This window comes from Microtus oregoni, unplaced genomic scaffold, assembly GCF_018167655.1.
Source record: "Microtus oregoni isolate MIOR12 unplaced genomic scaffold, Mior012 000000F_ref0000247, whole genome shotgun sequence".
Lineage (NCBI taxonomy): Eukaryota > Metazoa > Chordata > Mammalia > Rodentia > Cricetidae > Microtus > Microtus oregoni.
The window spans coordinates 34,495,112-34,567,200 of record NW_024543059.1 but is presented as its reverse complement, the minus strand read 5'-3'; the positions used below and the strand labels follow the sequence as shown (position 1 = coordinate 34,567,200).

At 37.0% G+C, this 72,089-nt stretch overlaps 2 long non-coding RNA genes across 2 annotated transcripts in view; both read right to left on the bottom strand.

Moving 5' to 3' along the window:
• LOC121452178 overlaps positions 1-10,639 on the bottom strand; it is a 10,949-nt gene extending 310 nt beyond the window's left edge. The window contains exons 1-3 of the long non-coding RNA XR_005974818.1: positions 10,573-10,639; positions 9,121-9,172; positions 7,364-7,474 (exon numbers count right to left, since the gene is read on the bottom strand). This is a non-coding gene — a long non-coding RNA (uncharacterized LOC121452178). The remainder of the gene's footprint in view (positions 1-7,363; positions 7,475-9,120; positions 9,173-10,572) is intronic.
• Positions 10,640-29,635: 18,996 nt separating this feature from the next.
• On the bottom strand, positions 29,636-47,241 carry LOC121455311. The gene is made up of 5 exons (XR_005975530.1): positions 47,086-47,241; positions 37,452-37,521; positions 34,544-34,599; positions 31,601-31,696; positions 29,636-29,709 (listed from the first exon to the last, which is right to left on the bottom strand). It is a non-coding gene; the product is annotated as an uncharacterized LOC121455311 (long non-coding RNA).
• Positions 47,242-72,089: the final 24,848 nt, after the last annotated feature.

The following is a 72,089-nucleotide window of genomic DNA, read 5'->3' as shown; positions in this document are numbered from 1 at the left end:
GCAAAGCTTGCCTGTCAAATAGAGACTATCGGTTGTTGAAAACCAAACATGAAGAAAGATGTTGGGTCACAGATCTGAGAAACCTGACCCAACAAATTCCTTTTTCTTTTCATATGCTTACTGGTGAGTGACTTCATAAAAAATAGAAATCAGCAATTAAATTTTGCTGAGGATAGGGAACCTGAAATGGCCCTATCCTATAGCAATACTGGCGAATATCTTGCATATCATCATAGAACCTTCATCTGGTGGTGGATGGAGATAGAAACAGAGACCCACACTGGAGCACTGGACTGAGCTCCCAAGGTCCAAATGAGGAACAGAAGGAGGGAGAAGATGAGCAAATAAGTCAGGACCATGAGGGGTGCACCCACCCAATGAGACAGTGGGGCTGATCTATTGGGAGATCACCAAGGCCAGCTGGACTATGACTGAAAAAGCATGGGATAAAAACAGACTCTCTGAACATGGCGAACAATGAGGGCTGATGAGAACCCAAGGACAATGGCACAAGGTTTTGATCCTAAATCATGTTTTGGCTTTGTGGGAGCCTAGCCAGTTTGGATGTTCACCTTCCTAGACATGGACGGAGGAGGGAGGACCTTGGACTTTCTACAGGGCAGGGAACCCTGACTGCTCTTTGGACTGGAGATGGAGAGTGAGAGGTGTGCGGGGAGGGGGAGACGGGTGTGAGGAGGGGGAGGGAAATTGTAGGATGGGAGGAGACTTAAACTTTTATTCCTTTTCTAAATTAAAAAAAAATAAAAAAGTAAAAAATAAAAAAAACATTGCAATAGCAGTATATGCCCAAGTTACTTCAATGACAAGAACGCCTGGAATTAACTTCTGTCTTCTGGAGAGCAGACTGAAGTCTAATGTAAATTAATTCAGGGACCTGAAGAATTGTTTCAGGATGCTGCAGTAACCAAACAGATTAATTGGAAACACAGAAACTGAGTGCTTGAGAAATAAAGCTAGCCTACGATTATGCTATGTTATTTTGTAAGTCTGCTTTGAGACCATTTAGAAATAAGAGTATTATTTCTGATTTTATTTGAATATCCTCAGATATTGGACACTCGTATAGCCAGTGACTAGCTATGACTTCTGTTTTACAGAAAAAAAAGAAACAGTAAAATAGGTTCCTCCTGACAAAGATATCTTGAAATTGGTAATTGATATTAGAATTAAGAATTGTTAATGAGAGTTAATTGGAGCTATACATCTTGCATTGCCTTCTATTTCTTCCAGAACAAAAGATACCTATAATGTTGTTCTCTTTTTAAAAGATTTTTTAGACCATCCTATCGGCTCACTGAAATTCTCAAAGATATGCATTTAGTGTTTCATCAGTTTTTTTTTTTTAAAAAATTAGAAGATACCATTAGACTATCTTGCCTCAGGGTATGACAAATTGTTTTCTATTATGCCAGAAATATGTGGAGCAGGCTCCACAAAATCTTACAATTCAATTTCCACAAGTTTATATAGTCCTTTAAGGATGGTGACTTTCTTGTTCATTTAAAAGAAGTAAGTTTGTTTCTAATATATTGTCAGCTTCAGCAGAATCATGTCTTTTAGAGTTAGTAATTTCCCCAGTGAAATTACAAAGACTTACATCTTTTGAATATTTTGGAATATATGCTTATCCAAAAGAAATTAATCCTCAGAAATTAGAAATTAAAAGAGAAAGATGAGAAACTTTGAATGACTTTCAGAAATTACAGAGGGATATAGCAACAGCCACGGTGCTTTCTAGAGACGCACCTAGTTCCTCTGCTTATTTGTGACTGTTGTGATGCTTGATCTATTTGAGGGACACTTAGCAGTGAGAGAATGATGTGTCTCTTTGGCTTTGACTGATACTTTGAAAACTGTTCCTCATGCAGAATTGCATTTTTCTGCATAAATATAGGAAGAGATGCCTGGTGTTATGGCACGGTTTTAGGCCAAGCTTTGCTGGTGTCCATGAGAATCCTGCCCCATATTGTGAGAATACAGTGGAGGAACATAGTAAGATGTTGTCCAAATGTAGGGGTGAAATAGGAGGCAGAGTAGAGGCTGCAGTAATGTTGGAAAATAGCAAAAGAAAATAATTAAATTAAAATCAAATAACTGATTGTCATACAGGGATGGCAGATGGACATTTGATTCAGGGGCTCCTATGTTTTACGAAAACATATATTTTTCTTGCATCATAATTTGAATCTAAAGATATTCTTTTAGTTTATCGGTTTTTCAAGACATGGTTACTCTGTTACTTTGCAGCCTGTCCTGGAACTAGCTCTGTAGACAAAGCAGGACTTAAACTCACAGAGATCCACTTGCCTCTGACTCTCGAGTCCCAAGTGCTGAGAATAAAGTTGTGCACAATCACCGCATGGTGGATATGTTAATTTTGAAAAGATGCCCTGCTTTTGTTCCACAGAAGATGAGAACCTGTGGATTGTTACCAGGCTAATGTTATTTGATGGAGCAAGTCCTCCCAGAAGATCTCTAGAAACCCTATAAAAAGTTTCCCAACAAGTATTTGTGCCTCTGAAAATGGTCTGTCAGTGACTCTAGGTCTTAGGAAATGTTATTTGCTCCAATGTTGAAAATGAGACTTTGTGTGTTTGCCTACATAGCCATTTGCCTCTGTCATTTCTTGCACATTTGAAAGTTGCTTCGTTGTACTTCATGTTTACTAAAATAATATTATTTTCCTCTCAGGTTTTCCATAGGGTTGAATAATTGGTAGTCATAGTTACATTCCTCTCATAACTTGGACAATCCATTTCTAATATAAGACTTAGTTCCATAGGATAGGGTATTATTGAAACAGATAGGATACAATTTTTTTTTCTGGATATTGTTTATGATGGGTAAAACTCTATTTTTTATTGGTTTTTCAAGAAAGAGTTTCTCTGGTAACTCTAATTTTTATACTGATATCTATGATATCTGTTCTTTTTTAATTTTTTTTTTTTAATTGAGAAAGGGAAAAATAAAAGAAAAAAGTTTCCCCTTTCCCCCACTCCTCTCCCCCTCCCTCTCCAGTCCAAAGATCAGTCAGGGTTCCCTGCCCTGTGGAAAATCCAAGGTCCTCCCCCTTCCGTCCATATCTAGGAAGGTGAACATCCAAACTGGCTAGGCTCCCACAAAGCCAGAACATATAGTATGATCAAAACCCCGTGCCATCATCCTTGGCTTCTCATCAGCCCTCATTGTTCGCCATGCTCAGAGAGTCCAGTTTTATCCCGTGCTTTTTCAGTCACAGTCCTGCTGGCTTTGGTGAGCTCCCAGTAGAACAGCCCCACTGTCTAAGTGGGTGGGTGCACCCCTCGTGGTCTTGACTTCCTTGCTCATCTTCTCCTTCCTTCTGATCCTCATTTGGACCTTGGGAGCTCAGTTCAGTGCTCCAGTGTGGGTCTCTGTCTCTATCTCCATCCATCACCAGATGAAGGTTCTATGGTGATATGCAAGATATTCGTCAGTATTGCTATAGGATAGGGTCATTTCAGGTTCCCTATCCTCAGCTGCCCAAGGAACTAACTGGGGACATCGCCTTGGCCTCCTGGGAGCCACTCTACTAAAACTGAGAAGCTTCTGTAAAGCAAAGGACACTGTCACTAAGACAAAAAGGCAACCTACTGACTGGGAGAAGATCTTCACCAACCCCTCAATAGATAAGGTCTGATCTCCAAAATATGTAGAGAACTCAAGAAAGTAGACGTTAAAATGCTAATTAACCCAATTAAAAAAAGGGGGCACTGAACTTAACAGAGAATTCTCAACAGAAGAAGTTCTATTGGCCAAAAGACACTTAAGGTCATTCTCAACCTCCTTAGCAATCAGGGAAATGCAAATCAAAACAACTTTGAGATATCATCATACACCTGTCAGAATGGCTAAAATCAAAAACACCAATGATAGCATTTGCTGGAGAGGTTGTGGAGGAAGTGGTACCCTAATCCATTGCTGGAGGGAATGCAATCTTGTGCAACCACTTTGATATCTGTTCTTATTGTTTAAAGTTTTACATTGGGTTTAAAACTCTCTTATTTCAAGAAAAGAGAGAAGTACTCTGGAACTTCTTAAGACAATGGTTTTGGATGCTGGGCCACTTAGGCATATTCCCTGCATACTATAACAATAGATCAAGAAACATGGTCTTTCTCCCTCTTATCAGCCTGATTTTGTTCCCCGTTCCTTGCTCATGCAGAGGACTTTAATATGGGGTGCTACCCCTAAATAAAGAATCCTTAATTTTACTTTCCCCAAAATGATGTGGGACTACTTTATCATGATGCTCTAAAAATAATGTGTTTTTTTTTACTGTAGTACACATTTAATCCAATGAGAACTTTGCTTCTTTGCAAAACTTAATTGATATGAAGCATGGAATACCCACAAGTAATGATTATAAGATCCACAAATAATGATTATGACATGGTGATTAATGTTCACAAATTCATCATTAGTACCTATTGAATAATAGGGTCTAGTTCAAGGAGGGGAATATTTGAGGTTATTTCTAGGTTTGTTTTTTTTTTTTTAGTTATACTATTATATATGGATATCAAACAGTTTCCCGATCAAAGCAAATGTTCATTTCATCCTGGAATGCAATCGTAATATCATGGCACTCTTTATAGATTTAGAAGTTTGTAAGTCCTCTGTGATCATGAATTATTTGGAATATAAGACCTGTAATAAATAGCCTTCATTATTCACAATGTTGGAGCCTCAAAAATTATGTTTTCATAATTTAGGTACTATATAATATGTACAGGCAAAATCTTTTTGGAAACTTTCCTAATCACCTTGGTGAATTCCATTGTGTCATATACTACTATGAAATTCTCAACGATACTTTGTTTACTTTGTGAATAAATTTTCCACAATTCTTAAAACACACCTGAGTGCCTCTTAATTAATAACATTTGTGAGGCTTGGAATAATTCTGTCAGCCCTGACAATGGGAGAAGGGTCTGTCCTTGCTGTTGGGCTGTTGCTCTGCTCTGTAAACTATTCCCTATGCTGGATAGCCTTACTCTGCTTAAATACTAGTGGAATCATTAACCATATCAATACATATAATGGTCATTTGCATGCCATAAAAGTAAAAAACACAAATAAGGAACTAGATCCTTAAAAATATAAAACACAAAAATAAAATAAAATAGAAAGCAATTATGTTTTGTAAATTAAAATTAAATTAATTTTTTATGAACCAATAATAATAGTAATGATTAGCTCTGTGAAGAAATACTGAAGAAAATTTATAAATATTTTCAAATTAATCCCTCTCACACTTTGCTTTAGTCTGCTTTATGTGTTGGTGACAGTGGGCATGTTTTGAATTCCTTCAGTCAGGAATAGCCTGCATTTTTACCTGTCAGAAATTCTACATATCACTCTAAACTGAACAGTGGCATAATTCTGAGAAGTAGTGAGATTCACCAGTGTTCTGATTTCATTGTAACGAAACTGATGTTTATTAGCTTTACTAGGTGAAAGTTTCTCCTTTTTTTTCTCTCTCTCTCAAAATCAGCCTTCAACTAAGGTGGAAAACATTTAACTATAATTGCTGCTTTCTATAGAGTTCCATTTGAAACTCATAATATCTCTTTGTAACCTAGTTAAGGTTTCATTAGTTAAAGATGGCTGGAGGTATTTTTGTGCTTTGAAAAGCATTTTCAGTCCGAATTTATCCACACATCTTTGCATATGGATGCATATTCCACAATCTACAGGTAATTCACTAATTTCAAAATCTTCACCTCCTGCATTGCAATTTGCAAAATGCTCTCTTTCTTATATATCTGCCCTCTGTTAGAACTTGACTCCCCTTTAAAGAAGCCAGCATCCTGGAATCAAGCATCTTGTTAGAGATCACATGCCCAATGTCAACCAGATCAGAATAAGAAATGTCATACATCACAGGAGTTTCTTCACCCTGGGGTTTAGCATATAGCTTTTCATCATCACCACTTACATTTCAGAAGAGATTTGTGTCTTTGTTCCGGAGTGCTTGATTTTAAAATAATCAAACAGGAAGAAAGCATAGAAAAAGAAAAAAAAATGGGGGAATACAAAAATAACTTGGTAAGGAAAATTCCAAAATTGGAAGTATGACCATAACAAGAAAAGATAAAATATTCTCACAAATGAAATCTTCATGAGAAAGTAACAGCATTGTAATGTTGAGGGTAAGCATGCTGGTTAATATGCTCTAGAGTGTTAAACAATAGCCTTATATGCCATAAAAAGATGATTTTATACCAATATTCCTCATACACAATTGTTCAAAAGCTAAAAATTTGCAGTGTTTCTTCTAATTACGCTTGGTTAATACATACTGCTTACCATTATTCTTGGAATAAAAATACTTCATGGCATGTGCAGATTCAATTTATATCCCAAGGAAAAGGATATCTCATTTGAAGACAGCTTATCTTTAGGAATAGGTCTGTTGTCAGAGGCTGATGGCATGTATCTTAATGCCCTAACTTGAAATAACCAATCAGAAACTCGATTATTTACAATAATGTCTGGCCAGTAGCTTAGGAGTATTTCTAGCTAGCTCTTATATCCTAAAATAACCCATCCCCACTCTTCTCTGGATCACCATATGGTCATGGTTTACTGGCAAATTTCAGCAGATTCCAGGAAAGGCATCTGTTTTTTGGAGGAGCTTCATGACTTCTCAGTGACTCCTGCTACTTTTTCTAGATATATCTTTCATCCTTTCTTTACTATGCTAAGACTGTGGTTGAGTCAGCTTACTTATTAACAAGAGGTAATAAAATACGTTCACTGAATACATCACCTCCCAAATCACGTTCCCCTTTCTTTCTAAATAAAAGAGAAAGATTTAAATGTAACATACTAAAATTGCATATAAAAACAGTTATCTAGAAGGATCACAGTTACAATATTTATATCTATCTTATATTTTATCATAACTAAGGAAAATAATTATAACTATTTATTCTTCAACTCCATTAGTGTCTCCAAAAGGAGATGATATTATCTAAGTTAACAGGAATTGTGTTGTATGCAACTTCCAAACTCTATAATTAAGAGATCTCACAGCCTGGACAGTCATCTAAAAATTTCTGTAACTTTGCAGGCACCCATATTCATCATATTGGCCCATAGTTTCTGGCAGCCTTTATCAGGAAATTTTAAAGACAGTTCCCACTCTAATGACCATTTGTCAGGCACTTTCTTCCATGTCATGCAGACTGTCTTGCAGAACCTTTCATAAAGCAGGATACTTTAAGGACTGTCTCACTTTCTTTAGGCACTTTTAGAAGGCAATTTTATGTGGGTCCATGCAAATCAATAAGCAGTCCAGGAAAAAGCAGTTTCTTACCCAATAGCTAGCAAACTACATAAAGAGCCTAATTGCAGCCCATCTTCCTCTTGAAGTGCTACCAGGTGCTACCAGGAGTCGATGAGTATGGTCTCATTGTTATGAAAGGGCCTAAGTTTTGAAAACATTTTAAATATGATATTCTGTTAGTCTTTGAGAAGTTTGAATTGTACCTATCCATCTGAAATATATCTCTGTTACTCTAGAAAAGCGAACTAACCAGACTACAAACTTGACTAATATAGGTGACTCTATATTAATCTATCTTTCAATATTATACATTATATTTTAAACTAGCTGCACAATATAATAACTTAATCAACAGCAGAAACATATATATACATAATGTATAACAAAATTGATCTTAAATCTATAGTAATAAACCAAAATCTATACCAATGCATATCTCTTTAGCATATCACTCTTTAAATGTAACCAAATTTTATAAAAATATTTTTGAATTTGCTCATGATTCTTTCCTAACTTATTACTGCTGTTTATTGGACAAAACTAGTTGGAGGAGATTATTTAGACCTTTAAGTGCATCTTTTTCTATTGAATCACATTAGTCTTGAGAAATCTACAGGTTTTCATCCTCTCTAGAAAGGAAGTAGAACCTTTTTTCCAAAACAACATATCTTTACCTAGAACCAAATTTTGAAGTGAAGACACCTTTAAAACATATATTTGGGTTTATATTAGCACCACAATCTATGAAGTGTCTTTTTGTACTTATCTCTTTTACAGTCAAAAATTGAATAAAACACAATAATAGACTTAAACCATTCTCTCTGTGTATTTTCCATCTTACATGGCTTGTTTTTCTTTACTTATTAAATCTATGACAATTTATTGTCTGTCTATTTGAAGACATTGTTTTTTTTAACTAGTTGGTTCTTTTTATATCTGTAACTGTTTTCTGATGAGAAGCTTTTTTAAATGCTAAGTAGGAATGACTAAGACAAACTCTTCCATCTTGCCTGTCAGTTCCTCCCAGTCCTACATGGCTAAGAAATGTGTACTGCCTCTGAGATACTTAATCTCAGAACCAGATCCAGGCTGGGGTCTCACCAGGTCTGTGTTGTCATTAAGCAAGTTGTAGCATTCTGCTCACAAACGCCAGTTAAATGCTTTATAGCCAGAAAACCAGAAAGAATCATAGCTGATCCTGAAACTAGCATGAAACAAAAGCTTTCTTTACAGAGTCTTGAAGATGGTCACCTGTTATAAGAAAGTGTGTGAATATTCAAAACTAATTACAAACTAAGTTTTATATAGGCATGTTCATTAGGAGGATGTATAATTCAGATGTATTGTCATCATTTATATCTCTGACATATAACTCTTATATGCAAATGAAAATATGATGCTCCATATGCTAGGACGTGAAATTTAATTAATTTTCCCCTAGTCTAACAACATCTATTACCTTGATATCACCAGTGAAACTCCTTATTTCTCCCACCAATGCATGAATTGAGAGATTTGGATGTGGCTGCTCTCCTCTTCCTTATTTACATATGCACGTGATGCTTAGATCGCTCAGATTATCTCTAGTTTTTCTATGTAGTTTGGGTTTTATAAATCTTAGACATATTTATTATATTAGTACAGAGAATAACCTTAAGAATACCTACAGCTATACCATAAGCTTGTGTATTCAGATGAGGTGTAAAAATACTACTACCTTCTCTACCTTTAAGATACTCAATCTACAACGGGATTAATATGCTTCTACTTCTTGAATATCTACTTACGTTCTACATAGGTCCTAATTGTAGAAAACTTCAGCTGTTCTTCTCTTGTTTTCTAAAATGGAATAAGGATGTGGTTATTCGTAGGCAGTTCATGGAAAATTGGACAGCATAGAGAAAAGTTGCAATAGATATTTATCTACACAAGGCATAAACTTGACTTCCTCTAGATTGCTTTATGATGAATACCTTCCATGAAATTTCCAGCTGTCCGTAAGCCTGGCCACAATACCACTCTGTCAAATGCTGCCTTTCTTTCAAGGATGTTCCTGCTATGATTCCAAGTAACCCAGATAATGTCTATATCTCATCTCACAACTCATTCCCTTACACATCCAACACCCACATTTGTGACATTCATTGGGACCATCTCTGGTGACACCAACACATACCTAAGGTCTGATATGTGATAATTCAACATTGACTGCTACGTACTGCTATTCTTTTGGGTTTTGGTTATAGGGACAAGCAGCTGAGAAATGGAATATAACCACAGCATGACTAGAAAGGACCTGCTATGTTGAAAGTGTTATTAGCTCTCCTTGCTTCAGACATCGGGATTGTGTGCTTTAAAATTGTTCCTGGAACATGAACCAAAGAGGAAAAGAATGATCTCCATGCCAACAATAGGAACAAATCCCGTGTTAACCGTGGAGATATCCATCAGAGCTGTTGACTCCTTTCTCCCTCCCTTCTCAAGGTGTGGTCCGGCAGAAAATTAAAAGTGAAAATGGATGACAGGAAAAAGTGCAGTTTATCTCTGACCAGAATCCAATTATCAAAGATGAAACCACTGCGAGGTAATTAGGAGTTGATTACATATCACACTTATTGGGTCTGCATCACGCCTATCTTCCTGAAATCAAACGTTTCTTCCTGGGGATGGCTGATGATTATTCTTCGCTGCCAATTAGAGCTTACTGGTATCACATTCAGAAATGCCATGTCATACTCCCTAAAAAAACACTGATTGTCGAATCTGCCAGTTGAAAATTTCAGAATCCGAGATGCCTGAAGCTATTCCCCAATGAAGCAATTATCATGGGGGGGGGGGGGGGTCCTCCAATCGTGCATATGATCGGTACATTCCCAGTTTCTCTCAGGTATTGACGCCCAAACAAAAATTTGATTACAGAAAATGAATAATCAAAGGTTAATCATAAAATCACAGATATTATGGCTGAAACAGTGATTTCGGAGACTGCAAGCAGGAACAGGTGACTCTTAGCGGAAGCAATGGGTAATGTCAGAAATTCTTTGCTTTTACTAGGTATCTATTGCGTCTGTCTCCTGCAGGTCTCTGGAACAGATTTTCTTTCTGGGTTTCTGTATAGCCAATCTCCTGACTAAATTCCAGCTAAACGCTGGGCTTTAGCCAGGAGACTGGCTGGCAAAATCCCTCAGTGCAGACCTTTTTATGTTATCTAGGAACCAATAAGAAGAGAGCTCTCAAACCTGAAAGCACAGGACTGCATTTTACATTGTGATCTCATCCGGAGCTCATGATTCATCTGTGTCTCCCTCCTCCCTGTGTGTTGTAAAAAGAAGCAGAGTCATTTAAAGGGGAAAACAGGATAAAATATAATTTACCCTTTGTTTTGCCTCCAGTTAACAACAGACAAACCTGCCTAATTTAGACTGGTTGCCACAGCAACATTGCAGCTGCTTTTGCCTAGATTCTAGCTGTACACATGAAAACCTCCTTTTGTATCATTGTTTTGTTTTGATTGTGACTTTGCGCTGTCAAGTGCATCTGGCTTCTTATTCTTTGTGATCTGCTTTTTGTCTATTTTTATGTGTATGTTTATGCAATTGAAATATAATTATTTATGTTTTATATACTAAATGAAGATGTAATATATAAATATATGATTACAATGGTTCATGTAGTTGAATTACAATACATAATATATTTAAGTCCATTAGAAGATTGTATAAGGAGAAGGAAGGATTGTAGAAAGAAATATTGATTTCAAGCCCTCTTGAAATTGACCTGACTGAAATAAATTTTCCCACTGTGTCTTAATGATAAAAAAAAATATTCAAATTGTTTCTTTTCTGGAAAAATATTAAATATATATATATATATATGTATATATATATTCTTAACACTTATGTTTGCCTGTTTCCTCTCAAAATTTCATAATTATTATTAAATTTGATCCATAGTTTTCTATCTTTAATGTACACAGAAAATATTTAAGGAAGTTGTATGTCCATTAATTAGAAACCATCTATTAGTACATGAGTGTCCTACATGGCAAGCTATGCTGATAATAATTCTAAATTTCTTTCTCAATTAGCTAAGTACTACAAATAGCTACTCTAATAAGGGTTTTGCTTTACTGTTTTTCCTCTATGCATAGTGCATTTTTGGGCACTGCACATACTTTAAGAATTAAACATTTAGTTACAGTTGTTGGAAATTCATTAGGGTAAAAGTGCTTATATATTAATCATTGAGGGTTTGATGCAGATATGCATCAAACCTTGTGCAATTGAGATAGGTGTCCTCCTGGGTCTGAAACGTGCCATTCTAGCCTAGCTGGCCATGAATATTCACTAAACTTCCTGTTGCCACACTTCTCTAACGTCCTGGGATTGTACAAAACCAAGATTTAGAAAGGCAAATATTCTAAAAATGAATTCTAGGTTTGCAAATTACCAAATGAGCATATTCATGACTGTCTCAGTTTTCAATGTAACCGCAAAAACATACAAATTAAGAGAATGATTATAAATCACAGACCACACAGTTAACCATCTAAAGATCATTGTATTCTACTTACACACAAAATATGAAATGGTCCTCTGTAAATACCAATGTTAAATTATCTTTTCTTAATAGTAGCTAATAATGTCAAAAAGTGGAAAAATGTCAGGTTTATTCTTCTTTAATACTTAAACATAAAATGTAATAAGAGCAATATGGAATTAAAATCAGGCTCTTTGACCAAAAATAGATTTTTAAAAAATACGGTCACATTTACACAATAAAGAACTATTCTGCAGTGAAAACAAAGATATCTTGAAATTTGTTGGCAAATGAATGAAAATATACAATTCCATTCAAAGTGAGGTAACCTAGACCAGAATAATGAGGATGGTTTGTACCTAATCATAGGTGAACAACAACTGTAAAGCATAGAATAGGGAACCTATAGCCCAGGATCACAGAGAAGCTAAGGAATAAGGGGAATATTAAGGGGAAAAAATTGATAACCCTGGGAAGAGGAAAAAGACAAATATCATGAAAAATTGGGAAAATATGGATGCAGTGAAAAGGGAATACAGAAAGTAAGGACAAAGAGAGTAATGAAGAGGAAAGAACTGAAAGTAAAAGAATTGTGTGTTTTGTGGAAGGAATGAGACAGCAAGCATGGAAAATGTTAAATTCATTGAGAGAAACATTATGGGAATAGCTAAACCCTGGAATTGGAGGAATTCACAAGGATGGCCACAACTTAGACCCTAAGTAATAGTTGAACTGATACTTGAACAGTCCTTGCCTTGTTGTCAGATTGATGACTATCATAAATGTCATCATAGAATCTAAATCCAGCAAATTATGGAAGCAGGTGCAGAGATCCACAGTTGATCACATGGCTGAGTTCCTAAAGCCCAATTGAATAATGGGAATTGTAAGAAAACATGCAAGAGATCAAGTTTGTGAAGGGAATACCCACTGAAACAGCTTACCTGAGGTGATGGTAGCCTAGGAACTCGGCCTGACAGTGAGGGAACTAGGATACTAACAATCTAAGCACTCTGAATTTGAGGGAGAGTTGAATGACTGGGACAGACTGTGGGCCCAGGCCCAGTGGGACCAGGATTGATTCATCCTGCATGTTCTGATTTTAGGGAACCCATTCTCTTGAATGCTATCTAGCAAAGTTTAGATATAGTGGGAACATAAAATAAATAAAAAAAAGATGCAACTATGATATGTTCATATGAAATAAAATAATACCTAATGAAATTGCCTGTGTTAGTGATATGTCTTTTTAAGGTACCAGGTAAATCATATATAAACAAGCAACAAAAATACATTAAAAAGCAAAAGAGAGCCTTTACTTATAACATATTGTTATTTAAATGTGATTCAGCTTTTGAATAATTTCAAGTTCGAGACAGAAAAAATATGAGTACTGGAATATTTCCTTTTTACTAGGCTTGGCTTATCTTCTTGGAAACAAAGTCACTGTGTTTTTACTCTTTGAAATTGTATTATTTGCTTATGTCATGTCACAGAATGTGAGTGAAAGCCAACTAAGACAATGAGCATGTTTATTAATCCCATATTGTAATGCAGTTGTAGATCATACCCCAGTCAGTGGTAAGATACTAAGCTTCAGCTGGGCAAGTTTAAATTCCATGTTCATGTGGTTGTTCTTCAGTTTGTAAACATGAGCATGTAGAATGACATCACTTCTGAGCAAGGGAAATATGTAAGAAATAAACATTGATACTATATTCTAAAAATCCATTTAAAATAATAAATACCAACACTATTATGAATAAATTTAACCATAAATTTTACAAGCGTATAACAAAAATCACATGTTATGCCTATAGCAGCATATAATTAAAATGCAAAAGAGAGAGGATATTAATTAATCAAGAACAGGATACAGAATATTCCTTTATATTGTGTGACTATATGATTGATTTAAGAAAGTTTCTGACTGGATATTGTTTAAGGAGGAAATGTGTAGCCTGAAGAAAAGACAGAAAAGTACTTAGTAAAAATGGAGGAGAGTCAGTATCATGAGAAACTCTGGGAAGTGGATGTAACTGATATACTGAGAAAAGGTAGCAATCCACATGGCAGAGTACTTATAAGAAATATAACTAGTTTAAAATGTACATGTTAACTAATAATAATCTCAGCTATTTGCTGAGAAATAATTTGTTTAGAAATAATAATAATTTTCTCTGGGGTTACTTTGGAACTGTCTTGTGGGAAACAAAACTCTGACTACTAATGAAATATTGATGTGGGGAACATAATTAGTATTAAACAAATAAAAATAGATATCTAAAAGTTTCTAAGCAATCAAAATATTGAATCAAACGTGGCTTTTGAATAAGTGTTTTTGTTCAGCTAAGATCAATGCAAATGGAAAACGGTGGAATGGCACTTTAAGAGATGTTTTATGAGCTGGATTCTGGTGACTACCAGGAAAATAACTCTATTAAGCGTTCCTCCATCCAAATACTTTATAATGTTTATTAACAATGGGCTGTATGCTACTCAGTGTAAGAATGGACCCAATAATGTCCCAGCGGTGCAGTGATAATCATGGCTCCCTGAGACCTCAGCCATGAAGCTCATCTCAGAGTGACCCAACTTGCCATGCAACAAGACATGTTATACTCTGTGCAGTGTTAATTTGCAACTAATATTGTAGTTTCACATTTGTCTCATCTAATCAAAGAACAATGCAGATGTTCAGTAGATAAATTTCAGGACAAAATAAAAACTCTAGACAAACTGCTGTGTGTTTATAGATATGCACATGCAAGTCTCTCTGCTGGTCTATTTATGTGTTAGTGATGAATTAAGGAGACAATATTAATGGGTCACTGATAAATGGGATTTATGTAATTGCTTTGTTTTTATTTACTTTTTACTAATTGTACATTATAAATAAAGTTCTTCCACAAATTCTTCTTCCCCTTGCCTGCCTCCCCACAGTCCACCTCATCAATTCCTTCCAAAGAATAGGCCACCCATGGGGAGGCAAAATAACTTGGCATATTAAGCTGAGGCAGTTAAATCCCTACCTTATCAAGAAGAGTTAGACATCCAAACTTATGGAATTTTCTCTAAAAACTAGATCTTGTATCAGAAATGAGTCCTGGTCTCCTTCCAAGGTCTCTCATATACTAAAATATTAAGGGAATTATTTCTTGGCAGCTGCTTCAGTGTTCAAGACAGAGATAGTGTAGCCACAATTTTAAAGAAAAGCAGAGGTTTCAGAGGCAGGGACGGGCATGATGCACAGACCATAACAGGTGACTCCAAACAGTAATACTGGAATATACCAATACCTGACTGCTAATTACCCTGGGTTTTTTGTCATATAGATGTCAAGAGGAGTCTGCCGTGTCTGGGCCAATGTACATTCGGATTTCAGCTATAAAGAGTTGCAGCTGGGAGCTGGCATATTGCCAGAGCCTGAGTAGGAAGGATCCGCTATTTTGACAATATTATAAGATCTTCTTGCCTCTGAATCCTCTGAAGGAGTGTGTGCATTCAATTTTTCCCCGGAACAATTACGAGAATGATCTCAATTCCACCAATAAGAACAAAGCGTGTGGTAACCTTGGAGATCTGCATCAGAGCCTCTGACGCATTTCTCCCCCCCCCCCTTCTCTATGTTTGCTCCGGCAGAAAAATATGAAAGTGAAAGATGATGGCAGGAAATGATTTAGTTTACTTAGGACCAGAATCCCATTATCAAAAGGGAAATCACTATGAGGTAACTAGGATGTGATCACGTATCTGAATTCTTGTGTCTGTATCCTGTCTATGTACCTGAAATTTCCATTTCTCCCTGCCGACAGCTGATTGTGATTCTGTGCTGCCGATTGCCGCTTACTGGTATCACATTCAGAAATGCCCTGTCAGAGTCCATAAACACTTACTACAGAATCTTACACTTGAAATATTCATACTCCCAGGTGCCTGAAGCGATTTGCCAACATAGCAATTATCTTACTGATGCTTCCAATGGCGCGTAAGTTCAGTACATTTCAGCATTGTCATGAATAGACTTGCTAAGAAAATCGTCATTTCAGAAAATATATAATCTAAAGCTAATCTGGGATTCGCAGATTTTACGGCTGAATCAGTGGTTTCAGATTCGAGCACATTTTCTGCACTGTAAACGGAATCAGGTGACTCTTCTCACAAATACCTTGCTTTTCCCAGTGCTTCCGTATCCTGCAGGTCTGAGACACATTTTCTTCTCTGCTGTTTTTCACAGTGAGGCTTTGACTAAAGTCCAGCTTTGAGCAGGACTTTAGTCAAAGCCCCACTGGCAAAATCCCTCAGTGCAGATCTTTTTATGCCATGTAGGAACCAATAAGAAAAGAGATCTCATAACAAGGACCGGAAAGCACAAGACTGCTTTTAATTGATGATCTCATCCAGAGCTGATGAGTCATCTGTGTCTCCCTCCTTAGCTTGTATTGGGAAAAGCAGCAGAGCAATTAACAGAAACACAGAGTAAAATGTAATTACCTGGCATTTGGCCTTTAGTTAAAAGCCAATGGAACTGGCAAAATGTGACAGGTTGAGCCAGCTGGCAGCTGATTTGCCTGGAATCTACTTATATACATGGAGGCCCTTATTCCTGTCTGGAGATTTTTGATTGTGAATCTGTGCTGTCAAGTGTATCTTGCTTCTGATTCTTTGTGATTTTTTGATCTGTTTTTACATGTGGTTTTTTATGCAGTCAAATTATAATTAAATAGGTTACATATAATACAATTTTATGAATTATATACAAATAAAAATGCAATTATATTTTCCATGTAGTTTAATTAGAATACATAATATATTTATGTATAGCTGTAGAAGGAAGTGAGTGGATTGTAGAAAGAAATATAAATTTGTATCCCTCTCACATATAGACCCAACTATAGTATCGTAGCTCACAATGTCTTAATGATAAGTAAATGATTTCAGTTTAATTGATTTCAGAATAAAATTATATATATTTAATATATAAATAAGTTGTTAAAATTTGTATTTGCTTGTTTTAAGGCTTATTGGTGTTTGCACATTTACCTTTGCATAAAGCAGCCTTCATATATTTTTGTTTCTTACATGCAATCAATATACATAAATATCTTCTAAATAATAATTTATAATAATTGATTTTAAAAAACAAATAGATTTAAAATATTAGAAGTTATCACTAAATCTCGTATGCACCATCAAACTGATATATATATATTAAATTCTATTAAATATATGTATTTAATAGAAGGAGGATTTATTTAAGGAAGTTGTATGTCCACCAATTTCAAGCCATCTATTGTTACATAGCACATTTCAGGGCAAGCCACTCTGAAAATAATTGTAACATTCCTTTTAAGTTACTTAAATACATTAAATAGCCCTTTAATAAGGGTTCAGCTTTATTTGTCCTGCCATTTGGCATACTAGGATTTTTAAGCACTAGATAAACTACAAGAATAATGCATTTAGTGCAAGTTTTTGAAATTTGATTGAGGCAAAAGTTTTTTTTTATATTAATCAAATACTGGTTAAGTGCAGATATTTATTAGAATTTTAAGATATGAGACTGGATTTCTCCTTTGACTCTAATGTACCTTTCTATCCTAGCTGGCCATGAATACTCAGAGAAATTCCTCTTTCCACACCTCTCTAATATTCTGAAATTGGAAATACCAGCATGACTGCTTTACAAATTGAGTATTGTGAAAATGTCTTCTAGGATTCTTAATTTACAAATGAACATGCTGTTGACTGTCTCAGATTACAATGTAACCAAAAAAGCAGAAAAAAATAAGAAAAAGATGATAATTCACAGAGTACACAACTTACTACTCTAAAGATTATGAAACATATAAAACTTACCAAGTTTCATACGGTTCTGTAAACACCAAAGTTAAATTATCTTTCTGAATTGTAGATGATAATTTGAAAAAAAAATGGGTAAATATCCGGGTTCTATCACTATCATCCTTATGCATATAGTATAATTAGAACAGCATTGAGATAAATCGATGTCCATTGGGGGGAAAAAATGGATAAAAATTGTGGGTATATTTAATCTCAGTGGTAAAAGACAATGACATCTTCAAATTGGCAGGCAAAAGAATGAAAACTGTTATCCTGAGTGAGTTAACACAGATCAGAATGATGAGGATGGTTTGTAGCCAATCATTGGGGAACACCAAATAAAGCACAGAGTAGGAAACCTTAAGCTCATGACACGAGACAAGCTAAGTAACAAAGGGAACATAAGAGACACAAACATTCATCAACCAGGCAGCACCAGTCTCTGACCCAGAGCATGGGCGGCACTTAAGATAATCCAATTGGACCTTGGCAAAACTAGCTTTTGTGCAATTAACTCCCCATGTCTTGAAACTGAAAAAATTCACAATGTCTGAACTGGACAAGCATGATCAAAGAAAAAAAAAGCCAAACTTTGCCAAGACTGTGTAAGATGAATTTAAAACTTTTCGTACCTCTGAAAATGGTCTGTCAGTGATTCTAGGTCTTAGGAAATGTTATTTGCTCCAATGTTGAAAATGAGACTTTAGGTGTTGGCCTACGTTGCCAGTTGCCTCTGTCATTTATTGCACATTTGAAACTTGCTTCTTTGTCCTTCATGTTTACTAAAGTAATATTATTTTCCTCTTAGGTTTTCAATAGGGTTGAATACTAAGTAGTCATAGTTACATTCCTCTCATAACTTGGCCAATCCATTTCTAATATAAGACTTAGTTCCTTAGTATAGGATATCTATTTAAATGTTGAGGATACATATCTTTCTTGATATTGTTTATGATGGGTGTAACTCGTTATTTTTTTTTTTTTTTTGGTTTTTCAAGACAAGGTATCTCTGGTAACTCTAATTTTTATACTTGATATCTATGATGTCTATTCTTATTTTATATAGTTTTACATTGAGTTTAAAAGTCTCTAATTTCAACAAAAGGAAGAGGTGCTTTGGGAACTTATATGACAATGGTTTGGGATGCTAGGCCACTTAGGCATTGCCTTGGCATACTATAACTACAGATACAGAAACATGGTCTTTTCCCCTCTTTTCTGCCTGATTTTCTCCCTGTTTTTTTTGCTGATGCAGAGGACTGTTGATCTGAGAGGCTAGTCCTAAATAAGGAATCCTTTATTATACTTTATGCCAAAATGATGTGGGACTACTTTATCATGATGATGTAAAAATACTGATTTTCCTTGACTTATTTAATCCAATAAGAACTTTGCTTCTTTGCAAAACATAATTGATATGAAACACGGAATATCCACAAGCAGTGATTATAAGATCCACAAAAAATGATTATGACATGGCAATTAATGTTCACAAATTCATCAATAATTCCAATTACACTATAGGGTCTAGATCAAGAAGCAGAATATTTGAGGCAACTTCTAGGGTTTTTTTTTTAGTTATCCTATTATATTATGGAAATCAATCAGTTTCCGATTGTAGCAAATGTTAATTTCATCCTGGAATGCAATCATATATATATCACAGAACTCTTTATAGAGTTAGAAGTTTGAATGTCCTCTGTGATCAACAATTACTTGGCACTAAAGGTCTATAATACATAGCTTTCATTATTCACAAGGATGTAGCCCAACAATTATGTGTTTATACTTTATGTACAATATAAAATTTAGAGACAAAATCTTTTTAAAAACTTTCCTAATCACCAAGGTGAATTCCATTGTGTCATGCTATACTATGAAATCCTTAATGATAATTTGTACATTTTGTAAAAAATTTTCCACAATTTTTAAAAAACACCTGAGTGCCTCTTAATTAATAACAGTTGTGAGGCTTGATCTACTTGTGTCACCTCTGACAATAAGAAAAGTGTCTGTCTATGCTGTTGGGCTGGTTCTCTGTACCTATTCCCTATACTGCATAGCCTTACTCTGCCTAAATACAAGTGGAGGCATATAAAGGCATATAAATGTCATTTGCAGGCCATAAAAGTAAAAAACACATATACGAAACCAGATGCTTAAAAATTAGAAAATACAAAAATGAGACAAAATTGGAAAGCAATTATGTCTTGTAAATTATAATGAAATTACTTTTTTATGAAACATTAATAATAGTGATTCGCTCTTTGAAGAAATAATAAAGAAAATTTATAAATATTTTCAAATTAGTATCTCTCAGCCTTTGATTTATTCTGCTATTTTGTCTCAGTGAGAGTGGGCATGTTTCTAATTCCTGTCAGTCAGGCATAGCCTCCATTATTACCTTCCAGAAATTTTACTTGTCACTCTCAACTGGACTGTGACATGGTTTTGAGAAGTGGTGAGGTTCATCAGGGTTCTGAACAAACAGAAAGGGACCGAAAATACCCCCAGAAATAGATTACATAATGTGTTATTAACCTTAAATTTTCTTAACGCTAATGAGAAAGGAACGACAGCAGCAGAAAGACATTGGATAATGGAAAAGTCTGCTGAACTAAATCAACTGATTTATTTCAAAGATGTGCTGACCTCTCAGTGGAAGCCAGGAGATGTGCTACGTTGGGGAAGGGGTTTTGCTCTTTTTTCCACAGGAGAGGAAAAATTGTGGATACCATCAAAATTAATAAAGTTTCAATTTGAAGAGGAGAAACCTCTTGGAAAGGAGAAATGACAAGTCATCCACAACGATCATATTCATACAGGTGGTCAGAAAAATATATAGAATGGGGGCAGGGTTCTGTTCTTATCTCCACAGGAAAACACTCATCTTTGAGAAATTCAAGGGACCCTGGATGTTTGGATACTGACAGATGGAAAAATACCTGCCCAATAGGAAATATCAAGACAACTGAATGGGCTGTGTAAGTAATATTAAACCATATTTCTAAATTTATAAAGCTGGTTTTGAAGTTGGACTCTGGCTGAGTCCCTCTCCAATTCCAAGCCTGTTAGTAAGAGAAAAACCCAGTTTCTGGAGTTTCTGTCTCATGTCAAGAGCCATGATATGGGACAGAAAGAAATATGAGTTTAGAAAACATCTTTGCTTTTCTTCATATCTATCATACTTTTCTTTGAATATATATATATATATATATATCATGTCTTTCATTGAATATATATATATATATGTGTGTGTGTGTGTGTGTGTGTGTCTATATATGTCTATATGATTAATGTTTAAGCTTTTCATAATGAACAATGAGTTTTTACTGAAATGACATTTGAAGTTTCCAGGAAGAAGATGGGGCCCCATAAAAACAACTCCACCTGGTTGATATGACGTCATGATACTGATAGTGCTACTACAAGACCTGCTTTTGGTACCAGCTGCACAAGACAGTTCCAACTTGGTTAGCTGAAATGGTGCACATCTTATACAACATTTTGGCCAGACCTGCACAAAATACTCAGGCTGGAGAGATGGCTCAGTGGTTAAGAGGATTGATTGCTCTTCCAAAGGTCCTGAGTTCAATTCCCAGCAACCACATGGTGGCTCACAACCATCTGTAATGAGATCTGGTGCCCTCTTCTGACCTTCAGGCATATACACAGACAGAACATTGTATACATAATAAATAATTTAAAAAAAAAGACATTGATCTTGAAATTTAACCATCATTTTACTTTCACAGGAACCCCCAGAAAGAACGTCGCCCCCATGACAGCTGAAAATAATTCTAGAAGACAACGTCCCCTCTTCCAGTAAAGTTTGCCCTTGGGTTTAGGGACATCATTTAGGGGTTGATTATAATTAGTATACGATTGAGGGTTGGGGGAGGAATTTTATACGCTCAGGGATCATTTTGAAAAAAAAAAAGAGGGATGATGGGATAATAGATTTGTAATTGTGAGTTACTGTTTTTAGACAAATACATTGGTATAGATTCTTGTATATTGATACAAAGTTAAATTATATTGACTATTGTACGCATGCATGTTTCTACCTCTGTTTAAAATATTTTTTATGTATTGACATATATTGTATTGATATATATATTGTATATATTTACCATATTGCAGTGTACATTTCTACCTCTGATTAAGATACTTATATAATGATTGTGTATTGATATATATTTACCTACTGCAATGTATATTTGTACATTGTTTATATTTGGAGGTCATTGTCCTCATTTGTTTCACAGTCGTTTATTTTCTTAGTCTTTAAGTTAGATAGATATTGAGAATTATATAGACTAATAGTCATATAAGTTTGTCATTTATAATAGACTAATCAGGTTCTTTAGATATATAGAGATTATACTCAGTATAGATAGATAATCTTCAACTTCTTCAATGAGCTGTAGAAAATGGCCTTTAATCTAACTCAGAGTTTTGTGGTAGTGAGACACAATTGCTCCTGGCAACACCACTCTATTCCCGAGAGAATGTTGAGCACCAAAGACACTCCACCTGGAGCCTTTCTTTTTGGCAGAACTGGCCTTGGGGCAAAGAAATACCCATAACTCAACGACTGACAAAGATACAGAGCGTGCATCAATGGATAAAACAGGGCTGTCATATCCTGCCAAGACAGGGTAAGATAGTTTTGAAAAGGTGCTTGCCTTTGAAAATGGTATGTCAGTTATGTTAGGCCTTAGCCAAAGTTGGTTGCTTCAACGCTGCTAACGTGATTTTGGGTGATTGCCCAGGTAGCCAGTTGTCTCTGTGATTTGTTGCATGTTTTGGAAGTTGTTTTTCTGAACTTCCTAATTACCCAGGTAACATTATTTCCCTTCTCAGATCTTTGATGGGGTTGAAGACTATATAAATGTAGTTACTTTCTCTCATGACTTGGCCAAGTTATTTATTATACAAGACCTAAGCTAGTTAGAATAGGATATTTGTACTTATTGTATATAATTTCATAGTAGGTTTAGAACTCTCTTATTTAAACAAAAGGGGGAGGTGTTGTGGGAGGTCCTCCCACTCCTCCAGCCTATCACCGCTGAGGTACCAGCCCATTGGGGCGTGCTTTCTCTCCCTTTAAAATAGCGGCCACTTCCCTCTCCTCTCTCTCTTCACTTCCTGCTCCGCCTGCAACTAGACTCCTTTCGAGGTTGCATAGAGGGCTGTTGCCTGGGACAGTGATCTGCAAGATTTTTCCCCTTTAAATAAATACCACACTAATAATCATAACCCCAAATTGGTGTGGCATTGTTTGTGACTTACGCCTTCAGAATTCCAGGTTTGCACATTTCCAAATGAGCATATTCCTGACTGTCTCGGTTTTCATTGTGACCATGAAGGCATAAAAATTAATATAATAAGTATAAATGACCGACCACACAGTTAACCACTCTAAAGAACATTGTATTCTACTTACTCACCAAATATGATATGGTCCTCTGTAAACACCAAGGTTAAATTATCTTTTCTTAATAGTAGAAAATAATGTCCAGAAATAAGCAAATATCTGGGTTCTTCCTCTATAATCCTTAAGCATATAATGTAATAAGAGCAACATGGAAGAAAATCCATGGTCATTGGCCAAATTTGCACTTGATGTTTACTCAGATATGTATTTTTCTTCTCAGGTGTTTGAAACAATTGACGATTACATAGTGATAGTTTTATAGAGTTCCATGCTACCAAAATAAAAAACAAAAACTCATAAAAGAGATTTAATAATTAAAAAACTTGAGAGATATGAAATGCTACCATGTTTAACTGAGTAAATTATAAGGAAGAAAAAAGGATATTTTTTTAGTTTGGCAATACAAGTTATTATAGAATGTGATTTTTCAAACAAAACTAGGTGAGCACTAAGACTCGGTGGATAATAGAATACATTCCCCAATGTTGTCAAACACAGGTGGAATAGTTTTTGTGACTGTAAATCCTGATTTTGCTAATTCCATGGACTCTGACTCTTGTCCATGTCAGGAGCAGACTGCCTTGTCTAGACCACTGTACAGTGAGGCTTTGGTTATACCCAGTTCCAAATGAGACCTGGAATAAAGACAGAACCTGACTGGTAAGAACCAATACTGCTAACTCTTTTATAAGAATTCGTGGTCTTGAATTGATGGACTGTGTGCATTCAAATTGAGTATGAGAAAAGAACCAACTACAAGAGTGATCTCAATTCCAACAGTGCAGCCAAATCCTGTGGTAAACTTAGAGAGCTCAGTTATAGCTGCTGATTCACTTCTTCCTCCATAGCAGTAGCAGAAAAACTGAGAGTGGACTAGAGAATAAATTATAATTTACTCCTGAAAATGGGTCATCTTAGTGAGAGAGAGAAATAAAAAATAAGTCCATGATAACTGTTGGCTATCAACAAGAAAGCCTTCATTTTTAGCTTTATACTTTGGACTGTGATTCTGGCATGCTCAATGAATCTGTTGCTGGCATTTTCTAAAAGGCCAAGTCAGATACCACAAATGCAATTAATAAATATATGAAATATAGAATTTGTAATACATTTAAATATTATGTATTTGTACATAGAAATTATGAAATAAAAAGGATATTTTCTAAATAGGAATGTTATTTAAAACCAAGATCAGAATATGCACAAATTGCATATGATATCTAATAATGTCATTATAATTTAGCAAAAAATTGATGTTCAATATTTATAAGAAAACATGTATTATTTTCTAATTTCAAAATTATATACATGATTTTATTAGTGTTTCCCATATGTGTTCATGTTTTGACATTTATTTGAGAGTAATATTCTATAATACTTTTGACATGTTTAAGGTATTATTATTTGAACATTTAAATTTTGATAAAATTCACAAGATTTCCTTCACTAGATTTTCTCTGCAATCACCATCCTCAGGTCATATATCTATTCTCTCTTTTCAGTTACATCTGACTTCAGGAAAAAAATGTGTGTTTGTGTGTGTGTGTGTGTGTGTGTGTGTGTGTGTGTGTGTTCTGATATGGGGCATTCTTCTAGCACATGGGCATCATTTCAATGCTAGCATATAGTAAGAGCTGGGATTAAAGGCATTCGCCAACAACACCTTTGGGCACCACTCTGTACTATTAGGAGCAGTGGGCTACATTCCTGGAATCCGGCCGTCGGCATGGCTAGATTTATACCCGAAATAATTATACAGAACCTGTGTTCTTTTAAGCACTGCCTGGCACATTAGTTCCAGCCTATTATTGGCTAGCTCTTACATATTGATCTAACCCATTTCTAATAATCTGTGCAGCCCACGAGGTGGCTTACAGGGAAGGTCTTAACCTACAGCTGTGTTGGGTGGGAGAATCATGACAACTGCCTGACTCAGCTTCTTTCTCCCAGCATTCTGTTCTGTCTACTCCGCCTCTCTAATTTCTATCCTATCAGGCCAAGCAGTTTTCTTTATTAGTTAATGAAAGCAACAGATAAGATACAAGACCTACCTCCATCACTAGCATACATGAGAAAATCTATCTTTCTCTTTTATCATTTCTATAGATAATTTAAGCCATTCAGATAATATTTTGCATTCATAAAGTTCCTCAGAATACAGTAGAATAGTCTCTAGATTTTGGAATGAAGCAATTACATATGCAAACTTACACAATAGAAATTCAATAATAAAAGTGTACATATACTAAAATACCAATCAATTACTGTGTGTACGTGTTAGTATAATAGCATGCCACAGCCTTGAAATGTTTCATACATGTGGTATGAAATCAGGCAAGTGAATCTTAGAGATTTCTTCATTCATGCTCCATGTCCTGGGACAACATGATAATGTTAGTATACCAGTTTTTTTCTCATGAATATATTATAAATATATCCAGTTGTTCATATTTCAAATTACCAGTTCATGGACAGATCCCTCTATGAGTCTGTTAATTTTCAAACATAAAAGCAGAAAATAACATAAGGGTATTATTATTATTATTTAGAGTAGACATTGATGTTTTTAAATGTAACTAACTCTTCTATTATTTCTTTCCTCTGTTTGTATTTTTGCATGAATACAGAATCTACAATTGTGGTCTGCCTCCTTAACTAAAACCGTAGGATCATTACAGTATCTGTTCTTTTTATATACTCCACACATACATCAAATAAGGGCAACATTCAGAAGTCTCCCATACAATAATACTTAGAAATAAATAAAATAAATTTTACTATTTATCTTAAAAATAAGGTATTTAAACAATTGTCTACAGTATTAGGATCTGAGAATCAGTTTCTTAAACCATGATTTTGAATCTGGGATGACAATGCATCTTTCTTGTATTTTTTGTGATCAGTTTTTGCCTGTTTATATGAGTAGCTTTTATGCAGACAAATTATAATTACATGTTACATATAATATGATAGAATGAATTATATGCAAATATGTAACTGAAACCAAATTTTGCAGTCAAGATATCTTTAAATCATTTATGCTGCTTTAGATTCGCAAAACATACCATGAAATTTTTTCTTAAACCATTTATATATGGTATTGGAGTTCCTAATGTTTGTGTGTTCCTTTCATTGTAATGAATAAAGAAATTGCCTTGGCCTAGTTGATAGGACAGAACTTAGGTAGGCAGGGAGTACACAGAACTGAATGCTGGGAAAAGGGGAAGAGTGAGAGATGCAAAGGATCTCCTGCCTGAGACAATGCTGGTTAAAATCTTGCTGGTAAGTCACAGTCACATGGTGATATGCAGATTTAATAGAAATGCATTAATATAATAATTATGGGAAATGGAAACAACTGGACAAAGTTTGCCTCTCAAATGGAGACTATATCTTGTAGAAAAGCAAACATGAAGATAAACGTTGGATCACAGATCTGAGAAATCAGACCCAACAAATTTCCTTTCCTTTTCATATGCTTACTGGTAAGTGGCTACATAGAAAAAGAAATCAGCAATTAAATTTTGAAATAGCAGTATATGCCCAGGTTACTTCAAAGACAAGAAGGCCTGGAATAAACTTCTGTCTTCTGGAGAGCAGACTGAAGACTAATGTCAATTAATTCAGGGACCCGAAGAATTCTTTCATGATGATGCAGTAAGCAAACAGATTAATTGGAGACACAGAAACTGAATGATTGAGAAGTAAAGCTAACCTAATAAAATACCGTTGCAGTATTTAAGTCTTGTTGAGACCATTTAGAAATAAGAGTAATATTCCTGATTTTATTTGAATATCCTCAGATATTAGACACTCGTGTAGCCAGTTCCTAGCTATGACTTCTGTTTTACAGGAAAAAAAACAGTTAAAGATGTTCCTCCTGACAAAGAAATCTGGAAATTGAGGATTGATATTAGATTTAAGAATCGTTAATGAGAGTTAATGGAGCTTTATATCTTGCATTGTCTTCTGTTTCTTCCATAAAAAGATACCAATAATATTTTCTACATTTAAAAATTCTTTTGATACAATCCCCTGGGCTCACACAAATTGTCAAAGATATGCATTTAGGGTTTCATCAGTTTATTTCATATATCAAATTAGACAATAGCATTAGAAAATCTTGCCTTGGGGTATGGCAAATTGTTTTATATTATGGTAGATATCTGTGGTTCAGGCTACACAATATCTTACATTTCAATTTCCAGAAGTGTATATTATGCTTTAATGATGATGACTAACTTGTCCATATAAATGAAGTAAGTTTGTTTGTAATATGTTGTCAGCTTCAGCAGAATCCTGTCTTTTTAGAGTTAGTAATTTCCCCATGAAAGGAATAGCCATCTTTTGAATATTTTGGAATATATTCTTATCCAAAAGAAGTTAAGCTTCAGAAATGTGAAATTATAATGAAAGAAGACAAACTTTGAATGACTTTCAGAAATTACTGTGGAATATACCTAAAACCACTGTACCTTCATGAGACCCACCTAGTTTCTCTGCTTATTTGTTACTGTTGTGATGCTTGATCTATTTGTGGGACTCCTGGCAGTGAGAGAATTATTTGCCTCTGTGGCTTTGGCTGATACTTTGAAACCTGCTCCTCACGCAGGATTGCATTTTTCTGCATAAATATAGGGAGAGGTGCCTGGTGTTATGGCAAGCTGTTATGCCAAGCTTCCCTGGTGTCCATGAGAAACCTCCTTCATACTGTGAGAATACAGTGGAAAACAGAGTAAGAGGTTGTCCAAATGTAGGGGTGAAATAGGAGGCGAGTACAGGCTGCAGTCATGTTGGAAAATAACAAAAGAAAATAATTAAATTTAAAAATATTACTGAATGTCATACAGGTATGGCAGATGAACAGTTGATTCAAGGGCTCCTATTGTTTATGAAAATATATATTCTCAATGCATCAAAATTTGAATCTAAAGATATTCTTTTAGTTTTTTGGTTTTTCAAGACATGGTTTCTCTGTTGCCTTGCAGCCTGACCTGAAACTAGCTCTGTAGAACAGAACGGACTAAAACTCATGGCGATCCACCTGCCTCTGACTCTCGAGTCCCAAGTACTGGGAATAAAGGTGTGTACCATCACCACATGGTGGATATGTTACGTTTGACAAGATGCCCTGCTTTTGTTACACAGAAGATGAGAACCTGTGGATTGTTTCCAGGCCAATGTTATTTGAGGGAGCAAAAGCTCCCAGAAGATCTTTTGAAGCTCTATAAAAAATTTCCCAAAAAGCATAGGAAGCATTTTGCAGAAAACTACATGTAAACTTCCAAATAATTATATATGTTTATCTTTATTTAAGGTGGGATATTATATAGAGTAATAAACACTTTGCTTTGTATTGGATCTTAGTTTACTAAGATTGATATAAGGTTGATTTTGGTATATGTATTTTTGTTCTCGCTTAATTTTTTCTTTGCAGATCATTTAAATATGTATAATTAAGAAGATTAATTGATAGTCATTAATAATAATCAAAATCTTAGTAGCATTATGTAGGTTTTCTAGATATGCAGAGATATAGTTCAGTTAGATAGATAATCTTCAACACTCAAAAACCTAAAGAATATGGCATTTAAAAGATGATGGAGGAGGGTCATCTGTCTACCTATTACTCTTGTTGGTTAAGAAGGAAACTGCCTTGGTCCTTTGATAGGACAGAAAATTAGGTAGGCAGAGTCAACAGAACAAAATGCTGGGAGGAAGAAGGCAAGGAGGCAGACACTATAGCTCTCCTCTTTAAAATGGATGCAGGTTGAGATCCTTCCCTGTAAGCCATCATCGCTTGATGCTACACAGATTACTAAATATGGTTCAAATCAAGATGTGAAAATTAGCCAATAAAAGGCTAAAACTAATGGGCCCGACAGTGTTTATATGAATACAGTTTACATGTAATTAATTTGGGTAAAGCTAGTCTGTGGCTGGATCCAGGGGTGGGAAGTAGCCTGCAGCTCCTCACTACAAAAATGTATTAAGAACTTACAATTTTCTCAACAGTGAAATATATCAGCTTCTGGCAGCACAAATTACTTCATTTGTGGGTGCTTAACAGGGAGAGTTATGATTTCTACCCTGAGCAGCACAGATGGCTCCCCTGAAATGGTTAGAAATGAGACAAGACCATCTGCAGACAGAGGAGCTGATAGATTAAGAAGTATATATGGGACTGTGATACTATCAGTCTGAGCCTAGTTAGCTGAAGAAGAATCCACAAATTCCATAGTGAGGATCTTTAAAGTCATGCACATATGACTAGGAATTCTGAGAGTCAAAGATGGTGGAAAGCTAGAACAGGAGCTAAAAGGACTGAGAGACTTAGTAATTTCACTTTCACAGAAGTTGAAGTGTCTGAAAATCTTCTGTCATAAAAGAATTACACGTCTACCATAGTCGCTGGTTTAGATCCATCCATGGTGCAGAGATCTCCTGGAGCAAGGCAAACACCCACCTTTTTTTTTTTTTGCATTTTTCGTACAAGCTAGTTTCCAGAGAAGGAGTGAGCCGATGTGAAGATGATCAGGGATTTCCAGTATTTCTAGAATAGAAAATGAGATAATCTACTCAGACAACGAGACCTGAAACCATTAAAACAAGGCAAAGTATTAAACACAATCTAAGCTCAGTGTGACCAAATTTCTCCTTTCACACATGCTGCTAGTGTATATGGATTTAGAAGCCATACTCCACAAATTGGATATACATAGCCAAAGCTTGCCTGACAGGAAAAGTCTAGCTGATGAGGAAAAGTGAGTTTTCAGAACAACGTCAGTTCACAACTGTGAGTAATATGGCCTAAGTAATTCTTGGAATAAATATCTTTCTTCAGGAGTGCAGACAATGGACTTACCTTAAATAATACAGGTATTATTTGTTGAGTTGTTCCAGGATTTTGTTTCCACGCTTTTGCAGCCATCAATAAGAATTATTAAAAATCCAAAATGTTGATTTTTGCTTATTAAACAGCTTGCCTATGAGAGTACTAATATAATATATCCGCTTGCTTTGACATCTTTTAGAAAGAAAGGTGTCATTTCTGATTACATTCAAAATTGATGAGGAATTTTAAACTCATACACACAAGGACTAGTTATGGCTGCTGCTTTGCAGCAGTAAACATGTAAATATGTTCTCTCACAACATAGAAATCTGCAAAATTGAAAATGATACAAGAATTATAAATAGTTTATGAGACCATGCATCTAGGTTGAGCTTTAGAGACTAGACTGGATTACCTAATCATTAAGGTATTGACCAAATGGTACCTATAAAATAATTTAGATTTAATAGCTTGATTTTACCATCCCTTTTGTTCCAAAATGTTTTCAAAGATTTTCATTTAGTATTCTATCAGCCAATTAAGGGAGCAAATTGGGAGTTATCATTGATAAGTTTTGCCTCAGTTAATGGCAAACAGGGTAATTTATGCCAGATATATGTGGTTCATGCAATATAAAATATTCAAAATATTTACAACAAGTTTACATTATCCATTATGGATCTTGATGTACATGAAAAAAATTTAGGAATTTGCTTGCAATTCTTGTAGAGCTTCAGCTGAGCCTTTCCCTTATGGGTAGTTAGTTTCCTACAGAAAATACAAATGCAGACATCTTTCCCATTTTCAGGACATATGTCTTATCCTAAATAAATTAAGACTCAGTAATTGAAAATTAGAAAAGATAGCTTGCAAACTTTGAAGGAAATTCAAAAATGATTGGTAGATATTCAGTTACTGTGCCTATTTTAAAATTGTCTATGGAAAACCTGGAGAAATACAGTGAGATTCGTAAGGGGAGAAGTGACCTCATTTTCCCAGGTTCTATATTGATGCTGCAGGTCAAGTGCTGACTCAGGGGAGCATTTTCCCTGGCTTCTTGAATAAACAATTCAAATAAATAAATAAATAAATAAATAAATAAATATGAGTGATCCTTCAGTCACCACATAATTCACTGCTTCATGCACTTCTTATTCTAAATATTCTAAGTGTGAATCCCCCACAAGCATTATACCATGCATAGATTTTGGCATGATGGTGTAGAAGAGACTTTTGTCTAAAGCAAATGGAAAGACCATTGCACTGGATTATGGAAAGGACAAAACCATGCAATAGATAATATAGGGTCAAGTTCACGTGCTCTCATGTATGTGTCTGTGTGTGTGTTTACAGGAAGACAATGAACCACAATAGCTTCATGGAAGTTTGGTGCAGTGGATTGACCAGAAGATTACCAGACTAGATGATATTGGAGCTGCTAGTGCTCACCAAACAGTAATGGATTGAGATTGCTGAAATTGTGTTTTTGAAACTCTGATGATAATAATGGATACACATCATTGCCACAGTGTGTATAGAGTGTTAGTTTATATGTTGCATTTCTATTTGAAAATAAATAACTTTAATAAGCAGTTGTATTTATTCATACCTTTTGTAGTTCATAGATTTTATTGATTCAGTTGATCACGTTGAGTGCCAGTTGTTCCAGGGAAAGGCTGCTTGCTTGTCCCAGCCATCCTGCTCACTTAGCCCCAAAATAACAAAACAGAAATTATATTAATTAAAACACTTCTTAACCCATTTGCTCTAGCCACTTATCAGCTAACTCTCATATCTTGATTTAATGCATTTCTATAAATCTGTATATTGCTACATGGCAGTGGCTTACCGGAAAGATTCAGCATGTCTGACTCTGGTGGCCCCTTGACAGCTCTCTCCTCTGCTTTTCTTTTCCCCCTGTATTCAGTTCTGTTTCCTCTGCCCACCTAAGTTCTCCTGTATCAAAAGGCCTAGGCAGTTCTTTTATTCATTAACCAATGAAAGCAACACGTAAACAGAAGGCCCTCTTACACCAGTATGTATGCATTGTACATAAAAATTATGTAATAATAAGGATATTTTCTAAATAGGAATGTTATTTTAAAACCCAGTCTGAACATCCAAAAATTACAAATATCTAACAATGTCATGATAATTTGGCAACAATTTGATGTTTTCCTTCAGAAAAAACAAAACATAGTATTATTTTCTAAATTTGACAATTGTCTGCATGCTTGTATTAGTGTTTCACATATGTGTATATGTTTTGACACTGATTTCAGAGTAATAGTCCCAATTAATATTTTTGACATGTATAAGACATTTTATATGAATAATTAAATTGTGATATAATTCAGTGCAATGCTTACTTCAGATTTTCCCTGTGATCACCAATATCAGTACCCCATTCTCAGGTCATTTATCTGTTCTCTCTCTTCTGTGACATCTGACTATCTGACTTCAGGGAAAATGTGTGTGTGTGTGTGTGTGTGTGTGTGTGTGTGTGTGTGTGTGTGTGTTTGTATATGGGGCATTGTTCAAGCACATGGGAATTACATCAAAGCTAGCATACCTGAGAAAAATATATCCTTCCCCTTTCATCATTTCTGTAAATAACATAAGCCATTCAGATAATATTATGAAGTCATAATGTTAATCATAATACAGTAGAATATTCTCTGAATTTTGTAATGAAACAATTACATATGCAAAAATACACAATTAAAATCCAATAATAAAGGGCACATACACATATTGTATAATAGCATGCCACAGCCTTGAAATTTGCCACATGTGGTATGAAAACAGGCAAGCAAATCTCAAAGCTCCTGCATTTACTGTATTTCCTAATGTCCTGCAACAACATGGTCAAGTTTGTATACCAGTCTTTTACACATGTATATATTAGAAATAGATCCAGTTGTTAATATTTCAAATTACCAGTTCATGGACAGAGCACTTTATGAGTCTGTGAATTTTTTTAACATAAAAGCAGAAAATAACATAAGGGTTATTATTTAGAGTACACACTGATATTTTTATATGTAAATAACTACTCTACCATGTTATCATCTCTGATTGTACATTTTGCCTACATATAAATTTTACTATTTTTGTCTGACTCCTGAATTAAAACCATAGGATCACTACAGTGTCTTTGCTGTTTTTATATAATCCACACATATATCCAAGCAACATTCAGGAGACACACATACAAATCTACAAATAATTAATAAAATTAAGTTATACTATATATCTTAACAATAAGTTATATAACCAATATTTTACACTATTTGGATCTGAGAGTCAGTCTCTTAAACCATTAATATAGCTATGATATCTACTTATAATCATCCTAATATGTTAAGGTCAATCTCACAACTAAAATGACTACAAAATATAAAGGTAAAATGCATGATTTCTTCAGCTAATTCAAATATCACAATTCGTCCAAATTTATCTTCAGAGGGTATTACTGGTTACATATGCATAGACATGTCTAAATTTTTGCTCTTAGTTTTTGTAGAACTGTAGCTGTATAATTGACAAAAAGTAAACTATGCCAATTGCAACAATCAAGCCTACTCTATATTGTTAGCAAGATAATGATAGCACAATCAGAAACCTTATCTGCAAATTTTCTGAAGGAATATAATTTCTAACTCTGCCCTAAATATATTATCCATAGACGCACAAAAATCATTGGCTTATAACTTCAATAAAAAATATAAAACGGATAAATTTATGCTATTAAAACTTAGAAATCTTAAATGCTAATTAAAATTAACTAAAAGAAAAATTGATTAGCATAATAACATCCCCTATTGAAATATGAAAAAAGGTAGAAAACTCTCTAAAAGTAACTCAATTAGCAGAAAAGGCACTTACAAATATTGGAGTCTATCAGAGAAAGAATCATTTTTTTTTACTGTATAGTTATATAAATAGGCCTTTGAATTAGAAAAGGTTACTGCTAAATTGGTTCTACAAAATCACAACAGAGTTTACTCAATAGGAATACTGATGTATAAAATTGTATTACACAATAATATATAATTATTTTATTATGTAGTAGGATTTATTTTGACACTTTCTGTATAGATATTGTTTTAAAGGAGGAAGAAGGATGAGCATAAAATAAAGTAAATACAGTACTCATGTATGAAATTTAAAATTATGTTAAGATAGTGTACACATGCATGCATAGGTATGCATTAATATAATTATGCACAGTCAATCTCATACATGTACACATACATAAACTTAAACAAATATTAGAAAGTAATTGAGATGCTTCATAGTCTATTTGGAGAGATATTGTAAAACTGAACTACTTATTCTATCAGGGGATTTGTTCTCTTGCGACACTACAACTCCCAGCATTCCCCTGGGGACACATTTCCCAGAAGCTTTTGCATTCCCCGTTAAAAAGTGGGGGGAGCCACGAGCCCCCCCCCTTTCTCTCTCTCTCCTCCCTTTTCTTCCCCGCCTTTCCTACCGTGTCTGCACCCCCTTCCTGTTTGTTGCCCCTCCTCCATTAAAGTGTACCCACGTGGGTCCGCCGCGTGTCTGTGTCTTTTCCTCGCGTAACCGTCTCTGCCGTCTAACCTGCAGAAATTAAGAAAAATATTTGGTGCCGTCCTTGACTGGGTTACCTCTTCATCCTGGCTCCCAAGGCTTTTGCCTCTGGGTTTCACCGGCACAAGGTCTAAAGGAACCGACTGCCTGCATTCATCTCCACCTGTTTGCCACAGCCATTCTCCACTGCCTCATCCTGATCTGTGAGTTAACCTGAGTTGGCTTCCTCCCCCCCCTCCCCCCCCCCCCGGGGCGTTCAAAGACTGTGTGGCCGGCTTTCTTTGCACATCCTGGACTAGGTCTCCAACCTCCCTCCCCTGGCTTTTTGCCCTTGGCCGAAGCCTGCTTTAGTCTGCAAGCCCGGGAGTTCGGTGCTCCGGGCTTCTTCCTCTTTTTTTTCTAACCTATCCTGTCTTTTTTCCGGCCCGCTCTGCTGTGGTGCCTTTGGGCCGTACGCAGGCCCTGAAAAGCTTAATTGTCTCCTCCCAGCCGGGGCTTTTTCTCCCCCTTACGGTAGCTGGGTTCGGGCCAGTTATGTGTTAGCACACCCCAAAAACACTCGGACGCCTGTGTTTTTTGGCCTGTCGTGTTTGCGATATCTTTTGGGTACCTTTTTTGCGGGTGGGCTGCGCTTCAGCAATGGGCTTTAAGCATTCAAAACCAATCCCCCCATCTTCCCCTCTCAGCCAGCTTCTGAAAGCTACCCTCTGCTCCCGCCGCTGGGATGGATCCCGCGGACAAACCTCAACCCCCCTGCCTCCACACACACCCCACCGCCCCGCCTCTAGGGGCCACTCGCTCTCGCTCTGCCCAGTCAAGCAACAGCGATGGCTCACCCATTCCTCTTTCTTCCATGGTTTACCCGCTCCCTCTCCGAACCAGCCTCACCCCACTTCTCCCGCAACAGGTCGCGCATGTCTTTGGATTCTTCCCTGTCTCCTCTCCGCCACAGGTCACAAAAGTGGCTTAAAGAGTCTCCTCCCTGTCCTACGCCTCCCCCTCGATCTTCCAAAGCCCCTCTAGGCTACCGCTGTCACTAACCACCACTCTTCCTTTGTTACACCTAATGATATCAGGCTCCTAAAAGCTACAGCAGCCTCCTGTCAGATCTGCCAAAAGTCACATCCCAGGACTAAATATCGTAGCTTCCCTTTCCCTACCCACCAAGCAAGGGGCTCCCTTCCAGGAACTGACTGGCAGCTGGATTTTACTCATATGCCCACAGTCAGGACATGTCCACCGCTGGTTAAAATAGGAGATAAGGTATTACTCTCACCCCCAGGCCAAAGCCCTTCACCCCTTTCCCCTAAATGGCAGGGCACTTTCAGAGTAATTCTTTTAACTCCCACAGCTGCCAAGCTAAAAGGAATTCCTCATTGGATTCACCTGTCACATCTTAAACCATTTATCTCCACAGCTCAAGATAATCCTTCATATAGGGTAACTCAAACCGGACCCTGTTCTCTTAAGTTCCAAAGGACACCAGATTCAGCCCCCCCCCACTACAGTCTAAGGAAAACAATGGTCCCGATCCGTCGCTGTGTTAACACACCCTCCCTTCTTTAAATTCATAAATAACCGTCTAGCTGTCGTTACAGGTACCCCCATCAAATACGGAGTCAAGTGGTAAGCAGATTCTCCTCTACAAAGCTCTTTAACATAACAGGCCAGCCGCTGACTGCAGCAGTGGCTCCTGAAATGTTAAGAAATGTATGGTTAGAATCTATTTCTTTTAAGACAGTTTCCTTAAGCTCCAGGATGCCAGCCCAACCCATCTAAACAAATCAAACACAAACAGAATAATGGAATAAGTATCACTTAATTTTTCATCATTCTTAACCCCGGACATCCTAAGACTCCCGCACCCGGATCTCCTCTCCCCCCCCTCACCCCAGCTCCCCCCCCAAAATTTCCCCCCCCTTTCTTTAATTTTTTTTTCTTTTACTAATGCAACTTTTGCCTTCCAGCATCTTAATGATGACCCAGCTACTCAGGAAAAGCCACACAGATTTCTTCAATCAGCCACCTCAGACGACAGCCAGGACTTCAAATGCCAGCGGTACAATCAGCCATCGCCAGTCGCCTCAGACGACAGTCAGTACTTCAAATGCCTGCGGTACAATCAACCATCCCAGACACCAGCGACCTTGGACACCAGTGACCAACTACACCAGCGACCTTGGACACCAGTGACCAACTACACCAGCGACCGCAAACGCCAATGGGTCATTGCCAAGATAATCGGACATTTCCTGGACACCTCAATGCCCAAAGCCAGCAGGAAGCAGCCATGAGAGACCGGACTATGCCCCCATTCCCTACCCTTTAAGGTCCCCCAATTTTTTTTAATCAAACCAAAAGGGTGAAATGTTGTTCTCTTGCGACACTACAACTCCCAGCGTTCCCCTGGGGACACATTTCCCAAAGGTTTTGCATTCCCCATTAAAAAGCGGGGGCCGCCACAAGCCCCCCCCTCTCTCTCCTTCTCTCTCTCTCCTCCCTTTTCTTCCCCGCCTTTCCTACCGTGTCTGCACCCCCTTCCTGTTTGTTGCCCCTCCTCCATTAAAGTGTACCCACGTGGGACCGCCGCGTGTCTGTGTCTTTTCCTCGCATAACCATCTCTGCCGTCTAACCCACAGGAATTAAGAACAATAAGAGGTATCAGATTTTCTCACTGAGATTCAAGTAGTTAGTTATTTAATTGGTTTCTTGGCCTAAATCATGACCATAAAGGAAAACTAGAGGTTCAAAGACCATTTCAAAAATATGCTTACAACTGCCAATATGGTGGAAAGAACCTGTTTTGGAAGTTTCTAATATGTTCATCATCATAGAATATCAATAATTCTGCTATTATTAGTAAATTAAATGGAATTACCTACTTGGGCTATAATTGAAGATTAATCCTGAAATTAACATGACCATAATTCTTCACTCTCATTAGCTACATGCCTGAAAAGAGAAAATAGGAAAAAGTCTTCAGATATATATTTGTCAGAGTGAACAAAAAATCAAGAAATCAAGTAAATAGTGTTATTGAGTCTCTATAATGGAAGGCATCACTCAAGCAGCCTTAATGGCTAGGACCCTAAATCTACAATGATGGCAGACTTACATAAAAATGATATATTTTATTCTCTCAGAACCTAATGAAATACTCACATATCTGAGCATCATTTGACCTCTTCAGAGATATTCCTTTGGCACTAGTTGGAAAATAACATAATGTTGAGCAGGGAAGGTCTTTCTATAGATACTAAGAGCCTGTGTGGTCCTATGTTATGGTGTTTCATGTCTTTAAAACCTACTTGGAAGTTTCATACATGCATATTTAAAGATGGCAGAAATACTGTATCAGATTGAAATGGAGGCTCTTGATAACGAAGTATCAATGTTTTCCAGTATCAACATTACTAGCAGACATACACATTTAGAGTATGAGATGAATGTACAAGATAAGTTTTGTACTTTTTCCAAGCATATAAAACAAGACAAACAATAACAAAGATATCTATTGTGTTCATTATTTTCAAAGGTAGTATGTAATACCTCACTGCCATCATTAATAAACACTGGATTTCCAAAAACCACATGCTCATTTCTTTCCAAATTAGGAATGGGGAAAAAGTGAGAAAGTATCATGTACAAGAGTATTTATACGCAAATACACAAAGACTATGTCAAACAGAAGAGCAAATCTGAGACTGTAAGAACCTTAAAAGCAATAGGATGATAAGAAGTAGGTTTCCTCTTCTATACCTTATTCTAATTCCGAGTCTTTGATGAGAGGTAGAGTAGTGCTATCATATGTTACTGCATAATATTATCAATGACTCTGTTTTCATGAGAAAAAAAAAAACCTGCAATGTCTTACCAATTTTCACAAAGAAATTCAGAGAAAAGAAGAAAAGGCATGATTCCCCTTGACACTGTCATATACTAAAACATTAAGGGAATTATTTCTTTGCTATTGCTGCAGTGTTCAAGACAGAGATAGTGCTACCACAACTTTAAAGAGGAGAGGTTTCAGAAGCAGGGATGGACATGATGCACAGACCATAGCAGGTGACTCTGAACAGTAATACTGGAAAATACCAGTACCTGACTGCTAATTATCCTGGGTTTTTGTCATATAGATGTCAAGAGCAGTCTGCCGTATCTGGGCCAATGTACATTCGGATTTCAGCTATAAATGTTTGCAGCTCGGAGATGGCATATAGCCAGAGCCTGACTAGGAAGGACCCACTATGTAGACAATATTATTAGCTCTCCTTGCCTCAGAATAATCTGAAAGAGTGTGTGCATTCAAATTTTCCCAGGAACAATGACGAGAATGATCTCAGTTCCACCAATAGGAACAAAGCCGTGGGAACCTTGGGGATCTGCATCAGAGCTGCTGACACATTTCTCTCTCGCATCTCACTGTTTGCTCCAGCAGAAAAATATGAAAGTAATAGTAGATGGCAGGAAGTAATGTAGTTTATTTAAGACCAGATTCCAATTATCAAAAAGGAAATCATTATGACGTAAGTAGGACATGATCACGTATCTGAATTCTTGGGTCTGTATCCTGCCTATCTACCTGAAATTTCATTTCACCCTGTTGAAGGCTGATTGTGATACTTTGCTGCAGATGGCAGCTTCTTGGTATCACATTCAGAAATGTCATGTCAGAGTCCCTAAACACTTATTACAGAATCTTACACTTGAAATTTTCAGATTCCCAGGTGACTGAGGCTTTTTGCAAACATAGCAATTATCTTAATGATGTTTCCAATGGCGCATTAGATGAATACATTCCAGCGTTGTCATGAACAGACTTGCTAAGAAAATCATCATTTCAGAAAATATATAATTTAAAGCTAACTAGGAATTGAAGATTTTACGGCACAATCAGTGGCTTCAGCTTCGAGCACATTTCCTGCACTGCAAATGGAATCAGGTGACACTTCTCACAAATTCCTCGCTTTTCCTATGATTCTCTATTCAGCAGGTCTCGGAGACACATATTCTCCTGTGGTGTTTTTTACAGTGAGGCTTTGACTAAAGTCCAGCTTTGAGCAGGACTTTAGTCAAAGCCCCACTGGCAAAATCCCTCACTGCAGTCCTCTTAATCCCATGTAGGAACCAATAAGCAGAGAGATCTCATGACAAGGACCGGAAAGCAGAGAAGTGCATTTAGTTTGTTCATCTCATCCTGAGCTGATGAGTCATCTGTGTCTCTCTCCTTACCTTTATTGGGGAAAGAAGCAGAGCAATTGATAGAGGAACACAGGATAAAAAAGCATTTACCCGGCATTTTGCCTCCAGTTAACAGCCAATGAAACTGGCAAAAATGTGACAGGTTGTGCTAGCTGGCAGCTGCTTTTGCCTGGAATCTACCTATATACACGGAAACCTCTATTCCTGTCTGGAGATTTTTCTTGTGAATCTGTGCTGTCAAGTGCATCTTGCTTCTGATTTTTTGTCATTTTTTATCTGTTTTTATGCTTGGTTTTTTACACAGTCAAATTATAATTAAATATGTTACATTTAATATGATATTGTGAATTATATACAAATAAAAATGCAATTATATTTTTCATGTCGTTTAATTAGAATACATAATATATTTAATTTGATTATAGTACTATACAAGGTAGTCGGTGGATTGTAGAAAGAAATGTAGATTTGAAACCCTCTCCCATATAGACCCAGGTGTAATATAGATAGTAGCTCACAATGTCTTAATGATAAAGAAATGATTTCAGTTTAATTGATTTCAGAAAAAAATAAATATATTTAAATTGTTAACATTTGTGTTTGCTTGTTTTAAGGCTTATTGGTGTTTGCACATTTACCTTTGCACGAAGCGGCCTTCATATTTTTGTTTCTTACATGCAATCAATATACATAAATATCCTCTAAATAATAACTTATTATAATTAATCAAAAAAACAAGTAGATTCAAAATATTAGAAGTTCTCTCTAAATCTAAGCAGCATAAAATTATATATATATATATATATATATAATATTTAATAAAAGGAGAATTTATTTAAGGAAGATGTATGTCCTCCAATTTCATGCCATCTATAGTTACAAAGCACATTTCATGGCAAGCCACTCTGAAAATAATTGTAACTTTCCTTTTAATTAGTTAAATACATTAGATAACCCCTTTAATAAGGGTTCAGCTTCATTTGTCGTCCTATTAGGCATACTAGGATTTTTGAGCACTGGATAAACTACAAGAATAATAATGTCTCTATAATAATAATAATTGTCTCTATTTCCTGTGTGTGTCCTATCTCATTCTCACTCCCCCTCTAGGGACTCTTTTGACTTACAGGTGGGCCAGGGTAAAGTGGTGCCCAACGTTTGGCTGGAACACGGGGATTCAGTGAAGAAGCTGTTTAGAGAGGCTCATATAAAGTGAAGTATAAGTAAGAGGCAGAGAAACACAGGAACCTGCTGTGTCTTCTAACCTCAGTAACCTTAACAGCGATCACAGGACAAACAATTACTTAGCATAAAATGAGACATGTATTCAAGGCATGAGGGGTAAATACTAAAATTAAAAGTTAAGGTTTTTTGAGTATATTAAAGGTGTTTTATGAATGAGAAAAAATGACAGAGAGACAGAGAGGCACTAAAACATTATTATTAAGCATTCAGCCCAAGAAATGTTCCTATAACTGTCTTATTTACTAGAATTAATAAATTTTTGTTTTAGCGGTATTATGATTTTGTAATTGTCAATATCATTGGGATAGAATAGAAAATTATATTAGAAGATAAAATGAACAAGTGAATAAAAAAGGAGCCTAAATATTTTCAGTGGTAAATAAGGGGTATTAAATTTGAAAATGCTCAAATTAATGCAATCAGCATCAATCCTGTGCTGAGGGAAATTATTTTTCCTATGTTAACAGGCAAGTGGAGCTTGTGATAACCCTAATCAGCAGGCTAATACCCCCATTGAAATACATGAATAACTGAGAAAAATAGGCACGGAGCAAGGGAGCATCTTCGCTCCCTGGGAGAGAACTTTGGTTCGTGTATTAAAATTATCCAGAAATCTAATGAGCCTTATATATTGAAATCCTAGCTCGACTAAAATAAGCAATAGAAAGACTGTAATTGGAGAAGAAGCAAGGAAATAACATCTGAAAAGGCCAAGCATATAAAAATGCCAAGGTGTGTTATAATGAGCTATGCTATCATTTCAGGAAACAAGAAGTATTAATAGTTATAGGAAAGTATGAAAAGATATTCCATCGGAAAGTAGAAAACTGCAATTGGCTGCTGAAACTATGGCCACAATTTATTATAATTGGCAAAAGAAAATAAAAATTTAAAAGATTTAAAATGCTTTGGATATGGACAAGTCAGTCAAAATTAAAATTAGTTAAAGAGTGTATTCAAAATGCCTTTATGAATAGGTTATTACCTATGATCACATGCAAAATTTCTGGAGATCTGACATTTGAAAATTTGGAAATGCTCTAAGGGATCATTGGTAGCCTTTTCCTTTGTTCAAGAAGAATGTGGACATTTACATACTAATAATAATCATCTAAATGTTCAATATAAAATTCCATTTTGATAAAATAATCATACTTTCAAGTCCATTACATTTTAAAACATCAAATTGAAATTTTAAAAAGGAAGATTTTGGTAAGGAATTAAAGTGAGATATTGGCAAGAATTCAGGCAACTTTTCACTAATGCATATTAAATTTTGTAAATCTGCACGAAAGGGATATTCTAACTAGAGTTGACAAATATTTTCTTATACACCAAATTTTGAACTAGCAGAAAAATTGCCATAGATACTGAACAACAGCCTGCATTGTTAATGGAGAAAGGGAGAGGGTATCATATTGTCTCACTGCAGGATGAATGACAATTTTCGCTCCTGAAAAAGAAATTCCAATAATGGCCATGGTAAAATTATACTCATGGAAGTGACCTCCACAACATTAGCCTTCACCACAATCACCAATTTGGGGTCAAGTGAAATCTCTTGTGCCCTATGGTCAGATTATTGTCCAGCAGTCCAAAAGACCGGTTACAGTCAAATAATTTGTCTGGCCATATGTGCTCTGTAAATTGTCTCTTCAGTTCAGGAATCAGCTGTAAGTTATTGTGCTTATGTCCCTTAACACCTACGTTTCATCCTGTCTTTTGGGGAGACACTGATGTTTTAGTGTATATCACTGTAAGTATTCTCTCTCCTCCTTGGAATGACTTGACATATCTGAATAATTTTGATAGGACCTCTTATAATTTTGTTTATATGGATGATAGAGAGACAATAAGCTTTGGAAATTGTCCTTGTTTAATAGTGGGATTACAACATGGGTTACAACCTGGTATTAAAATATGTGGATCTCGCACTCGTCTTCAAAGATGGTCTGCATGGACCATAAATCAGACCTGGACAAAATTATGGAAAATTATGAATTATCATAACCTCAGTGTCCAGAATTTACTCATTATGGTTTAAAATATCAGCCATTATTTGAATGAATTGTTTAGGAAAATGTGGCAAAATAATTCAAAATAAACAGGTCCATTGGGACACTTATAGTTAATTTATTAACAATTGTTCTGAATGAAATATAACCACTTGTGATTTGCTTTATGTTACCAGGTTGAATTGAGCCAAGAATGAAATGATAACTGCAAGACATCTTCTGGCATGAGGAGATGGAGGAATCAATGATAATCTCATTGCCTTACTCAGTTCCCTTACAGCAATTCAGAAGATTGTGGCTCCCTTAAAACCTATTCAGCTTTTAAATGGCTCATTTATGGCAATAGTAGTATCTGCTTCTACTTACAAATTTCCCTTATTTGGAACTACTAATGTTACTGATTGTGTGACACTACCTTTTTTTTTTGGAAGAATCAATTTTACAACTGAAATTAATTGTTATGATTGTCAATTTTATTTATGTATTAATTCCTCTGATAAGTTTAATCCTCATAATAAATCACTTATGATATTACAACAACATACACATATTTGGCTGCGTGTTACTTGGGTCTTTCTTGGGTTCCTCTTGGGAAGATGAGACAAAGTTGGGAAACAGGTTCTTGGCAGACCAAGCATAGATGAAAGCATACTTTATCTGCCCATTTTTCAAACTTTCTGCCAGAAGCTGTACCTGAAATAAGGAGTAACCTTACCACGCATTACCAGGTATAGTTTTATAAGTACTTTGCTTCTGTATACTTTTGCTTTCTTTCATTGTATTTTAATTTAATTTGGCAAATACGCAAAAACATTCTAGAAGCTTTATTTTGCCCTCTTTATGAATGCCAGGGAGGAATTAACAATATGCCCCCTACCTTCTTCCCTTGTTAGCACCTTACATTGCCTAATAATTTTTGTTTTGCGAGGATCTTTTCTTTTAAGTTGATGGCATTTATAAAACAACAGGTGTATGAGGCAACTAACATATAAACTATACAAGAAAATAAAAAGTATACAGGTCCGTTATCATAATTAGACATCACCAACAATAAAAAAATGACAATATTTAACTGGTAAGATCATGCACACATGAGGTGCACAGAAAATTGTTTTTAAACCTGGTGTGATAGGCAGGTTAGGGAGACAGGGTAACAGGAGGATGTATACCTATGTTAAGCATGCCATCTAAGACATCAACAGAATTAAAGCAGTTCTGTCTTCCAATGAGGAGTAAGGGTGGGACTACAGGAGCTTCCCCCAACTGAAGTTAGGGACAGTCCCCTCAAGTGACTTTCGGCTTTCTAAAAATTAATAAAAATTAAAACGGGATCTTGTGGGAGACTCACTGCTCCTGAAACTTTTTCTCCCACCCTTTTGTGCTTGGAATCTCCTTCTGTTTTGATCTATCAAATACAAACTCTGCAAGAAGTTATTGATCCATTGTTCCCGTGTTCTAAACATTCTGACTGTTCTATATTTTGAGTTAGGGTGTTAGAATCTTTACGCCTGACCATTAGATCATGGTTAGGTTTCCAATAAGTTGCATGGTTAATCAAGTACAAGGGGAATTTCCTCCTTTCCCTAAACCTGTATATACCTGGATTATTCCCTGGAATAAACAAGACTTTATCAGAACCCTGTCTTGTCTCCATCTGTTGCGTCTCTTGTCCCATCCCATTGTCACTCCCCTTCTAGAGTATCACTTGATTTACCTATGGACCAGTGTTAATTTTATCATATAGAAAGATTTATTCTATCAATTTTAGTACAGATATATTTTTAAAGAAAGAAGCAGAATTGAGTGTAAAATAAGATAAATGCAGTACTCATGTATAAAATGATAAACTATATTAAGAAAGGATACACATACATGCATATGTATGTATGAATATAATTATACAAAGTAAATGTCATACATGTACACATATATAAGCTTATATAAATATTGGAATTAAATTGAGGTGGTTCAGTGTATTATGAGAGAGATTGTAAAACTGAATTTTTTTCTTATTTTATTTGACTTTCAGAATACTTTATTCCATATATAATTGAAATGGCTAAAACATGCTACATTTTTGTACAAGAGCATTCTACTTTTTGTCCACAGCTTTTTAATTGAAACTCAGACCTAATAATAATTAGGTGCCTTTGCATATATATATATATAAATATATATATATGCACTATATATGTAGTATGTATGTGTAGTATATATGTAGTATATGTATATGTATATGTAGTATATGTGTAGTATATATGTATATATATATATATATATATATAGTTTTATTCCTCCAGTTCTATATCTCTAAATTGATATATATATATGTATGTTTCCCTGGCCAGTGTTTAAACAATATATTATTAATAGCAAAATTCTACTCAAATTTTTAACAAAACCACTTATTTTATGGGCATTAAAGGAACAATTTTTTTGATGTGGAAATCTAAGATAATATTAAAGGGAAATAAACTTGTAAATGCCTCAGTGTTATTGGAATTAATGGTATTTAAAAGTCTCTCTATAAAAGGGTAACAAAGAAAATCTTCAATGAGGAAGGACACGGACAGCAATTTGAACATAGAACAGTTGTCTAGGGAAGGAAAACCGAACTTCTTAAACTGTGAGGCATATCAGCTATTTCTCACTCAGATCCAAGTAGTATAATACTTCATTTGGTTATTGGCCAAAGTCATAGCTGTAGTTGCAAAACTAGACATTCACAGACCATTTTGAAAATATGCTTACAACGCCAATACAGTGGAAAGAACCTGCTTTGGAAATTTCTACATAGTTTCATCATTAGAGAATGTTAATACATCTTCTATTATGATAAATTTAAGTGTGATTGACTACTTGTGTAATTATTGCAGGTTAATCCTCTCATTAGCTACAGGCAGAAAAAGAAAATAGTGAGAAATCTTCAGATGTATTTTTGTCATAATAGTCAATCAATCAGGACAGAAATCAAATAAATATTGTTAATAAGACTATATGATGGGAGGCATAACTCAAATAGCCTTAATAGCTAGGAATCTATGACTACAATGGTGACAGACTTTCATAAATATAATCTATATTATTCTTCCATAGTCTAATGAAATATATATATATATATATATATATTCATTCATCTGAGCATAATTTGACAATCATCAGAGATGTTGTTTGGCAGTAGTAGGAAAATAACATGTGCAGGAAAGAGCTTTCTATAGAAAATAACAGGCTTTATGTTACTATGTTTTGATGTTTTATGCCTATAAAACTACTTAAAACCTTCATGTATTTATATTTTAAAGATGGCACAAATATTGTGACAGATGGAAATGGAGGTTATTGATTTAAAGTACCAATATTTTCCAGTCTCAACATTATTAGCAGACATACACATTTAGAGTCTGCAATGGAAGATACAGGAGAAGATCTGCACTTGTTCAAAGCATACAACAACAAGACACACAATAACAAAGAAATCTATGTGGTAATTATTTTCATGGGAAGTATGTAATACCTAGCTGCCATCATCAATAAACACTTGATTTCCAAAAACACTCAGGCTGTTTGCTTTCCAAATTAGGAATGGGCATACAGTATGAAAGTATTATGTACATGAGTATTTATACCCTAAAACACAAAGACTATTTCGACCACAACAGCAAATTTAAGAATGTGAGAACCTAAAATGCAATAGGATGGTAAGAATTTTGTTTCCTCTTTGAAACCTTATTCTAAATTCTGAGTCTTTAAACAGATATGGAAGTGCTTTCATATATTACTGCATGATATTTTCAATGAGTATATAAAAAATTGCAATGCCACACCAATTATCACAATGAAACTCTGCGAATAGAGTAAAGGTCAGGACTCCCCTTGATGCTGTCAGATATTGTAACCTGAATAGAAATATTTCCTTGCAGATACTGCAGTGTTTCAAGACAGAGACAGTGGTACCACAAGTTTAAAGAGAAGGAAATTTCAGAAACAGAGATGGACATGACACACAGACCATAACAGGTGACTCAGAACCATAATTGTGAGAATAAAATATTACCTGAATGATAATTTCCCTGGGCTTTTTCACATAAAGATGTCAAGAGCATTCTGCCGGGTCTGGGCAAATGTACATTCCGGTTTATGGTATAAACATTTGTAGCTTAGAGCTAGCGTATTCCAGAGGCTGGCTAGGAAGGACCTGCTATGCTGACAATATTATTAGCTCTTCTTACCGCAGACTGAGGGAGTGTGTGCATTCAAAATTTTTCTTAAACAATGAGGAGTGTGATCTCAATTCCACCAATAGGAACAAAGCCTGTGTTACCTTGGAGATCAGCATCAGAGCTGCTGATTCATTTCTCTGCAAACCTCAATGTTTCCTTTGACAGAAAAAATGAAATAAAATGGATAACTGGAAAAAAATTTAGTTTATCTAGGACCAGAATGCAATTATTAAAAAGGGTAAATCATTGTGAATTAACCAAGATGTGATTACATATCTGACTTCTTGTGTCTGTATCCTACATATTTACCTGAAAATTTCCGTTTCTCCAGCTGAGAGCTGATTGGGATACTGTGCTGCCGATTGCAGCTTCCTGGTATCACATTCAGACATGCCATGTCAGAGTTCCTAAGCGTACTGATGGGGGAATCAGACACTTGAAATTTTCATATTACTAGGTACCGGAGGCTATTTGCTGACATAGCAATAATCGTAGAGTGGCCTCCAAAGACGCATAAGATCAGTACAACCCATTTTTTTTTCAAGTATAGAATTTTTAAGAAAATCATCATTTCAGAAAATACAAAAGCTAGGGTTCACCTAGGAAACACAGATTTCATAACTGAAGAAGTGTCGTTAGACTCGAGCACATTTCCTGTACTGCGAAGAGGAACAGGTGACTCTTCATGAGAACATGGGAAATATCACAAATTCCTTGCTTTTCCTATTTCTTCTGTATCCTGCAGGTCTCTGCGACACATTTTTTCTCTGCAGTTGTTTAGAGTGAGGCCTTGACTAACGTCCAGCTTTTAGCAGGACTTTAGTCAAAGCCCCACTGGCAAAATCCCTCAGTGCAGACCTTTTTATGCTATCTTGGAACCAATGAGAAGAGAGATTTCAAACCATGGACTCGAAATCACAGGACTGCATTTAACATGGTGATCTCATCCAGAGCTGATGAGTAATCTGTGTCTACCTCCTCACTTTGTGTTGTGAAAAGAAGCAGAGTAAACGACAGGGGAACACAGGATAAAATCTACTTTATATCAGGTTTTACCTCCAGTTAATGGGCTACAAAACTGGCAATGTGACAGGATGACTGAGCCAGCAGCTCCTTTGCCTCGAATTTACCTATATACATGCAAGCATTCATTTCTGTCTTTAGTTTTTGATTTTCAATGTGGGCTGCAAATGCATCTTATTTTCTGATTTTTGTGATTGCTTTTTGCCTGTATATATATATATATATATATATATATATATATATATATATAGTTTATATGCAGTCAAATTATAATTAATTGTTACATATAATATGATATAATGAATTATATACAAATATAATATACAACTAGAACCAAATTGTGAAGTCAAAATATATTTGAAACATATATGCTGGCTTAGATTAGCACTACATACTATGAAATGTCCCTCTGTACTTAACTCACATACAGTCTGGTGTGGGAGTTCTTTCTGTTGGTGTGTTGCTTTCATTACTAATGAATGAAGAAACTGTGTTGGCCTAGTTGATAGGATAGAACTTAGGTAGGCAGAGAGTAGAGTGAACTGAAAAGGGGAAGAGTGAGAGATGCCATGGATCTCCTGCCTGAGACAATGCTGGTTAGAATTTTGCTGGTAAGTCACAGTAACATGGCAATACAGAGATTTAATAGAAATGGGTTAAACTAATATGTAAGAGTTAGCCAATAAGAATTTAGAGATAATGGGGCAGGCAGTGTTGAAATGGATACAGTTTCTGTGTGATTATTTCAGGTGAAAACTAGAAGGCCAGCTCGGATGGAACAAATGTGCCCACTCTCCATGCCACACCAGTCAGAAATAAAAGAAAAGACAATAATGTACATAATCCACTCTCTGTGTATTTTCTATCTTTATATGACTTGTTTTTCTTTACTCATTTAATCTATGACTTTCTATACTTTGTCTATTTAAAGACTTTGTTTTTGTGTTTGCAACCAGTTTTTTTTTCTTTTATACCTTTAACTATTTTCTGACCAGAAACATTTTAACTGCTAAGCAGGCATGGCTAGGACTAACTCTCCCATCATGCCTGTCAGTTTCATTTAGTCCATCATGGTGAAGGCATGTTTACTGCCTCTGAGAGCATTTCTCTCAGAGCCAGGTTCCAGCATGGTTCTCACCCAAGGTCTCCCCAGGTCTGGATTGCAATTAATTAAGTTGTTGTAATCTGATCACAAACCACAGTTAAATGCTCTGCAGCCACATCACCAGAAAGGATCATAGTTAATCCTGCAACTAGCATGAACCTGGGAGCTTTCTTAAGTGCGTTTTGTAGATTTTGTTGCTACCACTGAGTCAGGAAGTCTTGTCTGAAAAAAATAATGCCTCAGCTTGATACTAGCAATCAGATTCCTCCCAAGAAAATACTATCATAAAGCCATGCTTAACTCTGTCCTTTTGTGTCTAGCTTTTCTTTTGAAGATTTCTCAGATTTTACATGGATATAGTTGACCACACTGCTAGTTCATTTCATAACTGCCCTGACTTGAAATAATAACTAAGAAACTATATTATTTACTGTACTATTTGACCAATTTCTTCCCTTAAGTTTGTTGTACCTAGCTCCTTTATCCTAAACTAACCAATATTCAGAAATCTGTTCATTACTATATAACTTAATGGCAAAATTTGGGAAGGCCCCATTGGAGGCATCTGCCTCTGGCAGTAGCTACATGGATTCTCCCAGAATTTCTCTACTCTCTCTGTTCATTTTTGAGCCTGGATTTACTCTGTAAAGACATTTGTTGAAGGCATCTTGTTAATTAGCCAGTGGCAATAAAACCAACTCACAGCATAAATCACCTCTCACTCAGGAAAGCATATTAAAAAGAAAAAAAATAAGTTTAGAAAATAATAACTCCAACTAAAAAGTAAAAAAAAAGCAATTAAAATCAAAAATAGTGTAAGCAAGTGATATCAAAAATTGTAACACAGACAAAGATGAGAAACCCTCTCAAATTCCCACACATGGCAAAAATGTCACAGACAAAAATTTAATACATAAACAGAAAAGATCTGCTTTTAATGTAAAATAATATTGATAGTTTTAAAGTTCAAAATGATAAGCTAAAAGGGTTACATATAATCACCCCATTCTTTATACAGTTTATGATATTTGCATATGCACAAAAATATAAAATAACAGTCTGACTTATTGTAATTATTTTGACATTTTCTAATGCAGATATTTCACTGAATATCTATACTAGTAAAGAATACAGTAGGAGGAAGAATTATGAAGTAATATAAATACTGCACTTACACATGAAATTCTAAATTATATAAAGCAATTATAACCATATATATGTATATATATATGAAGAAGCTTATATATATGCCATTCATAAACTTATATAAATATGTGAATGGAACTGAAAATGTCACAGTACAATTGGTGATATAGTATGAAAAGTTAACCCACTTTATTTTTAAAAAATAGGAGTATTTTAGCAAAGGTGTCAATACATTGTTACCAGATGTGCTTCTTGGATAAGGACATTCCTATAATTCCACACTCAAGCTAAAAGAGCATTTCAAAATTATAATTGCACCTCCCAATATGAGGCAAATCATCTATTTTTGATGTTCCTACACAATTATGTTCTCAAAGAACAAAAATCCCTCTATTGTTATCAGAAGCTTCACAGGAATAGAAAATATGAGATATGACTGAAATTTAACCTGCATGTTATGGCTTCATTTAGAAAGAACAAAATTTCTCCCTTTAATGTGCAACTTGGCACAAAAGTAAAAATCAAGAAGTATCAGATATTTTTTTTTTAATCAAAGTGCCTCAAATTCATGGGTGAAATGAAGTAACTATGAGGATTATGATTAAGAGCCTGGTTTGGAAAGAATACCCCACATGTCTCTAATAGACTAGAAACTGAGACTAAACAGATTACAAAACCATACTGAATTTTTTTCTTTCTTTTAGAATCCTATAGAAATAATCTGATTCCTAATCATATATTCTCATACATAAATAATTGTGCATCAGCAGAAACTCACCAGAAATATTACTTAAACTAGATGGGAAATAGCTCAATAATGTGAAGAGATGATCACTCATAGTAAAACACCAATGCATATAAAATAAAAATAAAATTTAAAAAAAAATTAAAAATAGGCTTGCACTGATACAAAAGATTGTGAAGATTTGTGAATTTCATTGTCACCTGTTCTGAGAAAGTGTCAGAATATTCAAAGCTAATTACAAACTAAGTTTTATAAAGCACATGATCTTCTGTAGGATGTGTAGTTCTGATTTATTGACAACATTATTTTCTCTGACATGTAAGTGTTATATACAATGAAAATATGATCCTCCAATTTGATAGGATGTGCAAAATTCAAATTAGTTTTCCCTGAGTTTAACAACATCCATCACCTAGATCTCATAAATGGAACTCCTAATTTCTCCCACCAACACATAAATTGATAGATTTTTTTTGGCTGCTTTCCTCTTCCTTAAATTACATTTATGTATCAGGCTTGCATCCCTCAGCTTACATCTAGTTTTTCTATGAAGTTTGGCTTTTATAAATCTTAGAAATAATTGTTATCTTAGTATAGAGAGTAACTGTGAGAATGCCTAGAGCTATTTTGTAAACCTATGTGTTCAGATAAGACATGAAAAACTACTACCCTCTCTACCTTTAAGATACCCAATTCATTCTCTCTCCCCATCACCCCTTCCTTCCAACCCACCCCTGTGCTCCCAACCTTTGCCCAGCAATCTTATCTTTCCAATATCAAGGAGGATAAATATATGTTTTTCTTTGGGTTCACCCTCTTACTTAGCTTCTGTAGAATCACGATTTATAGTCTCAATGTCCTTTATTTATGGCTAGAATCCACTTATGAGTCAGTACATACCATCTTCATTTTTTGGGTCTGGGTTACCTCACTCAGTAAAGTGTTTTCTATTTCCATCCATTTGAATGCAAAATTCAAGATGTAAATGTTTCTTACTGCTGAGTATAACTCTAAAGTGTATATGTGCCACAACTTCTTTATCCATCCTTCTATTGAGAGGCACCTAGGTTGTTTCCAGGTTCTGGCTATTACAAATCGTGCTGCTATGTACATAGTTAAACAAAGGCTTTTGTAGTATGATTGGGCATCTCTTGGATGTATTCTTAAGAATGGAATTGTGGGAACCTGAGAAAGGTTGACTTCCAGTTTCCTGAGAAACCACCACACTTATTTCCAAAGTGGTTGAAATGGAGGAAGGGTAGATATAGGAACAGGAAAGAAGACATAACTAACTAAGGGAGCCATTTTAGGTTTGGGAAGAAACTTGGCTCTAGGGGGGTTCCCAGTTGTCCATGAGGATTTCCCCAGCTAGGTCCTTGGGCAGCAGAGGAGACGGTGACTGAACTGGCCTTATCCCATAGCCATACTGATGAATATCTTGCATATCACCATAGAACCATAGGTGGGAGAAGGGGGTGGGAGGAGGCAGATGGAAATCGGAGGAGGAAAGGAGGTGGAATTTATTAATAAAAAGAAAAAAATCCATTTTGATAATTTAATGATACTTTCAAGTCCATTACATTTTAAAACAGCAAATTGAAATCTTAAAAAGGAAGATTTGAGTAAGGAATTAATGTGAAATATTTGCAAGAATTAAGGCAACTTTACATTAATATGTATTAAATTTCTTAAATCTGCCCTGAAGGGATATTCTAATTAGTGTAGAGAAATATATCGATCATACTGCAAATGTTGAACTAGCAGAAAAATTGCAATATATATTGAATGGCAGCCTTTATTTCTAATGGAGAAAGGGAGAAGTTATAGTATTGTTTGTTCAGGATGAGTGACAATTATGACTCCTGAAGTAGACATTCCAATGTTGGCCATGGTAAAATTATACTCATAGAAGTAACCTCACCAAAACTGGTCTTCACCACGATCACCAACTTGTAGTTAGGTGAAATCTCTTGTGCCCTATGGTCAGATTATTGTCTAGCAGTCCAAAAGACCAGTTACAGATGAATATTTTTTCTGGCCATATGTGCTCCGTTAATTGTCTCTTTTGTTCAGGGATCAGCTGTAAATTATTGTGCTTGTCTCTTGTACACCTATGTTTAAGCCTGTCTTTGGGGGAGATATTGATGTTTTAGTGTATATCACTGTAAGTATCCTCTCTCCTCTTTGGAATGACTTGACTTGTCTGAGTAATTTTGATGGGACCTCTTATAATTTTACTTATATGGATGATAGAAAGCCAATAAGCTTTGGAACTTGTCCTTGTTTATCAGTGGAATTACATCATTGGTTACAACCTAATATTAATATAAGTAGATCTCTTTCTCATCCTCAAAGATTTTCAGCATGATCCATTAATCAGACCTTGTGGAATATTATTGAGAAAAATGAATTATCATATCCTGTGTGTCCAGATTTTATTTATTATGTATTAAAATATCAGCCATTTATTTGGAAGATTTTTTTAAAGGAAATTTTGCAAAATCATTCAAAATAAGTGGATCAATAGGGCCCATATGCTCAGTTTATTAACACATGTTCTGAATGGAATATTTCCACTTTGTGATTTGTTTAATGTTACCAGGTAGAATTGCGCCAAGTACGAAATGATTCTGGCATGGGGAGATGGAGGAATCAGTGATAATCACATTGCCTTACTCATATCGCCCTACTGCAATTCAGAAGATTGTGGCTGCCTTAAAACATGTTGAGTTTTTAAGTAGCTCATTTATTGAAACAGTAGTATCTGATTTTACTTATAAATTTTCCTTACTTGGAATAGTAATATTATTGCTTGTTTGCCTGTAGCACATCTATATTTGTTGGAAGAATTAATTTTACAACTCAACTTAATTGTTATGATGGTCAATTTTAATTATGAATTAATTCCTCTGATAAGTTTAATCCTCATAATCAGTCATTTATGATAATACAACAGTATACACATATTTGGATGCCTGTTACTTGAGTCATTCTTGGGCTCAAAATCCTCTAGATAATATTGTAGAATTCTTCAAAAAGATATTGAAAAGACAAAACACATGTTTGACATAGTAAGCTGTATTTTTTAGTCTTATTGCTGTTGTTATACTATTTCTGTGGCTGGTATTGTTTAAATATGTCCATGCAGACAAAACACTTTGTAGAGAAATAGCAAAAAGACTCTCTTGAACTCTGGATGGAGCAAGCTAAAATAAATGTTTGGCTTTAGACAGAGATTGATGTATTTAGTAAAAATGTGGGATGGTTGGGAAAGAAATATCTGTCTTTACAAGAACAAATTACCTTACAAATACATATATTATTTCATCTCTTTATTTGCCGAAGCCATGGCTATAGTTGCAAAACTAGACATTCACAGACAATTTCAAAAACATACTTACAATGCCAATACAGTGGAAAGAACCTGCTTTGAAAGTTCCTACATATTTTCATCATTGTAAAATGTTAATAAATCTCCTATTATGAGTAATTTAAGTGATATTGACAACCTGTGCTATAATTGCAGATTAATCCTCTCATTAGCTGCACACCAAAAAGAAAACAGTAAAGAAGTCTTCAGAAGTATTTTTGTCATAATAGCCTAATATCAAAACAGAAATCAAGTAAATATTGTTATTAAAATTAATAATAGAAGGCATAACTCAAATTGTCTTAATGACTAGGAATGTATAACTACAATGGTGACAGACTTTCATAAATCTAATATATTTTATTCTTCCATAGTCTAGTGAAATATAGATATGTTCATATATCTGAGCATAATTTGACCCTCATCAGAGATGATCTTTGGCACAAGTAGGAAAATAGCATGTGCAGGGAAGATCTTAATATAGAAAATAAGAGGCTGTGTGTTCTATGATTTGATATTTCATGCTTTTAAAACTACTTGAAAGACTCATACATTTATATCTTAAAGATGGCAGAAACACTGTGACAGATTCAAATAAAGGGTATTGATTCTAAAGGACCAATGTTTTCAAGTCTCAACATAACTAGCAGACATATGCATTTAGAGACAGCTTTGGAAGATACAATATAAGATCTGCACTTATTCAAAGCATACAACAACAAGACACACAATAATAAAGAAATCTATTGTGGTAATTATTTTTAAGGGGAAAATGTAATACCTATCTGCCACCATCAATAAACACTTGATTTCCAAAAAAGGTCAGGCTGTCTGATTTCCTAATCAGGAATGGGCATACAGTATGAAAGTATCATGTACATGAGTATTTATATTCAAACACACAAAGACTATTTTGACCAAAACAGCAAATTTGAGCATGTAAAAACCTAAAATGCTATAGGATGGTAAGAGGTATATTTAATCTTCTATACCATATTCTAAATTCAGAGTCTTTGGTGACAGATATGAAACTGCTTTCATATATTACTACATAATATTTTCAATGAGTCTAAGTTTTAAATGAAAAAAAAAACCTACAATATCATACCAATTATCACAATGAAACTCAGTGAGGGAATAGATTAAAGGGGATGACTCCTCTTGTCCCTCTCAGATACTAAAACCTGAATTGAAATATTTTCTTGCAGTTACTGCAGAGTTTAAAGTCAGAGACAGTGGTACCATAACTTTAAAGAAAAGGAGAGTTTCCAGAAACAGGGATGGACATGATGCACAGATATAGCAGGTAACTCAGAACTGTAATAGCGGGAATAAACGATTACCTGACTGCTAATTTCCCTGGGAATTTTCTCATACAGATGTCAAGAATAGTCTGCCGGGTCTGGGAAAATGTACATTCTGGTTTCAGATATGAACATTTTTATCTGAGAGCTAGCATATTCCCACAGCCTGACTATGAAGGACCTGATATGCTGACAATATTATTAGCTCTCCTTGCCGGGGAATGAAGGAGTGTGTGCATTCAAATATTTCCCTGAACAATGAGGTGTGTGATCTCGATCCAACCAATAGGAACAAAGCCTGTGGTTACCATGGAGATCTGCATCAGAGCTGCTGCCTTATTTCTCCCTCCCATCTCAATGTTTCCTCTGACAGCAAAATTAAAATAAAGTGGATGACAGGAAAAAAATGTAGTTTACCTAAGACCAGAATCCAATTATTAAAAAGGGGAAATTATGGTGAGTTAACAAGGATGTGATCACATGTCTGACTTCTTGTGTCTGCATCCTACGTATCTACCAGAACATTTCCGTTTCTTCCTGCTGATGGCTGATCGTGATGCTGTGCTGCCATTTGAAGCTTCCTGGTATCACATTCAGAAATATCATGTCAGAGACACTAGGCATACTGATGTGGGAATCAGACACTTGAAATTTTCATATTCCCAGGTACCGGAGGCTATTTGCTGACATAGCAATTATCTTTGAGTGGCCTCCTAATAAGCATAAGATCAGTACAACCTGGTTTTCGTCAGGTATAGACTTTTAAAGAAAATATTCATTTCATAAATATAAAACCTAAGGCTCACCTAGGAATCACAGATTTTACGGCTGAATCAGTGGCATCAGACTCGAGCACATTTATGCACTGCACACAGGAACAGGTGACACTTCTCACAAATTCTTCGCTTTTCCTATAACTTCTGTATTCTGCAGGTCTCTGCCACACAATTTTTTTTCCATTTCGTCTTGTTTATGGTGAGGCCTTGACTAAAGTCCAGCTTTGAGCAGGACTTTAGTCAAAGCCCCACTGGCAAAATCCCTCAGTGCACTTCTTTTTATGCCATCTAAGAACCAATAAGGAGAGAGATCTCAAACCAAGGACCGGAAATCAAAGGACTGCATTGAACATGGTGATCTCATCCAGAGTTGATGAGTCACCTGTGCCTCCCTCCTCCCTGTGTGTTGTGAAAAGAAGAAGAGCAAATGACAGGGAAACACAGAATAAAATGTACTTTACGCTGCATTTTCCTCCAGTTAACATCCTTCAAAACTGTCAAAATTTGACAGATTGTTTGAGCCAGCAGCTGCTATTGCCTCAAATCTTCCTATATACATGGAAGCCTTCATTCTTGTCTGGAGATTTTTGATTGTGAATCTGAGCTGCCAATGTATCTGTCTTCTGATTTGTTGTGATCAGTTTTTGTCTGTTTATATGTGTAGTTTTTATGCAGTCAAATTATAATTTCATATTACATTTAAAATGATAGAATGAATTATACACACATATACAACAAGAACCAAATTTTAAAGACAATATATCTTAAAAGCATATATGCTGGTTTAGATTAGCAACAGATACTATGAAATATCCCTCCATACTTAACTCATTTACAGTCTGGTGTGGGAGTTCCTTATGTTTGTGTGTTTCTTTCATTGTAATGAATAAAGAAACTTCCATGGCATTGATGAGATAGGACACAACTCAGGTAGGCAGGGAGCAGATAGAACTAATGGTCAGAGAGTCCAAATCTACACTTGTTTCTTGAAGGGTATTAGCTAGGATGATTTGACTTAAGGTGTTGTTATAGGACATTGTGAGAAGAAAAACATGGTATTTTTGACTCAGGGTGTGGTTGCTCCGTGTTTGGTGATTTTGAGAGAATATTACTTTGTTTGTTCTTTGTATCATGGCTAGGAAGTCTTGCCTTCTAACAGATCTTTGGACTGAGATATATATGAACTTTCAATAATCAACTTGAGACTTTTTAACAGTATTCGTTGGGTGTCCGTAAATATCTATATGTTTTTTTTTTGTAAATTTTTATCTTAATCCTTATCCCTTACACAAGTATGGAAATGGGTAGGTCAGGACACTTAGTGATGGCTCCTCAGAAGTGAAACTGGACTATGGATGTATTGTTTGATCCATACTAAAAAGTATAGGATACCACAGGTGTTAAGTAAAGAGTAAGTGCTTAGGAAAAAAAGTAAAAGTGAACATGAGTTGAATAAGGAGTAATTACAATTTTAAGTAAATTTGTATTGTGGCAGAAAATCAGTCGTTAAGTGACTAAGCAATTTACAAGCTAGAAAAGCTTAGGTGAATCAGTTTCAAAACCAGAATTTTTTAGAATTTATAGAGAAACTCACCCTTTGATTTCCCAAGCATGGAAACTTGGACATAGAAAAACTGAAGTGAAATACAAAGACCATTATAACCTGGAATTAGCACAAAGTATTATTTTCATTTATGGGGACTCATAAGGGAGACATTGTGTTTGCATATAATAGGTAAAACGTAGTTCTGCCTGCAATGGTCAGAAGTGAGACAGGACACTCCTATCCACCACAGGAGCTATTAAATGAGGAAACATTTATAGTACTCTTTGATTATGATCAGCCCGTGCCTAGAGAGAGCAATAGTTAGAAACTGCTAAGAAGAAGAATAGGGAGTTTTCAAGTCCTTTGCTTCTGGTGAGCAATGCTGAGAAGTAGTAACTGGTGGAAAAATTAGGCAGGATCTAAGAAGCTTGAGGAATTTAGCAATATTAACTTCACAGAAGTCTGAAAATCTGTAAATCTCCTTTTACCACAAAAGCATTCTTCTTTTGACACAAAGGCTGATTTATTTATTTATTTATTTATTTATTTATTTATTTTAATAGCCAGAACCTGGAAACAACCCAGATGCCCTTCAATGGAAGAATGGATGAAGAAAGTGTGGAATATCTACACATTAGAGTACTATGCTGTGGTAAAAAACAATGACATCTCAAATTTTGCATGCAAATGGATGAAAATAGAAAACACTATCCTGAGTGAGGTAACCCAGACCCAAAAAGATGAATATGGGATTTACTCACTCATAATTGGTTTCTAGCCATAAACAAGGGTCACGGAGTCTACAATTGGTGATCCCAATGAAGCTAAGTAAGAAGGTGAACCAAAGGAAAAGCATATAGTTGTCCTCTTGGCTATGGGAAGTAGACAAAATTGCCGGGGAGAAAATTGAGATCTTGGGGGTGGGGTGGGATGGGGGTAAGGGGAGATGGGGAGAGAAAAGGGAGAAGGGGAGAATGGGGTGAACTTGGGGGGAAAAGGAGGATTGTGATAAAGGAAGGTTGGATAGGGGAGCACGGAAGCACAATTCTTAGTTAAGGGAGCCACCTTACGGTTGGCATAAAAAAGTTAAAAAAAAGGCTGATTTAAATCAAGCAATGATGCAGAGACCTGGAGTAGTGTAAACACCCAGTTGTGTTGTGTATCTCTCAAGCAAGCTAGTTTCAGAGAAGGTACCTGCTGAGGAGAGAAAGTACAAATGTTATCAGCAATAGAGCAAAGATATGTGCAAGGCAAATAATAACTTAGTTGCCCTGAGCCCATTCAAACAACTCAAAGAATTAAAAGCAACTGGAGCTCAGTATGGCCCAAATGCTCCTTTGATGCAAATGCTGCTGGAGTACAGGATTTTAGAAGCCTTACACTATGGGAAATGGAAACAATTGGCGAAAGCTTACCTGTCAGATAGAGAATATCTGTTGTTGAAAACAAACATGAAGAACGATGTTGGGTCATAGATCTGAGAAATCTGACCCAACATTTTTTTTCATATGCTTACTGGTGAGTGACTTCATAGAAAAAGAAATCAGCAATTAAATTTTGAAATAGCAGTATATGCTCAAGTTTCCTCAATGATAAGAAGGCCTGGGATAAACTTCTGCCTTCTGGAAAGCAGAGAGAAGACTGATGTCAATTAATTCAGGGACCTGATGAATTGTTTCATGATGCTGCAGTAACCAAACAGATTAATTGCAGACACAGATACTGGATGCTTGAGAAGTAAAGCTAGCCAACGACTATACTATTTTAGTATTTAAGTCTGTTTTGAGACCATTTAGAAATAAGAGTTTTATTTTTGATTTCATTTGAATATCCTCAGATATTGGACTCTTGTAAAGCCTGTGCCTAACTATGACTTCGGTTTTACCGAATAAAACTGTTAATGATGTTCCTCCTGACAAAGAAATCTGAAAATAGGAGATTGATATAAGATTTAAGAATTGTTAATGAAAGTTAATTGGAGCTATACAACTTGCATTGCCTTCTATTTCTTCCATAACAAATGATACCTATAATGTGTTATATATTTAAAAGAATATTTTATACCATTCTATGGGCTCACTGAAATTGTCAAAGATATGCAGTTAGTGTTTCATCAGTTTTCAAAAAACCACTTAGAAGATATCATTAGAATATCTTGCCTCAGGGTATGACAAAATGTTTTATATTATGCCAGAAATATGTGGCACAGGCTACACAAAATATTACAATTCAATTTCCACAAGTTTATATTAGCCTTTAAGGCTGATGCCTTGCTTGTCCATTTAAATGAAGTAAGTTTGTTTATAATATATTGTCAGCTTCAGCAGAATCCTGTCTTTTTAGAGTTAGTAATTACCCCAGTGAAAGGACAAAGACAGACATCTTTTGAATATTTTGGAATATATGCTTATCCAAAAGAAATTAAGCCTCAGAAATTGGAAATTAAAAGAGAAAGATGACAAACTTTTAATGACTTTCAGAAATTACTGCGGAATATAGCAACAGCCACGGTGCTTTCTAGAGACCCACCTAGTTCCTCTGCTTATTTGTGACTGTTGTGATGCTTGATCTATTTGTGGGACTCCTGGGAGTGAGAGAATGATTTGTCTCTTTGGCTTTGGCTGATACTTTGAAACCTGTTCCTCATGCAGGATTGCATTTTTCTGCATAAATATAAGGAGAAATGCCTAGTGTTATGGCAAATTTTTAGGCTAAGCTTTGCTGGTGTCCATGAGAATCCTGCCCCATATTGTGAGAATACAGTGGAGGAACAGAGTAAGAGGTTGTCCAAATGTAGGCATGAAATGGGAGGCTGAGTAGAGGCTGCGGTAATGTTGGAAAATAGCAAAAGAAAATAATTAAATTAAAATCAAATAACTGATTGTCATACAGGGATGGCAGATGGACATTTGATTCATGGGCTCGTATGGTTTATGAAAACATACATTACCAACACATCAAAATTTGAATCTAAAGATATTCTTTTAGTTTATTGGTTTTTCAAGACATGGTTTCTCTGTTGCTTTGCAGCCTGCCATGGAACTAGCTCTGTAGACAAGGCGGGACTAAAACTCACAAGACATCCACCTGCCTATGACTCTCGAGTCCCAAGTGCTGGGATTAAAGTTTTGCACCATCAGTGTTATTCCCCAGAAGGCCCTTGAGCTTTGCTCATCGGGGAACTACCTTTCCCAGGAGCACCTAGCTTTCCATGCAAAGGCTGTGCAGGTGAGAAAGTGGTATTTGATGCATGGGCATGAGCGACACTTTAAAAGCTGGGATGCCGTCCCTTCATCCTTTCTCCCTTCTCTCCCTTTACTGTTACGCATGCTGCAATAAACCTCACGCCATGTGGGTTTTGTTGTGTCTTGTGTCCACCTTTTGTCTCCGAAAAGAAGAAGAACACCCCTCTGGTAAGAAGAAGAACATTTGGTGCTGGAGGACTCGGAAGACCCGCCTGCCCCAGATCTCCACTTGGGGCAGGAGCTTCAGCTTCTGGTGCTACCCGGAGCTCCATAATCACTCCAGGGCACTGTCAGGACCGAAGACCGCTCCACAACAAGATTCACGTATTCCATCTGCCTGAACGTGGTCCCACGACCACCATCAGCTCAATTGTGAGTTTTCCCTTTCAGCTAGCTGAACTTCCCCTTTTAGCCCAGAGATTGTCTGTTTGAGCTCCCAGGAATCCCCGCTGCTTTCTGGGGTCAGGTGGAACTTCCTGGTCGGTTGTTTCCTTTGCTTGCATTCACTCCTGGCTTCCATCCTTGGCTAAACCCATCTTAAAGGGCTTGGCCTGCATAGCCCCTCATCCACCCGCCCCTGGGGGTTTGGTGTCCCCCAGGTCTCTTTCCTTCTCTCCCTTTTTTTTTTCATTCTTTTTCCTCTCTAATATCCTTACAGCTCGCTAAGGTGTGAGCAGCTACTATATGGCGGCTTGGCCTTGGCTAAACCACCCCTGCCTGGGAATAAGTTTCCTGTCAGAGGCTATAGCTGGTTCAGCTGGCCTTTTGCACTCCCCCTGTAAGCTTGGACGCCTGCTTAGAAGGCCTGAGTGTTGTTGGTTCATCTGAATCTCACCTTATGGCTTGAGGTGCCACATTTTTTTTATGGATGTGTCCACAGTTTTAGCCATGGGTGCCAAGTCATCGAAAGCTATTCCCTCATCCTCCCCCCTAGGCTGACTATTAGATGCTCTTCAGCCTCACACCTTAATTCCCTCCATTAAGTTATCTATACTCGTCTGTCTATGCTCAAAGAAGTGGCCGAAATATTCCTTAGAGGGTAATTTCAAGTGGCCACCTAACAGCTCCTTTGACCCAGATATTTTATGGGAGTTAGATAATTACTGTCACCTTTCAGGCAAATGGAAGGAACTCCTCTATGTCATGGCTTTCTTTTATATGGCTCTTAAGAATGACCCCTCTGTTCTTGCCCACTGTTCACCTGCTCACCTCTTTTTAGCTATGCCATCTGCTACTCTGGAACCCTCCACTCGTGCTATGTACCCAACTGATGAACCTCCACCTTCCCAGTCTCAGTGAGCCACCTCCTCCTGCTCTGTCCGGTCAAGCAACACCTCACCTAAGCCTTCTTCTTCCAAAGATTCTTCCAGGCATACAAAGCCCTCACCTGAGCTTTCTCACTATGACACCTCATGTAAACCTTCCAGTTCTAGGTCTCCAGAAGTCCCATGTAAATCTTCCAGGTCCAGGCATAAGAGAACCTCACCTAACCTTTCTCCTTCTAGGTCCCCAGAGACCCCACCCAAATCCTATTCCAGATCTAAAAGAATCTCACTTAAACACCCTTCTTCTGCCAGCATGTCTCCATCTGGCTCCTCAGTCTCTGCTTCCTCCCTACCCCCTCTCCTCATCGTAGGTCACACAGGTCATCAGAAACCTCTTTAGATTCATTCTCCCCATCCACCTCCCACTCTACTCTGCTTCTAGGTCTTCCAAAGCCCCGCCAGGTTCCCCTTCCTCTCATGACAGCCGTCTTGCGCTGGCACCTTCCTTCACTCCTCCGCTCACGCGGTCAGGTGCTGCCACGAGCCTAATCCTAACCAGGCCAAGCCTGCTGCCATCCTGCCACTGTGGGAGGGGGCTAGTGCAGAAGGATTGGTTATAGTTCATGTTCCATTTTCCCTTTTGGAAATTTCCCAAATAGCCAAATTACTTGGGTCCTATACATCTAATCCAACCATTTTATAAAAGAATTTCAATATATTACCCAATCCTACAACCTTACTTACCATGACATTTTTATGATCCTGTCTAATAACTTGCTTCCTGACGAGCACAGGCGGGTCTGGGAGCAGGCCAGACAACACACAGACAAAGTTCACCAAACTCTAGCCTCCCACTCTCTGGGGGTAGAGGCAGTCCCAGACCAAGAAGCATACTGTGACTATAACAGACCTGGTGGGATCTTGGCCAGGGACCGATTTTTAACTTGTCTCCTGACAGGCCTCCATAAGGCTGCCCTGAAGCCAGTAAATTATTCTAAACTTTCAGAGATTATCCAGGATACAAAAGAAAACCTTTCTCCATTTTTGGAATGCCTTACGAAAGCCCTGTTACAGTTCATGAACTTGGACCCAGAATCCCTGGAGGGCAGACAGTTACTAATGACTCACTTTTTAAATCACTTTTAATAACTCACTTTGTTATTCAGACATCAAGGCCAAGCTCAGGGGTTTTGGAGAAGGGCCCTTTAACCCCATAGGCAGAAGTCCTGGAGACAGCTTTCAAAATGTACCATGCACGACAGGACAAAACTCGCAATCATTGCCAAGTGATAACCATGGCTGCTCAACCGAACCAGGTGACAGGCTACCTGCTCTGTCCGATTCGTGCTGCTCCTCCATCTCCCAGGATGCGTGAACCACCAGGTCCGTGCTTCAAGTGTGGTAAGATGGGCCACTGGGCCCGAGGATGCCCTAATCCCCATCGAAGTTTTAGGGGACCTTGTCCAAGGTGTCACAGGGAAGGTCACTGGTCTGTAGATTGTCCTCATGTGCTTGGTGGCATGGAGGCATTAGACCCTAAAAATTCCCAAGTTGACCCCTTGGGCTTGGCCCTGGATGACTGAAGTTGCCCGGGATCCTCCCTTAATGACCCAACTGCCACTGTCATCTGCAATCGGGAGCCAAGGGTTCTTCTCACTGTGTCAGGATGGCTCATCTCGTTCCTCTTGGATACTGGAGCAACATATTCGGTTCTGAGGGAATTCAGGGGGCCAACCTCTTCTTCAAGTTCCCCTATTGTTGGGGTAGGAGGGCAGCCTTATTTACCTCAACACACTCCACCACTCAATTGTGTGTTTAGAGGTATTTTTCTCACTCATTCATTCTTAGTCATGTCAACTAGTTCAGTATCCCTTATGGGGAGGGATCTTTTAACTAAGATTGGAGCCTCCATTTATTTCACTCCCCCCATTTGCTTTATTCCAGATTCATCAGTGACACACCTCATCTTCTCCTGGCCCCCCAACCTTCTGACACTAATGCATCTTTTCCTCTTCCAGGCTCCCAAGTGGATCCTCTGGTGTGGGACACCCAAAATCCCACCATAGCTAAACACCATTCCCCCATTTTTATTCAGTTATAAAACCCCATCAATTATATTACTCAAACTCAGTACCCCCTCCTCTTCCCAGAGCCTCGGAGGATTTAATCCTGTTATCTCTGACCTTTTGAGGAAAAGGCTGCTCCTCACCACCTCCTCCCCATTTAATACCCCTATACTGGCTGTTAAATATCTAACGGAACTCATCATTTGGTTCAGGACCTCCAGCTCATTTACTCTGCTATTGTTCCTCTTCACCCAGTCATACCTAATCCCCTGACCCTTCTGTCTAACATTCCTCCAGGAATCTCTCACTTCTCAGTTATAGACCTCAAGAATGCTTTTTTCTCCATTCTCCTCAGCCCTCAATCTTAAAACATCTTTGCCTTCACCTAGACTGATCCTGACACTAATTTTTCCATGCAGCTCACCTGGACCATCCTTCCCCAGGGATTCTGGGACAGCCCACACCTCTTTCGCCAGGCTTTGGCCTTTAATCTGCTTTCACTGTCTCTCCATAAATCAAAACTAATTCAGTATGTAGATGGCATTCTCCTATGCAGCCTGTCTTTGGAGATCAGCAAGACAGACACCACAGCCCTATCAAATTTCCTAACCAGAAGGGGCTATAGAGTCTCACCTTCTAAGGCTCAATTTTCTACCACTCAGGTAACGTATTTGGGATTAGCCATAACCCCAACCCAAAAGGACAAAAAAAAATCTAATTCAATCTCTTGCAGTTCCTTCCACCAAAGAAGAGGTCTTATCATTCCTGGGAGTGCCCAGTTTCCTGCGTTCCTGGATCTCCTCCTTTTCTGTCCTTGTCCATCCCCTATATGAAGCAACTCTTGGCTCCCTGCATGAGCCCCTTCTCTACCCTGTTACCAAACCCTTCCAGAGACTCTAACAGACCCTTATCCAGACTCCAGCTCTTCATCTTTCGGATTGAACTCGTCCTTTCTCTCTTTATGTAACAGAAAAGGAGGTATATGCACTTGGGGTCTTAGTACATCAATTGGGACCTTCTCTTGTGCCTGTAGCATACCTGTCAAAGAAGATGGACCTCACCACTCGCGGCTAGGCACCCTGCATACGTGCTTTGGCAGCTGCTGAGCTTCTTATTCGTGAGTCAAAGAAACTAACCTTTGCGGCACCCACCACAGTCTTCTCTCACCATAATTTGTCCAACCTCTTAACTTACAAAGGCTTACAAACCCTACCCTTTCCCGAATCCTTTCCCTCCAGGTGGCACTGGTAGAAGATGCCAGTCTCACCTTTCAATCTGTCCTCCCCTTAATATCTCAAATCTTCTACCTCAACCTAATGTTAATGATTTCCCATCCCATTCCTGCATAGAGACCTTACATGATCTACTGCACCACCCCTCACATATATAGGAGGGCAAACTGTCCCAGGCCACTTATACCTAGTACACAGATGGCAGCTCCATTTTATGTGATAGGACTTTCAGAGCAGGCTATGCCATAGTATCAGATACAGAGATAGTTGAGGCAGGGGCACTCTCAGCCCATACTACTAACCAGCAGGCTGAGATGACAGCGCTCACCCGTGCTTTTCGGTTAGCCAAGGGACAATTGTTAAATGTTTACACAGTCTCTAAATATGTGTTTCATATTCTCCTGTCCCACTCAGCTATGTGGAAGGAACACAGGCTTCTTACAACAAAAGGAGGATCCATAACTAACTCAAGTTATATTATGAACCTGTTCAAAGCCTCCCATCTCCCTAAAGCTATAGGAATTATTCACTGTCGGTCTCACCAGTCTGAGAGTTCCATTGTTTCCAAGGGAAATAATCGGGCTGACAGAGCAGCTAAGACAGCAGCACTCCAGAGCCCAGATCTACCTCAGTCACCTCAGTAAGTTCTTACAGTGCAGCCCACACTCTCACAGACACGTCTTGACGCCCAAAAGATCCTGTCCTACCTACATCAGCTCTTTCATCCTAATAAAAAAGATCTACTTCATTTTGTTAGGGCTCACCTCCAACCCACTCCTGAGGTTATCAGGTTCCTAAAGGCTATCACTGCCTCCTGTCAGATCTGCCAGAAGTCAAACCCCAAGACCAAATATCGTAGTTTCCCTTTTCCTACTCAACAGGCCAGGGGGTCCCTTCCGGCAACTGACTGGCAGCTGGATTTTACTCATATGCCCACAGTCAAAAGAATTAAAAATCTCCTGGTTTTGGTGGATACAATGTCTGGGTGGGTTGAAGCATTTCCCACCACTAATAAGAGAGCCCAGACAGTCTCTGATGTTCTTCTCCGAGAAATCATTCCCCGGTTTGGAATTCTAACCTCTGTTCAGTCAGATAATGGCCCTGAGTTCACTTCCCAGATCTCTCAAAACCTGTCCAAGTCTCTTAACATTACCTGGCATTTCCATATCCCATACTACCCTCAGTCTTCAGGTAAGGTAGAACGGACTAATTATTCTTTAAAAGATGCCCTTGTAAAAATGTCCCTGGAACTTCACCTCAACTGGGTAAGACCCCTACCTCTAGCCCTCCTCAGGCTTAGAGCCCTCCCAAAAAGTCCCTTTTTTATCTCACCTTTTGAACTCATGTATGGGCAGCCCATTCTAACCCCCGGCCTCCCACCTAAAACGTCCGCCCTACCTGACCACCTGCTCACGCCACTACTAACCCATCTACACTCGCTACCGTGGGATTTTACCGACCATTCATTACCTCAACCATGTTCTAATCCATGTCCACCGCCAATTAAAATAGGAGATCAGGTATTCCCCCCCACAGATCAATGTCCCTCACCTTTTCCCCTAAATGGCAGGGTCCCCTCAGAGTAATTCTTTTGGCTCCCACAGCTGCTAAGCTTGAGGGAATTCCTCACTGGATTCACCTGTCACATCTTAAACTGTTTACTCCTCCAGCTCAGGACAATCCCTCATACACAGTAACTCAGACAGTACCTTGCTCTCTTAAGTTCCAGAGGACTTCAGTCCAAAGAAAATAGAGATCCTGTCCTTCACTCAACTCTCTTGTGCCAACATATTTTTCTTTCTCCTCCTTTTCTAAATTTCTGAATAACCACTTAGCTGTCGTTACAGGAATCATCATCAGACATGGAGCCAAAGGTTCAGTTGGTAAGCAAATTCTTAACAAAGTTTTTGACACAACAGTTTCACCACTGACTGCAGCAGTGTCTCCTGGATGTTAAGGTAATGCCCAAAACATCATACATGGTTAAAAATTTATTTCTTTTAATACATTTTCATTAAGCTCCAGGGAGCCAGCTTGACCCACCTGAACGGACCGGACTCGAAAGGCATAAGTACTCAAATTGACCCAACTGAACAGACCGGACTTGAAAGACATAAGTACTCAAATGGAATAAGTATCATTTAATTTTTAATCATTCTTGGCCTCAAAAACCCAAAAGTCCCCCACACCTCAAACCCTAAAGCCCCCCCTCAAATCTCCCCTTTAATTTTTTCCCTCTCTCCTAACATGACTTTTGTTTTGCAGCATCTTGTGATTACCCAGTCTGTCAAGACCCAGGCGGAGGAAATGACCCAGCTCCTCAAGTCTCAGGCGGATTTGATGACCGAGTTCCTCAAGACACAGACAGATGTGGTTTCGATCAGCCATCCCAAGATGCCAGTGAACAGGACATGATCACCAGGACACATTTGGACACCCCGGACCCCTCGGTGCCCACAAAGTCAGCAGGAAGCGGTTATGAGTGACCGGGCTACGCCCCTATTCCCTACCCATTAAGACCCTCAACCCGCCAGATTTTTAATAAATCAAAAAGGGTGGAAATGTTATTCCCCAGAAGGTGCCTGAGCATCGCTCGTCTGGGGAACTACCTTTCCCAGGAGCACCTAGCTTTCCACACAAAAGCTGTGCAGATGCAGAACGTGGGGTTTGATGCACGTGCATGGGCGACCCTTTAAAAGTCTGTTCGTCCTCTTTTCCCTTCTCTCCCTTTACTGTTATGCATACTGCAATAATCCTCATGCCACGTGGGTTTTTTTGTGTCTTGCATCCTCCTTTCATCTCCGAGAAGAAGAAGAACACATCCAGGAGGAAAAAGAACAATCAGCACATGATGGATATGTTACGTTTGAAAAGATGTCCTGCTTTTGTTCCACATAAGATGAGAACCTGTGGATTCTTACCAGGCTAATGCTATTTGATGGAGCAAGACCTCCCAGAAGATCTCTTGAAACCCTATAAAAAATTTCCCAAGAAATATGAGAAGCATTTTGGAGAAAACTACATGCAAATTTCCAAATAATTATATATGTTGATCTTTATTTAAAGTGGGATATCATATAGAGAGATGAACACATTGCATTGAATTGGAACTTTGTTTACTGATAAACACTTCAGGTTTATTTTGTTATATGTATTTCTGCTCTTGGTTAAAGTATTGTCTTTGGAGCGGGGCGGTGGTGGTGCACGCCTTTAATCCCAGCACTCGGGAGGCAGGGGCAGGCAGATCTCCGGGAGTTTGAGGCCAGCCTGGTCTACAAGAGCTAGTTCCAGGACAGGAACCAAAAAACTTCGGAGAAACCCTGTCTTAAAAAATCAAAAAAAAAAAGTATTGTCTTTGTAGATCATTTAATGCCATGTATAGTTAAGAAATATAGATTGATAGCCATCAATAATACTCAAAATCTTAGTAACATTATTTAAGTTTTCAAGATATCCAGAGATATAGTTCAGATAGATAGATAATCGTCAACACTTCAAAGACCAAAGAATATGGCATTCAAAAATTATTAAAAACTTACAATTTTCCCAACAGTGAAACATGTCTGCTTATGGTGGCACAAATTACTTCATTTGTGGGTGCTCATAAGGGAGAGTTAGGTTTTCTACCACGAACAGCAGAGATGGCTCCCCTGAAATCGTTAGAAGTGAGAGAAGACTCTCTGCAGACAGAGGAGCTGATAGTATAAGAAGTATTTATGTGACTGTGATACAATCAGTCTGAGCCTAGTAAGTTGAAGAAGAAGCCATGAAGTACCATTCTGAGGATCTTTAAAGTCATGAACTTCTGACTAGGAATTTTGATAGTCAAAGAGGTTGGAAAGCTAGAACAGGAGCTAAAAGGCCTTAGAGACTCAGTAATTTCACTTTTACAGAAGTGGAAGTCTCTGAAAATCTTCTGTCATGAAAGCATTACACTTCTACCATAGTGGCTGGTTTAGATCCATCTATGGTGCTGAGATCTCCTGGAGCAAGGCAAACACCCAAATTTTTTGTGCATTTTTCATACAAGCTAGTTTCCAGAGGAGGAGTGAGCCAGTGTGAAGATGTTGAGGGATTTAAAGTATTTCTAGAATAGAGCAATGAGATGATCAGAGAAATCTACCCAGACAAGAAGGCCTGAAACCATTAAAAGAAGGCAAATTAATAAAAGCAACCTAAGCTCAGTGTGACCAATTTTCTCCTTTTACACACGCTGCTAGAGTATATGGATTTAGAAGTTATACTCCACGGATTGGAAACAGATGGCCAAAGCTTGCCTGAGAGGAAAAGTCTAACTGATGAGGAAAAGTGAGTTTTCAGAACAAAGGCCACAGCTGTGAGTAATCTGGCCCAAGTAGTTCTTGGAATAAATTTCTTCCTTCAGGAGAGCAGACAGATGACATATTTTTAATAATACAGGGTCCTGTTGAGTTTTCCAGGATTTTTGTCTGCACGCTGATGCAGCTATCAATAAGAATAATTAGGGATCCAGAAGGTATATTTTTTATTATTAGACAGCTAGCCTATGAGAGTACTAACATAATTTATCATGCTGCTTTGACATCTTTTAGAAATAAAGGTGTCATTTCTGATTACATTCAAAATTGTTGAGGAATTTTAAATTCATATACCCAAGGACTAGTTATGGCTGCTGCTTTGCAGGGACAAACAGGTAAATATGTACTCTCACAACATAGAAATCTGCAAAATGGAAACTGATACAAGAATTATAAATAGTTAATGAGACCGTGCATATAGGTTGAGCTTTAGAGACTATACTGGATTACCTTCTCATTAAGGTATGGTCCAAATGATACCTATAAAATATTTTAGGCTGGGCGATGGTTGCGCACACCTTTAATCCCAGCACTCAGGAGGCATAGGCAGGTGGACCTCTGTGAGTTCGAGGCTAGCCTGGTCTACAAGAGCTAGTTCCAGGACAGACTTCAAAACTACAGAGAAATCCTGTCTCGAAAAAACCAAAAAAAAAAAAAATTAGAGTTTATAGATTGTTTTTCCTATCCCTTTGGTTCCAAAATATTTCCAACGTTTTTCATGTAGTGTTCCATCAGCAAATTTAAGGAGAAAATTAGAAGATATCATTGATAAGTGTTGCTTCAGGTAATGGCAAACAGTGTAATATTATGACAGATATGTGTGGTTCATGCAATACAAAATATTCAAAATATTTTCAACAAGCCACCTTTCCATTTTCAGGACATATATCTTATTCTAAAGAATTTAAGACTCAGTGATTAAAAATTAGCATTGAAAGTTTACAAACTTTGAAGGAATTTCAGAAAGGATTGGTAGCTATTTAGTGTCTGTGCCTATTTTAAAATTGTCTATGGAAAATCTAGAGCAATGAAGTGAGATTAGTAAAAGGAGAGGTGACCCTATTTTCCCCAGGTGTTATTCTTAAAAAATGCTCCAAGATCCGGTCCCATATGGTGGTAGCGGTCCATTTGGTGACAGGCAGAGGGCCCTGGGGGCAGCCAGTCCCAGGCAGAGACAGCTGCTGGTCCCAGAGCAGTGGTGGCGGGCCATGTGGCAGCAGGCAGTGGGCCCCAGGCAGAGATGACTGCTGGTCCCTGAGCAATGGCTGGTCCCAGGCAGGGAGACACATGGCGGGAGGGAAGAAGACAGAAACGTAGATAGACATGACATGCAGAGTGAGGTTGAATGTTTATTCAGGGGGTTATGGAGGAGGAAGTGTGAAGGGGGGCAGAGAGATCGAGGGAGAGAGAGAGAGAGAGAGAGAGAGAGAGAGAGAGAGAGGAGAAAGAGACAGGGAAGGGTGGAAGGGAGAAGTGGGGAGAGAGGCAGAAGCGAAGATGCCTCTCCAAGAGGAAGATGGAAAAGAGGGGTGAGATAAGGCCAGAAGTTGAAGATCAGCCTGCCTCAGCGGATGGGGGAGGGAGTGGGCATGGCTTGTCTCTTAAAGGGACCAAAACCATAACACTAGGTCCTATATTGATGCTGACAGTCAAGTGCTGACTCAAGTGGAGTATTCAC